The sequence below is a fragment of the Brassica napus genome, chromosome A6 (assembly GCF_020379485.1).
Source record: "Brassica napus cultivar Da-Ae chromosome A6, Da-Ae, whole genome shotgun sequence".
In the NCBI taxonomy this organism is placed as follows: domain Eukaryota; kingdom Viridiplantae; phylum Streptophyta; class Magnoliopsida; order Brassicales; family Brassicaceae; genus Brassica; species Brassica napus.
In genome coordinates, this window is record NC_063439.1 from 10,587,206 (window position 1) to 10,659,294 (window position 72,089).

Sequence of the window (72,089 nt, forward strand, 5' to 3'; positions counted from 1 at the left end):
ACAACTACATTTGATAATAAATACACTGAAACTAAAAATATCCACATGAACTATATATTTTCAATCATCATCTGTCATTTATGTTAATGACATAAACTGGTACAATATCTATTGTACTTTTAAAATTGCACAAAATAAAAAAATAAAAGTAATTACATTACTGAATAATATATATATGAGTATTATCCATATAAAAATAAGCTTGATTATCTTTTTGTAAACAAAGCAACCATATACTTCTATTATTGAAAAATAATACTAAACCGGCTACTATATTTAATAACAGAAACTAAATGCACTTTTAACTTTTAAAATAACATTTCTAGACCATTCATATTGATAGCATATTTTCAACAATGCAATACAAAATACAAAATTCTAAAGTAACAAATCTTAACAGTTAGAGATGAAAGATTTACTTGAAAAATATTATGATAAATTAATATCACAAATTTAATAAAAAATTGTACATGAGTTTAATATAATAAAAAAATTAATTAGATACTTAAAAGGTTTATTTTAGTAAAAATGAAATATACATTTTTATTATAAATAAAGATAAAATTAATTAAATATTTAAAAGGTTTGTTTAAGTTAAAAACGAAATATAGATTTATATTTTAAATAAATATGAAAGTAATTAAATATTTTAAAATGTTTGTTTTAATGAAAAATAAAATATATATTTATACTGTAAATAAAAAATATGAATTTTTTTTATTCAGACGTAATTCAGAGAAAATATGGGAATGTCTATTTGATTTATTAGGATAGTTAAAATAATTCAAATATGTATACAAAAATACATTTAAGTAATTTTCTAAGAAATGGTCCAACTTTAAAAAAAAAAATCACACATGAAATGAGGTTATGAATTCTATTTTAATTGGAACTAGATTTTCACCCGCACAACCGTGCGGGTATATATTTTCACATTTATATATATAGATATTTGTTTTTCATAATTATTACTCCCTCCGTTTTTTATATATGACGTTTCAGAGGAATTTTTTGTTCCAAATTATTTGACGTTTTCAATTTTCTATGTAAAATTTATTACTAATTAATGCTAGATGACCAATGATATTATAGTTTCTATTTTATTATTAGTTAAATTGTGGTTAGGTAAACAATTAATGATGTTTTTGTTTAGAAATTAAATGTTTCTTAATCTACGTGCACAATCTTAAAGCCTCATATATAAAAAAACAGAGGGAGTATATATTTTTAATGTTACTCACATATTTAAATGTTTGTATAATTCTGCCAAATATAATAATTTTATATTTTTCATACTGTAAATTAAAATCATCACATATATATGTTGCTTATTATATATTTGTCTTATTGAATTTGCGTTTGATTACTAAACTAAATTTTTAATGCATGAAACAACATATATGAAAACAATTTTGTATTTAATTATAATCATGATCCGTAATTCAAATCGCTAGATTTTTTTAGTAATTTTTTAATGTTTATTAATTTTATATAATAAATTACTGTATATTAAAAAATTTAAAATAAGTTAAATTTCTATACATGTATTATATAGTTTACTAATATTAACCCGTTCTACCAACATATTATATTTTTAGCATAAATATTTTATATTTATGAAAATAAAATATGTTAATTTATCAATTTAAAATAATTTTATCATATTTTGTTCAATATAACATTTTTATTTTAAAATAATAGATATTATTATAAAATTTATAAAATGAGATATAATTTTATTCTTTTAGTAACATTTCATTACTAATTACAAAATTTGCTGAAAATATTTATATTCAATTTATGACAATTAACATCTTATTAGAATCTTTTTCAAGAGATTTGTTAGAATTTTTTTTTAAAATTAAAAGATATAAAAGATATTATGATTAAAGTAGTTAAAAATATTATGTATATAAGCATTAGTGATATACATTTAATATAAAATTTAAAATGATGGTCCAAATAAAAATATCACTCATCAAAAAATCATGATTTTTATTTTATTAGAAAACAAATTTGAAAAAATAAAAATAAAAATAAATATTTATTTCTAACAAAATATTTAAAAAATATTAGTAAATGTATTTGTGAAATTATTTAATTTCATTTTATTTAAATTTTCGTTTATAAACCAAAACTATATTCAATTTTAATTTCTAATTATATTTTATGATTATTTAAATTAAAATTAACTAAATTTTGAAAGTAAATTTAAAAAGATTCTAAAAAGATTTTAAAAAGATTTTGTTAGAACATTTTAAATATATTCATTTGTATTTCAAATAAAAAGATAAAGATATTAAAAGATATAATAATAAACTTATGTAAAATATGATATTTTTTAGGAATGGTCCAAACTAAAAAAATCACACATGAAAAGAAGTCATGACTTCTGTTTTAATATATAAGATAGATTTTTTTCTTGAAATATGGTAGTGCGGTTGGATTTTTAAAAAATTTAGGGAAAACAATTTTGGTTTTTAAGAATTGCAGTAATAAATACTAGTTTAATATCAGTGCCTTGCGCATGATGACAATTATATATAAAATCATTTTGTGTATTATATGTTTTTTTACATATTATTAAATAATAAATATATATTGAATAATAAAAAATCAGTAACTATTACATATATAATTATATTGGTGCGAACATATTAATAAACTTTATTAATCCAATCAATATTTATATTCTATTAGATAAGATATATAATTAAATTTAAATTATATTAAAATATATAGTTTATATTTAATATTAATGTCTATTAAATGATGTTTCTTACTCATATGGTTTGTTGATCATGTGTATCTTTTATAGCATAAAAAATAAATTACTGATAACAAAACTTTTACTGTGGGATTAATAGTTTTAGTAGTTTAAAAAAAAATTAAGTTGTCGATGTTTGCTCAAAGATTTTATCAAGAAAAATTTGTTCAAGTAAATTTCTAAATTAAAATATTTATGTATTTTATATGGTATATTATTTAATTTAAAATAATATATATATATATATATATATATATATATATATATATATATATATATATATATATATATATATCTTTTAGTATTAACAATTATTTAATTATACTTTTTGCTTATAAATTTGGGATTTTTGCAAAATTGACCTACAACTTAAAGTCAAACACAAAACTAACCTCCCTTTTTTTTGAAAATTGGTTTTGCCTTATTCGCCCCACAAGTTCATATAATTTACGAAAATGCCATCAATTTTTTTTTTTTTTCGAAAATGATATTTTTACTCTCTCACCCTCATCATCTTCAAGTAATTACAAGATTGTCATTGTCATCAACACCACAACCACCATGAACAACCAATTTGAAGCTCTTAATGCTCCCAAAATCGATTTACCCTTCTTCTTTTTCCATTCTTGTGAACTAAACACAACATATCTCTCACTTTCTCTCCACAATGAACTAAAAAAATCCAAGATTTTGATTCTAAAATTTTTATGGTTCATAGAGTCATAGAAGCTAACGATTCTGGGTGGGTGACTTTCGTTTGTGATTCTGTGTGCTTGGAGAAGTCTTATGTATGCTAAGTAACTTATCTCACCAATTTAAGGTATGACATCGAGTTTTTTTCCAGATCTGTTCGTCAGACGACTTACTTGGGAAGTCGTCTGGCTGTAGACGACTTAACTGGAAGTCGTCTGGCTGTAGACGACTTACCTGGAAGTCGTCTGGTCAACGCAGAGGTTATTTAAGCAATTGACTTTGAAATCTGTAACCTGAGACGACTGAAAGTTAAGTCGTCTACTATTGTTTGGTTTCAAAAAAATTTCCAAAGAACCTAGACGACTTACATTTCAGTCGTCATAGGTTAGATTTGCATTTGACTGGATAATTTCAGAAGTTTGACTTCCCCAGACGACTTACATTTCAGTCGTCTGGCGAAAATTAAAATAATAATATTTTTTTAAAAGTAAACGACTTATAATTAAGTAGTCATAGGTTAGTTTTGCAATTAAAACAAAAACTTCAAAATTTAATTATACACAGACGACTTATAATTCAGTCGTCCACCAGACGACTTAATTGTAAGTCGTCCAGGATTTTTTTCTGAGATTCTGGTCAAACCTCGTAAATCCTGGACGACTTACATTTCAGTCGTCTCGTGGACAACTGAATTATAAGTCGTCTGTATATAATTAAATCTTGAAGTTTTTTTTTTCAATTGCAAAACTAACCTATGACGACTTAACTGTAAGTCGTCTACTTTTAAAAAAATATTATTATTTTAATTTTTACTAGACGACTGAAATGTAAGTCGTCCAAAAAGTCAAACTTCTGAAATAATCCAGTCAAATGCAAAACTAACCTCTGACGACTGAAATGTAAGTCGTCTAGCTTTTTTGGAGTTTTTTTTGCAATAGTAGACGACTTAACTTTCAGTCGTCCGAAATAACAGATTTCAAAGTCAATTGCAAAAATAACCTCTGCGTTGACCAGACGACGTATAGTTTAGTCGTCTAGACAACTTAGATTGAAGTCGTCCGCGTCTTCTCCGCTAGTTTTTAAGTCTTCTACGTCAGTTTTTGAATAACTTGTATTTTTAAGAGTGATAAGTAACTTCAAGATATGTAAAACTCATATTTACAAAATATGTTCTCTCCCTTAGTTTTACTAAATTTGACTAAGTTTTTCAACGCAAACTTATAAAAAATATGATATGCTTTGACTAGTTACTATTAAGTATTATTGTTATAGATAATAATGATGACTATTGTTATGAGTTGGAAGAAGGGTTAAAATGCTTCTTAAAATGTTGTATCAATATGAAGCTACCAACATTCTTGTTTATTAAGATGAGAAAAAGGCCATTGGAGTTTATTATTGCATATGAGAGATTCAAAGATAAGAAAAAGGCTACTGAAGTCTATTATTTCATTGATTTGTAAATGTGTAAACACATTGTTAGCACATTTAATACATCTTGGAAAACATTATTACTGATTTTACAAAAAATTTACAACTAAAAGAGTAGACATGCAATTCACAAAACAGACCACAAACAAAACTATTATAGATCATTCCTCTACAAAGACAAGCTTGGACTCCACTTGATATGGAAGAAAACTTTGTCAGAAGACTTCCAGGAAGTCCAGACGACTTTTAAGAAGTCCAGACGACTTCCAGGAAGTTCAGACGACTTTGTCAGAAGACTTGTAGGTAGTTCAGACGACTTCCAGACGACTTTACAGGAAATCCAGACGACTTTTAGGAAGTCCAAACGACTTCCAGGAAGTCCAGACGATTTCCAGGAAGTCCAGACGACTTTGTCAGAAGATTTCCAAGAAGTCCAGACGACTTCCAGACGACTAACAGGTAAGTCGTCCCAGCAGTCTTCCAGATCTGAAAAACCTGCATATTAAATCCAGATCTGAAAAACCTGCATATCCAAAAACGTTCAAATGGCTTAAAAACAGAAAAAAAAATGAGTGGAAGATTAGATAAATCTACCTTTACAGAACACACAAAAATACATATCTAAAAATAATAGATCTACCTTTAAATTAGTGGAAGATGAGTACCATCTAATTAAAAACCTACAAAAAAGATAGATTAGTAAGAAAGACATGAGACAAAACTGAAAAATTCATATAAAGTTTGGTGTTTTCAAGTCAAAGAGATTAGAGTGGGTTTGGAGAGTTTTAGTTTGGGAAAAAAGTAAGAACTTTATACAACAAGAAGTTACCAAATGAAGAAAATCAGACATAAGAACTTACCAAAACGCTCAGATCTATTATGAAAGGGAGACTTCGTCAGAAGACTTCCATGAAGTCCAGATGACTTCCAGGAAGTCCAGACGACTTCCTGGAAGTCCAGACGACTTCCTGGAAGTCCAGACGACTTCCTGGAAGTCCAGACGACTTCCTAGAAGTCCAGACGACTTTGTCAGAAGACTTCCAAGAAGTCCAGACGACTTCCAGACGACTAACAGGTAAGTCGTCCCAGAAGTCTTCCAGATCTGAAAAACCTGCATATCAAATCCAGATCTGAAAAACCTGCAAATCCAAAAACGTTCAAATGACTTAAAAATAGAGAAAATGAGTGGAAGATTAGATAAATCTACATTTATAGAACACACAAAAATACATATCTAAAATTAATAGATCTACCTTTAAATTAGTGGAAGATGAGTACTATTTGATTAAAAACCTGCAAAAAAGATAGATTAATAAGAAATACATGAGACAAAACTGAAAAATTCATATAAAGTTTGATGTTTTCACGTCAAAGAGATTAGAGAGAGGTTGGAGAGTTTTAGAATGATGAACATTACATTTTTGTTGCAGCCATTTGAGAGGAGGAGAGAGAATGTGTAAATTTTTCTTTATATAAGGAGACAAAAAATCCAATTAGGTTAAATATTTTTGACTCAGACGACTTACTGGACGACTTACATTTCAGTCGTCTGGTGAAGAAATTAAAACAGACGACTTACATGTAAGTCGTCCAGAAGAGTTTAATATTTTTAGCGGGAAATTAAATATTTTTAGCGGGAAACTAAAATAGAAGACTTTCCAAACGACTTACAAGTAAGTCGTCTGGTTTAAATTATTTAAGCGGAAAAATAATTTTTTAAAAAAATTTTAGGCGGGAATATTTGGACGCTTACATGTAAGTCGTCTGTTTTAATTTCTTCACCAGACGACTTAAATGTAAGTCGTCTAGACCCTAAACATAACCCTTAAACTAGCTTTTATATGTCCGGTAAATGATCCGGTTAGGTTAAAACATACATTGGTAAAATTAAAGGTTCGGTACGATGTGGACGATTGAAATATACGTCGTCCGAGTAAATTATTCAACAGACAACTGAAATATAAGTCGTCCACACCCTAAACATAACCCCTAAACAAATGTAAACAAATATTTAAAAAGTAGTTTAAAAAGTAAACAAATGTGATAGAAGATACTCTATTTTTAACAAATATTTATTATTCAAAATCAGTAATTCTCATATATATTTTAGACACATTATGTAATTTCGTAACTTTTGTTTAAAAAATAATAAAGAAAATTAATAATAAATTTATTGTCAGTTTAATAAAAACCTTATTATATATTTAGACGGGAGCAAATCTCCAAAATAGCACCTTTCTAATTTTATATCACAAAAATAACACTCAAAAACTAAAATGACCAAAATAGCATTTTATCTTTTGAAAAATTTAAATTTTTTTATTTTTCAAAATTTGAAATCTTAACCCTAAAACCTCACTTCTCAACTCTAAACCCTAAAACCTAAACTCTATACCCTAAACCCTAAATTCTAAACCCTAAACCCCACCCCTTGAGTGCTATTTTTGTGACTTTTGGCCTTGAGTGCTAGTTTGGGAACAAAAACTTGATTTAGTGCTATTTTGGTCTTTTTCTCTTTAGACGGACTAGTCTATTTCTCTAAAAATTCTAAAAATCATTTTAGTGATAACACTTGGATACAAAAAGGACAATTCTCTATAATAATTTTTTTTTAAGTTTTTGGCACAAAAATAGCTTTTATGAAAGAAAATGACCAAAGTAGTCTTTTTTTTATTTTGAAATTTTTAATAATTTTTTTAAATTTTAATCATATCCCTAAAACTCCATCTTTTAACTTTAAACTCTAAGTTTAGATTAGTTAACCATAGAATAAAAATGTATTTTTATATTTTGATAAAACTTATTTTGGTTATTTTTTCATTGAAAACTATTTTTATAAAAAAAACTTAAAAAACGTTATATTAAAAAAAATTTTAAAAAAAAATGTCGCAATGTTTTTCAATTAATATATATAAAGGATTGAAAAAATGTTCGTATATGGACCAAAAATCGAAGAAGGTTGGACCAAAAATCGAAGGAGGTTGCACCAAATTTTTTTACTTTTCAAATCACATGTCTGATGTCTACTGTTTGAGGATTCCAAGTTCGTATCGTAATTACTTATTTTAGTACATCTCGTCATGGAAACGGGAAAGTTACATAAATGTCCACGTTTCTGCAAATTTACCATTTTTGCCAGAAAAAAAAAATGAAAAACAAAAATCCAATTTAGCTACAATAAATTCATTTACATAAAAAGACAAAATGTCATAAAGAGCCAAGAAACTCTTCTTAAGCTGTCGCCTCACCAAACACTCTTTCTCTTACTTATTTTCCTGGAAAAGTTTCCCAAGAGAAAAGAGAGAATGTCTGGGGAAGGAACAGATAGGACGAATATGTCTTCACCTTCTGCACAATCTCACACAAGAAACACTCAAGGAGGATCTTCTTTTGGTAATCAAATCCTTCTTTCATCTTTACTAGTTTTTGTTTATGTACTTCGTCTCTTTTGATAAAAAGAAAAAAAGTACTTTCGGTCTCACTTGTACAATAAAATCTGAGACTAATATATCTGTAGAAGTTTTGACGCCCAAAAAAAAAATATATCTGTGGAAGCAAGAAGATAATCTTCTTCTCCCCCACATTCTTATCATGCTCATTCTTTTATATTTTCAGGGAAAAAAAATTGTTTGCAATTATTGCAAATAACAAAAAAAGAAGAGATTATTACCAAAGTAACTGTACACCTGGATGATTGAGTAGACATTAAAGCATTCCCAACCAAATAGTTTTCTCTTAAAGAGGATATCTAAACAAAAAAAACTACTATTTTAATATAATTTATGATTTAAAAACTAAAATTAAAAATAAATCCTATTTTAAAATTAACATATCTCATAAATGCTTAGGTAAGATATTTTTTTACTTATATATATATATATATATATTTTTTTTAATTGACAAAATCTATGAAAACTTTTCATTGTAAATGTTCTTAGAATGGAAAGCTAGCTTGGTTAGAATATTTTATTTAATTTGAACCGGACCAACCAATCCAGTTAAGCCGGTTCTAATTAGTTATTGTATTCACTCTGTGTTTTGTTGAATTTTTTTTTACATATATCATTCAAAAATATTAATCGGACCTAACTGGTCGATATTGTTTTTAATCTTTTAATCAGACCTAAGACCATCTCCAATGATCAGAACCCATCATTAGTTTAATTGTAAATTTTGTAATTTGTAAAGTTCAGAACCTTATAAAGTAATTAAATTTGTCATGGTCCAATAGCAGAATCCCTTTGAAATTCTTAATTTTTTTTTTTAATTTTAGAAGCTGAATTATTAAATTTAAATTTTACAAAACTTACAAATTATTAGATTTTATAAAATTTAAACAAATATGACATAAAAGCATATTGAAAACAGAAATACATATTTTTTTAAAAAAATTAAACAAACATGAAAGAAAAACATAAATAAAGTTTTAAATAAACATGACAGGAAAACATATTAAAAATATAAATACAAATCATAAACGAGAAAAAAACGATTAGTTTTAACCTTGATTTGTATCAAATTTTTGCCATATATTGTCAACCAAGTCAGCTTTCAACTTGGGTTAGTGTCCTCGTATTCACATAGTTTCTGAGCATGGCTAGCAACTTGGGTTAGTTTCCTCGCATTCACATAGTTTCTTGAAATGCCTCTCCAATCACCTTTACCAAGCTTTTGTAAACCTAGCAAGAACATCCTCTTATGTCCATGGAGTTCCTACAAAACCCAAAAGCTCAATAAACTAACTGGATCAACGAGGTACTGAATCAGAAACATAGAAAGATATCTTTCTTTCTCTCACGGCTCTTTCAATTACAACGAGGTTTGGAAACTGAACAAAGACATAAAAATGTTAAGATGGAACCAAATCGATGTAATAAGAGAGACAAAGAGAGGAGATGTACATAGTCAAATCTAATCTCAAATCTCATCATCAAAACAAAATTTTCGATTATAATCAACGAAATTCAATTCACGAGCTTCAAATCAATACAAAAAAAATCAAAGAATCCGAACATTCACGGTGATTTCATGGACAGATTTGGAGGAGGACGTAGCAGCCATCGAGCAACATCGACGAATAAATTTTTCAAAAAAAAAACATCGACGAAGTGAGAGACGGCAAATTCTCTCCCTGTTGTCTAAAAAGAATTAGCCAATACCAAAATGACACGTATGGGATGTTTACCAATTATAAATGTGCTTTATTAGACACGGGTTCTGCTCTTTTATCTTACTAGATTTTTTAACCGCGCTACGCGGAGATAAGATATTGTATGTATTTCTCTATTCTAAAAAAATAATATATAATATTTTTTTAATAATATATAATATTGTATTACATTATTTAAAGAATATAAAATAAGACTACATAACATAATATATTTTTTTAATTTTCTTTGTGGAAATCATTATGTTGTTTGATTGTTGTACTTGATTCACATATTTGCATAGATATTTTGATAGATGAATAACTATATTTTTATTATTAGTAAATAATATATATTTATTATATAATATAAGAAAAATGAAATTATTTATCTTTTAAACAAACTTGTCTCATGTTGGAGACTCGGTTATAAACATATCATATTCGAAGGAGACATTTTTACAGTTATCAATCTTATCAATCTTCTTAACAGTCAAGAAACAAATCTGAATATCAAAACAATTTCTCATACGATCTCTTTGAAGAATAACTGCTCTGAAGAAATTGAATGTAGGCATCTAAAAGGACTGGAAATGGATGTGTAGATGTGTAGATGTGTTATCTAAGTCAGTTTTACAACTATTATTTATAGTTCATATATCATTTATGTCATATTTTTTGTCCATCTTTTCTTAAACATCTTGAAATAACTGATACTAATTAATAATAAACTTTTGGCTGGCAAAAAACAAATCAAATTTGTCTAATTATCGCTTAAATATTATATTAATATTGTCTAAAAAGCTTTCAAGTGATATCATAGTTTAATTTTTATTAGTTTTTGTTTCTTAATTTTTAGAGTTTTTTGTATTTAAGATTTTTTCCATATTAAGCTTTTATTTCTTTCACATAATTGATATATATATATATATATATGGCATAAAAATTACCATCAAATCAGTTTTACTTATTTATTATTCTGTTTTTAATGAAAATACACTTTTTAAATAATTTAATTTAAAATAAAATTAAATATTAATTTGATGTTTTCTAACAATTTGATTGATTTAATTAATTTTCTTTGGTGGATAACTTAAAATATTTCATATGAATCGGACAAAGCAAACTTATGTTGTTATAATATATTTATTTGTGTATATAGAATCTATATATAGGTGATGATTGGTTCGATTGTAGCTTTAAAAATTTAGTTGTAGATGTTTAGCTGTAGATAAATCGGTTGTAGCTGTAAAGTTGTTATCTAGACTTTTTCTTCAGAGACTTTTGCTGTAGTTAAATTTGTTGTAGTTGTAGGCTGTAGATATTTTAAAATAAAATATATGAAATATGTGTTGTATATATAAAATTATTATTTTATATCAATTAAAATAATTTATATTAATATGTTTTTAATAAATAATCAAAATTTATTGTAATTTAATGTAATTTATATTATTTAAATATCTTAATAATTTAAAAACACTCAAATTCAAAATTAAAATATTTATAAAAGTTTTTATTATGATTATATAATTTATTTGATATTATAGATTTTTCTTTCATTTATAGATTCTACAGCCTATAAAAAAAAGATGTAGGGTATTTGCCTAAAATACATAAGAAAAAGTTTTGCTTTATTTTTTTTGCTTTAGCTTTAAAAATAAAGCTAAAGCATGATTGGTAAAACTAAATAAAAACTTGATGTAGACTTTAATTTTTAAAAGTAAAGCTACAACATGATTAGTAAAATTTAGTGATTTAAAAATAAATAAAGATAAAGTAATGAAATAAAGCCCAACCAATCGCCTTCATAATGCTAGTGTAATAAAGAAAGAACATTATTTTTTGTAACTTCAAAAAGATACATTATTACAATTTGAAATTAATCAAAATTGAATTAAATGGTAATTAAATATTTTTAAATCTAATTGTTTTTTTTAATCTTGTTTAGTTGGATTCTCATGAAAAGAAATCGATAGGTTAAACAAATGTTTCAAAATTTGTTGTGTTATTGTTTTTTCTATAAATTACAAAATTTATTGAATTGATATATTTAATTATTGCATCTTTAAATAATATTTTATTAAGACATTAGATAACTATGTTTTGAGTTGTTTTGTCAAAATTATACAAAAATCTATGCTTTTTCATATTTGTCACGAAAATTTATATGTTAACTTACTTTTACAAAATTCTTAACTTTGTCACGAAAACAAAAATTTATGCTTTTCATATTTGTCAATATTCTCACACTTTCAAAGAATATATTAGCTTAGTCACTTACTTAATTTTATTTACAAAATAAAATACCAGATTCTTGAAAGTTGAATTCATATTATTGTAACGGTACATATGAGTTTGTGATTACATACTTAGTGATTCTTGTATATGTGTCCAAGAAACTTTCAATGGCTTAGTGGTAACTGTCCTATATTTATGTCATATTAATCCGAGTTTGATCATTTCCTTCGCATTGTTTTTTTCATTTTTTACGAAAAAATAAATGAGATGACGTGGCAACTTCGGACTCTCTGATTGGTTGATTTTCCTATTTACGTGGACAGCCTATCCGAGGCTTATATTCCCTTTTTATGACTTATATATATGATTTTTAATGTATTTACTTTTGTTTTTTTAGAACCTTTTATTAAACTATCCTTTGGAGGTGCTTTAACTTCTAACTGGTCGGACCTAGCAGTCAATAATTAATTAATTACCCATCAATACTAACTTGTTAACCAAGAAACAGGTCACACTAAGCATTCCGAACTTGTGTAATCTGGAAATGTTATTAAAAGACTCGCTTCCTCGATTATGCAGACTTCTTGAAGACGATCCTCCTGGTGTTGTTCGTGGGAGCTTTGGCATGGGCTTATCAATCAATCCAACCACCACCGCCAAAAACCGTCGGCTCTCCAGACGGAGCCGCAGTGACAGCACCGAGGATCAAACTGAGAGACGGAAGACATTTGGCTTACAAGGAGCACGGAGTTGATAGAGACGAAGCCAAGTTCAAAATCATATACATCCACGGCTTCGATTCTAGTATGCTCGACTCGCCTTTCCCCTTTTTCTTATCGCCCGTAAGTTCTCCCGCAAAAATCTCACAAGCTTGTCAAAACTACTTGTCTCTTTGGTGAAGTCAAGAGTTAATATCTTTGTGCATCATACTTTAGGCTCTTGTGGAGGAGTTGAGGATATACACTGTGTCATTCGACCGTCCTGGTTATGGAGAGAGTGATCCTGACCCGAACCGATCACCGAGAAGCATAGCATTGGATGTAGAAGAGCTGGCTGATGGGTTAGGACTAGGACCTAACTTCTATGTCTTTGGTCTCTCCATGGGTGGTGAAATCACTTGGGCATGTCTTAAGTACATTCCTCACAGGTACTTGGTTCTTCTGAGGTACGGTTTATGACATGTGTTTGAATTGATGCTCTGAGTTTATGGACTTTGTAAACAGGTTAGCAGGAGCAGCGCTTGTAGCACCAGCGATTAACTACTGGTGGAGAAACTTGCCAGGAGACATCACAAGAGAAGCTTTCTCTCTTATGTATCGTGCAGATCAGTGGTCACTTCGCGTAGCTCACTATGCTCCTTGGCTTACATACTGGTGGAACACTCAGAAATGGTTCCCAATCTCCAATGTCATCGCTGGCAACCCCATCATTTTCTCCCGTCAGGACATGGAGGTCTTGTCTAAGCTCGGATTCGTCAGTCCAAATCGGGTACAAAGCACATCCATAGTTGTTTAGTTTCACAAAGCTTTGTGTGGTTTTGCTAAAAGATTCTATGTTTCTTTCCTCAGGCATACACAAGACAACAAGGTGAATACGAAAGCCTACACCGAGATTTGAATGTTGGATTTTCAAGCTGGGAGTTCGATCCTTTAGACCTTAAAGATCCGTTCCCGAACAAGAATGGCTCGGTTCACCTATGGCATGGTGATGAGGACAGGTTTGTGCCAGTGAAGCTTCAGAGTTATATAGCATCAAGGCTTCCATGGATTCGTTACCATGTAATCTCAGGATCAGGACATTTGTTGCCCCTTGTGGAAGGTATGACTGATAAGATCATCAAGTCACTTTTGGTTGGGGAGGAGAGGTGAGTAAGTGAGAGTAGAGAGAAGCTTCTGCTTGATACAGATAGTTTCTGCTTGCAATGGCTAACTAATTATGATCAAATTATAAAATAAGTGAGAGTAGAGAAGATGCTTGTTTGAGTCATTGTGATTTATATTTTCCAAGGATAATTAAATTGCCTGTACTATTATCATCATGAATCGACCTTGAATTAATTGCTTAATCTCACTTTAGTTTTAGTTTAATATATTTTTATTCTACTTATAAAAAAGTAACGGAAAGATTCATTTTTGGCACTATTCAGGGACAAGAGTACACTAAGAAAATAACAAAACTGTGATAAGACAAGAAGTAACTGTTGGTGTGTAAGAAAATGTGAAAAAACAACTAAACCATGTTAGGACGCTGAGGAAGGAGAAGATTGTAAAACTTGTTGTGCAAGAAAAAGCTCTTCCCTTTGCTATCAATTGCTTTTTTCCACCCACACCATCCACCATTCACTATCTTCTTGTGATCTTCACCACCTGTATAATGCGGATCCAAGATCAAGAACGCACAATCTCCGCTTCCTTCATCGTAATCCACTCCCAAAAGCGTGTATGCAAGAACACCACCTCCTGAAACAATCAATTCCCATTACAATACAGTTAGTGATATGGGTTGAGTTCATCAGTCTGGATGTCCTCACATTCCTCTTATAGGTTTTAGCTCACATTAACGACTAGTGGAGTGATCCTTCATATGTATGGTTTTAAGTGTCACTTATGCTTTTGAAATACATACTATCTTGGAGGCTATTCACATCAATGTTTTTGTTTTTATTCTAAAGGATTAGCTTGTGTAAGGTTAAAGTATTCAGAGTGATTTGGCTTGACTTACCGATCATTATTGGAGTTCCTTGGGTCTCAAAGTGCAGAGCTAACTCACGGCATTTCTCTGGGAGCTCGGATCCGGATCTGAAGTTCATGATTTTGCAACTTACCTGCATAGAGAAAAAAAGACCCAACAGTTTCTTTATGTCAATACTCAATAGTAGATGTTGAAATATATTCCTTCTTAGCATATATATGTTGAAAGACAAAGGACGTTTAGAGTAGAAGACTAACACCAAGAAGTTTGTCCAACACGAAACTCAGCTCTATGGCACCAATCCACTCGCGCGATCCTACGAATGAAGGATCCTTATCACCTATCTCCACGAGTGTCTGCTGTATTTCCCTGAACATCCAAGAATGGTACTTAGAAGATCAAGTTATGAAGAGGAGTTATGAGTTCTTATTCAGGAAAAAAAATTTAACTGTTTCTTGCCTATGTGAAGGTACAGAGATTGATGTATAGTGTTGAAGTCTGAACCATGAGATGATAGTTTGCAATGATCGGTAAGCACAACCCCATCCCTAAACAACAATATAGAATTAATATTAGAAGCACAACAAGATATTGTATCAGTATCAGGTTATTCTATTGACACCATGGAAGAATGAGAAAATGATATACCGAGTCATCAAAGCTATCCTGAAGATAATGATAATACTCATAAGAGCCTTGGATAACAGATGCCACATCCTCCGATACTGCATTAAACGTTGCAAATTGAATATAATGAATAAATAGAGCAAAGAAATAAGAAAGACAAAGGCATAGATTAATAATACTAACCACCGCTGCTAGGGATTCCGATATGCACATCTTTGAGCTGGATGGAGCCTGACAATGCCCACGTTGATTAACAATTAGAGCCTGTGGAAAAATATTGAGATAAATAAGAAACTAGGCAGAGCTATCTACCTCTTTTCTTTGTGTTACTCCTTGAGTCATCATTGACAGACAGATCCAATGCATTAGCAGTTCTCAGAAGGGGACGGTCAAGTGGCAGACCAAGCCTCATGTGCAGAGATTTCCTAACATCGACTGCAAATAAAGTCAACGGCAAGAGCCATATGTAAATTAAACATCATAATATCACCCACAGTAAATTTTGATAGTTCAAAAACATGGCAGAGTGCTAAATTGATGATTCTGAAGCTTTCCGATAGATACATTCAGTTCTACTAAGAAAAAAAAAGAGGATTATGTATCATTTCAACTTTAGCATGACTCTATCTATCATAACTCTCTTTTGAACGTAATAACAATAGTTACCTTGCTTCATTTCAGTCTCTCCATAGTTAAGCTCGTATATAGTTGTTATTGGATGTAACACTCCAGGTGGATTGAAGTGATAAATACGCAACTGTAAGAACAAACCGATTACATATAATTCAACGAGTGGTGATTGAAAAGATAACTAAAAACATGTCGTCTCAACATGGGGAATACTGAAAGGGATATAAAAGAAACGATATCCTACCTGAGGATGTTCCATCAAGAGGTGTGGTAAGATAATCTTTTTCAGGGAGTATAGCTGATCAACCAGAGCAGGGATAACTAAGTTAGAGACTGCGTGCATGAGTGGTAGTTCCTTGGGTGCATAAGTGAGTACATCAAGATTCAAATCAACAACAATGACCCTTGCTTCTTCCATAGCTGTGAGAAAAGCAACAACTTAAGAAATGAGAACAGGGAACAAGCATATTTGAGTTTAAATCATTTACATTCCAAGTGATTACCTGGAAAATATTCTGCAACAGGGGCACCAGAGGTTGGAGATTTTTCAGATCTATTAAGCATAAGAGATATTTGGATCTTATCTGCATTCTATGAAGAAGAAATTTCAGTAGAGACAAGAACAGCAATACCAAGTATATGTATTACTAACCTCTGCTGAATTTACTAGTGCAGCAGGTTTGCTGTTCAGACACAAATGTGAACATGATATAATGTCAGATACTTGGTCTTCGGCAGCAGGCAGACGGTTAATGTTTGACGCATCAGCACCAAAACCAAAATCTTTACCGCGGAGGACGACTGGCTTTGGAACATCTCCAGAAGCTTTCTTTAAGGTCTCGGCTATGTACACAACATTTGGTTCTTTAAACTGAGTAATAACTGCATCAACAGCTTCTGAAAACATCTTCTTCGACTCTGGAAACATATATGACATCACTAAATTGAGAAAAAAAGAAGATAAATAGAGCCAAAAGAAAGTAAAGAGACTGAGATTATACCAGAGGGAGAGCTTGCGGGAAAATAGAAAGGCAACTTGATGGGAAGCTCACAGTGAAGCAAGCAACCATTCTCCCATAGATACTTTCCAGACTTATCCTCCTCATACACAACGGAGGCAACAGGCTCTAGCTTTGCTAACTTCTCGGTTTTAGAGATGAAGAAGTGAATGGCACCGGTTCCTGCATCCACACTAGCTCCAACTATCTTCTCGTCATCTAACTCTCCACCTTCAGATATACTCTTACGCAGTCTACGAGTTGCCCTGACCGCCTCAAGCGCGCTTTTCTCAGCGTCGGAGTCCCCAACTATCAGACCTCCAATGACCTCAAAACCTTTCGGTAACAACTTCCGCAGATCATCTGCTCGTTTATAGTCATTCAACAAAGATTACTAATACATACAAGAACAGTGAACACAAGAGAACTCACATTAAACTCAAGAACACTAGAACTGATCTAAGACAACGATGATCCATTAGAAAGTATTGATCTTTCGATATCAAAAACAAGAATCACGCAATTGAGTTTGATTCTAGATAAGCTAATTGCAAGACCCGTGTGGAAGACGGCTTCTACTTACCAGATTCTTGATCGAGATCAGGAGACTGATGGATGCATCGGAAGGTGGAGACGACGGTGAAAGGCGGGAAGAATGGGGAACCAATGAGCCATTGGAGAGCTCCTGGTTGGTTCCCAGAAGAGAGAAGCAGCTTTGGGCAAAGGACTCGTACGGTCGCTGTCTCGCACGACGGAGGAGCCATCGGATCCAACAAGGCAGGTTCAGTTTTATTTATTTTTACTTGTGCCTGTCGTGAGAGAGACTTATTTGACGATGTGGCGACTCTTTGTTATCTACATGGGCCGGATCCAGTATAGACCCATGATTCTAGGCCTATTTATATTAGACTTCTTCGAAAGTGGTTCTGTGGATAATTAATAGGGTTGGTTAATTTGATGAATGACGACCATACTCGGAAAAATATTAATTTTGTACTAAGAGGATAAAGAAACAGAAAGAAGAGAGAGGAAATACTATGGTTGGTTGGTGAAATAAAGTTTTTTTTGGTTATGGATCAAATTTCCCTAATTAATATTGCTTTTTTTTAATTGAATGCTAATCCAAATATTGGTTTATTTAGAAAATATTTGAAAATTGAACATATATGGTTGAACGCAAGAATTTTACATCACTCAAGTTTTGAGGATGTCCACATCAATAAAAAATTCTCAACCAATAAAAATGATTCACTACCATTATTGTCATCTAATCGTAGCTTTCAAAAGTTATCTAACGGGTTTCTTCTTAATTTTTTTGACAATTTGTTTTACAAGCCCATATCATGGTCCAAATGATCTGCAAAACCTATTATATCAATAAAAGATTCATTGACTTCGTTCATCGGATAAACGACATATGTTTTTTCACTTTCTCCGTTTCTCAGTTGTAACGTCAGGCTCCCACAAGCCTATGTCATAAAATTTACTCACTATGTTCTATAATAGTTGATGTTTTGGATGGAGGCATAAGACATACATTTTTTTCTAAAAAGTAACACTAAAATATAAAATAAGCATGATTCAGCCAATCATCAAAAAAAATATTATAAAACATCATTGGTCACACTGTTTTCAATAAAAGTTAAACTAATTTAAAAATATAAAATATCATGTATTTTTAAACATCAAAAACTCTTCAAAACATCATCTATTAAAACGGAGAGAATATTATTTACTGCAACAATCAAGAATCATGGAACCGTTTCCATATCACATGTTTTCACTTTATACATATCGATGATCAGTTCTCCTTTCCTTCTGCACAATTCACCAAAACAATATAAAAGAAGCAGGCAATGACCATCAAAACAACAAATCTGCAGTGGAGAGAAAGTAACAAAATACATCGGCAGTGAGCGATCCACCAGTTACACGGCCTCAACTTACTCTCGAAACAACGAAGCCCAGATCGAATTTGGAATGGCTGATAAGTGATAACCGTAGTACCAGGTCTCCTTTGACAATTAGGTATCTTCCTCCTCTACAAAATTGCTATTTCATGACATAGTTTCTCTTCTCTCTTGATTACGTGTTGGTAGAAAGCAATAACGCCACAAGAAAAGCCTTGAAAGTTATACATGCTCTCCTTCAAACACTGTATCCTCTTCGTATCTTCTCTCTTCTCCGTATCCCATACTTTCTCATTCTGTATTTGCGTCCATCCTTCTCTTCTCTTATTGGTTCGACAGCATAGGGTTTTGGAAACATTATGCCATTTTTAAATTTGGAGTTTAAGGCTGAGCTTGATGATAGAACTGTTTAATGTAACAAAGCAATACACGAAAACAGAGACGAGATCGAGACGACAGAGAAACAGAGTATATGCTATTGCTAACCCATGATGAAGAGAAGGATAAAAACACAGAGATGTTACAGTTTCTTTATGAAAATCAACATATACTCTGCATCAGTATCGTTTAGCCGAGAGGTATAACTTTATTTGGGTTCCCTTAATGTGCTTGCCTTTGAGAGAATATGGTTTTCTATCATCATAACCTCAATCTTATTTTCATCAATCATTTTGTATTGACTTTTGATCACCAGGAACTTCAGGTGCTTCTGTAAGATGAAATCTGAGTGATTTTTTCAGTGGAAGCTTCTTGAACGAAGAAAATTTGGCCACGTCTGTCTTGCTAGGGAAAGGCATGTCAGTATAACTTTCATTCATTTCCCTATCTTTGTTGTTATGTTTACTTCGTTGGAGTTTGTTGTTCATGTTATACAAACAAAATTTAACCTTCATTCAAATCTTTTTATTGTTTTTCTCATCAAGTTCTCACACATATATGCAAATATGAAACATGGTTCTTTCCAAGACCCTACTTCCCCAATTTCAAATTGAACATCATCTTAGCAAAGAAGTAGAAATTCAGTCTCATATCCATATAACCCCAATATACATCGGCTTATATTTGCTAAGATTCAAGATAACATCTTTGGGAAGAAAGAACATTTTCTATTATGCTAATAGACGTAGCCAGAATAGAATGACATTAGAATATCAAAGAGTATTCAATGACAGCTAATTTTTTTTGTCATTAATTTACAGTTTTGATTGGTTAGCTAAACAATTTTACATTGGTTTTTTTGAAAAATATTTGTGCTGAAAATCCAACCTTCGGTTATGTTCTAAGTTTCTCAAAACTTTCATCGTGAGGTTTAGGTAGAGGATGCTTGAGGAAGAAGATGAGAAGGTTTTTAAAATATTACTAAACTCTCGGGACAGTGACGAAATAACACAATCAAAGTGACATGTGAAAAAATCAGTGCAACTTACCAGAGAAGAGACTCTGAGAAGCCAACCGGCGACTACTTCCTCATAAAGCAACCCAATCACCAGAACTTGCAGAATGTTTGTTACACAATATAGCCATGGAAACCAAAGGGAGTATAGTGTCATTCATTTTCTAATTGCTTCAGTAGTCTGTGTTCACATCCACTTATCCTTCTCATTCTAAGAATGTAATATTTATTCCAGATTTATAAAAGAAAAAGCAAACCACCATTTGTAGTAAATATCTAAGGTTTTCTTTTTTTCTTAAAACATATTATGGTATGGGAGATAAAGCTAGCATCAAAATGATAGCTGAAGTCAATACTAAGTTTCATTTATATAACCAATTTTCAGACGAAAATAAAATCAGTTTTAATGCAAGATGGAAGAATAAACTATGAAGAGTTATGTGTGATGATGAGAAGTGGTACTACAAAGTAACAAGGAAAACTTCATTCCAGTCCAAGGAGGAACTGAATATTATTAGATGAACATTTGTTTGCTTGATATCAAATGCATAGGAGGAATCCATAACTATTTTATGCACATAGATACATATATGCATGCATATGTTACCAGCATAATCATTGTGAACTCAACACTTAATTCAATTGGACATAATTCAACATCACACATTGACAATCTTATGAACGCAAACGATCTGGTCTGGTCCATACCTTCAGCCACTGCTCCCATAAGTTTTGTGATGATCACTCTACTTCTATGATTTACAAAGGTGTTAGAAAGTAGTAAAGATGGACAATAGAGTGTTATCATCAAACTATGATAACTATCCATTAGGTTTTCTTTATAATCTTGTGTAAACATTGTAGAAAAACTGATAATTACCTTTAAAATAACTATATCGGTTTCACATATAGAAATTACTGAATCAAATAAACTCCATAAAATTACAAATAATCACAAAACTTATAATGCAATAACCTTTTTAAATTTTAAATTTAATGTAATGCGTAAAGTTACTTTTGGAAAATATATTCCCAAAAATAAATACTATATTTCAAATCTATCTGATTAAAAAAGTGATTAAATTTCTAATGGAAAAAGGAGCTAAGATGATAAGTGTCAAAAGAGACGAGTTATGTCTTCTAGGGTTATCAAGACATAACAACATGATGTTTGTTTAAGACAACTCCAATACTTATGCTTATGCTTGCCTTTTTGACATGTCTATTATATTCCATTGTTTCATTTTCTTTGGTTAGTTTTTAAGATTCATCTGTGCATATTTTGTCTTAACGTAGTGAAGGAAAGTTCATGTCTTCTTGTAGTGGAGACTGGAAGATTTCTTTGTAAATGATATTTTTAATCATTGATCTAGTTTCTCTGCTTATTTTCACTTCAAATCGGCAGTCCATTTTTTTTAGATAACACGAGCATAATATATTCTTCACAATATCTGATTCTACAGTTTTCTTATAAAACAATACTCAAGCATCATTCATCAAACCACATATGGCACACTTTTTTAATGATATTATTCATTACGAATTCAGTCATCACTCAAGCCAATCTTGAAAGCCGACCTGTGAATTGCTTACCTTCTTCAACTTTACACATTTTTTGTCCAAACCCTTAAAACAACTGGAACAACACATTAGAGATTAATATGGATTCCCTATAACTCTCGTCACATTAATCATAATGTCATGAAACTCACTACTCTATTTTTTGGGTTGTAGCTTTCGAGGTCGACAAAAATCAGAAATATGAAAAGCTTTTTCTCTAATGCTGCTTTCACCTATGAAGCTTAGAATCTCTTGCACCGCTTTACTCTAAAGACCTTGGTGGCTTTGATACTTTGCAGCAAGAACAGGTGAGACGTGGAAAGTATCACTGACACAAAACATAACAATATACATTATATATGGGTTTGGGGTCTTTGTTTCAATGACATTTTAAATTTGATAGAACAAGTATGAAAAGAAAATTCAAGTTTGTGTTACCGTTCTATTGCAAAAAATCATAGTCAAAAACTTTTTTCATACAACTATAACAAAAAAAAAGTTACATGAAAGACCTCAAAATGTTAAACCTTGAATATTTAAGTTTTCTTCTACACAATTTTTTTTTGGTTAATGATAAGGCAGTCCATACTTTCTGCAATCAACACCAGAAGCAAACAAAGTCATGAAAGGTGTCATGAAAGTATGTCTTTGGACAAGATTATGTGATCTTAACTGAGTTTCTTGAGATTTGGTGATTACTTTGTTGCTTTTGTTGAGCAATGGATAGTGATATTCGCCTCATCTCTCATGCTTTCAACTTGGTTGTTTGAAGATTGTACAAGATCTTATCAATTAGAACAACTATTCATTTTCATTACTGCAATTTTATTTCTTTACGTTCTTTGGAATTTGTGTTAGACTTTGGAATTTTATATTAGGATAAGTAATCAAATTGCTTTTATTGAGTTCGAGCGTCGCTAGCTCCGAAGTCTAAGGAACGGAAAGTCAACGGCCAACAGTTAAGATATGGTCAACTGTCGTACTCGAATTTTCAACAATGCAACTTTTGTTTTAATAGAATAATAATTTTCATTATAAGTATTTGGTCATTTTGGAGAAAACTTGTATCCAATTAAGAGATCATAATTTTTTTTAATGTCCCTATAAACTTGGATCTTCAAAATTAAATTTTTTTAATATCCTAACTAATACTTAGGTTTATGGTTCAGTTATCATTGTTTAAGATTTGCCAAATGTTTCAAAAACAATTTCACATCTATCGCAAAGAAGTTTTTGATATAAATAAAAGTTTAATAATCATTCAAAAAATATCCCAACCAACATTATCTTCTACAACATCTTGTATATATTCTATTATAAAAAGTTACAAAAAAAAAATCTTGTATATCTATCTTATTAAAACTCAAGTACAAAATTGGAATGTTTGGAGACTTGAATAGGACTTTTAAAAATTTGGAGTGTTTGGAAACATGGATTGCAGTCTTTTAAAAAAAAATATTTTTGTTTGAAAACAAGGATAGTAGTATTAAGAAAAAAAGTAATGGGCTTATGTTTTTTTAAAAAAATTGAAAGTTATCTAGGCCACTTTTAAAATATACCAAAATAGGTCAATCTAATTCCCTAAAATTTTTTTTTCTAAACTAACCATAAAACAAAATTTAAACTTTATATACATATTTCAAATCAAAATAATAATTCAAATTTGATTTATATCAAAAATTGATTCAAAAATATACATATATTCAAAAATGGATTTTTACTAAACTATTTTTCAATAACCATTATAAAAAAATATTGTCAATATATATAAGAAAAATATAATACAAAGCCCAATTTGAAATACCAACTCAAATTATGGTTTTCATATTTCATATTAAGTTTTAAAAATATAATATATGTAATTATTTATATGATGGTATGTATAAAATACTATTAATTATATGATTACTTATATGATGGTACATATAAAATACGATTAATTATATGATGATAAAATACGATATATAATAATGACTAGAGATGGGCTTTTGGATACCCATACGGGTTTAGTTCTGATCGGTTTGTATTTTGGGTTTTCGGGGTCAAAGATTTCAGCCTTATTAGAATGTTTCTAAATTTTTGTTTGAGTTCGATTTGGATCTTTGCGGGTTTGGTTTGGGTTTGGATAACTAATTTAAATTATTTTTAAAGTCTTAAATCATTATATATTTTAAATTTCTCAAAATGTATAAATAAAATAATATATTACGTATAAATTTGAATAACATATGTTATAATACTTAAGCTTAACATATCAATTGGCTTGATTTAAAATTTTGGATACGAAATAAATAATTATTTTAAGTATTTTTGGTGATTTGAGTATACTTTAACTATTTCAGATATTTACTTTTGACTATCTATATATATTTTCAAGTATTTAAACCAATTTAAAAGTATCATTTTTGATGTTTTATATACGTTAAATCTAAAAATAATTAATATATATAAGTATATAAATCTATTTTTAGATAAATTCAGATACCCAAATACTTCGGTTCGGATCAGATTCGGTTCTCTAAATAACAAAATTTTGAATAATTAGAATATTTAATCAATTTATGTTTGGGTTTGGTATTATATCTTTGGATCGGTATCGGTTATGTTCCTCGGATTCATTTTTCCAAATCCTAATAATTACATGAAAAACAAATATCAACATATTTTTTAAAATATACACCCGCGCGCCTGCGCGGGTCAAAATCTAGTTTATCTTATTAAAACTCAAGTACAGATTGAGTTTGTTTGGAAACATTGATATGAGTGTTTAAAAAAAGTTTTGTTTGGAAACATGAATTGTAGTTTAAAAAAAAAAATTAGTTTGAAAACATGAATTGCATCTATTGGGGTTTCTACCCGTTATTCTCTAGCCCATCAATATCCGTTTACTCTATAGCCCGTCGCCTACACGACTTTAAAAATTGGTTACCGTAAATTTCTCAATTCTTATCATCTAAAGCCAAGCTAATTAATAATTTAATACCCAAAATATCTTATTCCATCCAACATATCGAATATTACCTTTTTTTTCATTCTACCTTTCTCCCCACGTAAACAGAACAGATGAAATAAATATACATTCCCTACTGATTTAGTGATTTATGCCCAATGAATTTTAAATATACCAATGATTGATTAGAAAGATATTCTAAAAATACACTAGATTTTGTTGTGACTATTATATATCATATATGTATCACTATTATAGATCATATATGTGTTAACATAGGTTACAAAAATATGTGTTATCATATAATTAGTTGTATTTTATACGTACCATCAAATAAGTAATCTTATAGTTAGTAATATTTTATACGTACAATCATATAAATAATCACATATATTATATTTTTAAATTTCAATTTGAAATATAAAAACCATAATTTAAATTGGTGCTTTAAATTGGGCTTTGTATTGCATTTTTCTTATATATATTGAAAATATTTTTATAATGGTTATTTATGTTAGTTAAAATCAAATTTTGAATATATGTATATTTTTGAATGAATTTTTGATATAAATCAATTTTAAATTATTATTTTGATTTGAATATGTATATCAAGTAACATAAGCTCATTACTTTCTAATCTAAAGTAATAAATTTCTAATTTTTTTAATAGCATAAGTCCATTACATTTTCTCCTAAATTACTTTTATCCATGTTTCCAAACATCACTATCTTTTTTTAACTGCTATTATGTTGCCAAACAAAAGTTTAAAGTGCTTATACTTTAATAAGATATATATTTTATACGTACAATCGTATAAATAATCACATATATTATATTTTTAAATTTCAATGTGAAATATAAAATCCATAATTTAAATTGGTGTTTGAAATTGGGCTATGTATTCTATTTTTCTTATATATATTGAAAATATTTTTATAATGGTCATTGGAAAATATGATTACTTAAAATCAAATTTTGAATATATGTATATTTTTGAATGAAATATAAATCAATTTTAAATTATTGTTTTAATTTGAACATGTATATCAAATAACATAAGTCCATTATTTTTTAATATAATGTTATGGACTTCGAGTTTTTTTAATATAATGCAATGGAAACATAGATTGTAGTTTTAAAAATTAAGTTTGTTTTGAAACATGGATATCGGTATATTAAGAGAAAAAAAGTAATAAGCTTATATTTTTTTAAAAAAATTGAAAGTCCATTATATTATGAGAAACTATCTATTTGGTACCTAATCGGGTTCGGTTCAGGTCTTTTTAGGTTTTCGGTTTCTGGGATCAAAGATTTCAGACTCATTCTAATATTTCTAAATTTCAGTTCAGGTTCGCTTCGGATTTTTGCGGGTTCGATTCGAGTTCGGATAAACCATTTAAACTACTTTTAAAATTTTAAAATTCATTATATAAAGGGCCGGCTCACTAGGAGGACAAGCAGTGCGACCGCCCTGGGCCCAAACCTGTGTCTCACGTATCATATATATTCTAGAAGTTTATATATATTAAATCTAAAAATAATTAATATATATAAGTATATAAATCTATTTTGGATACATTCGGGTACCCGAAATACTTCGGTTTGGATCGAATTCGGTTTCGGTTCTCCAAAAATAAAATTTTTGAATAATTTGGATATTTAATCAATTCAGTTTGAGTTTAGTACTAATTTTTTGGGTCGGGATCGTTTCAGTTCTTCAGATTCGGATATTTTGCCCAGCCTTATATTATTGACATGAAAAACAAATAGAAACATATTTTTGAAAAATAACACCCGCGCGGGCGTGCGGATCAAAATCTAGTGTTCTATTAAAATAGAATCAATATACAGAATTAACATTTTGTTTACTTCTTGTCATTGAAAATTTAAAATTTTAATGATAATATTGTCAAATTAATTTTTTGTTAATTAAATATTTTTTTACTAATTTATACAAAATAATATATTTCATTTTCTATTGTAAGGATTTTGTAAAACTTTTACTCTTATGTTTAAGATAAAGCAATAATATCTATAAATATTACCGAAATAATTTTTTGTTATTAGCTGTATATATAGGTTTTATGAAAAAGCCCTTTGTCAAAAAAAAAATATAGGTTTGATCAACACAGTTGACCAAATTTCGTCCAGAATTTTATATCCGACAAACAATTACTAACTAAATTAAGTTAACTTGTGTATAAGATAATTTCATGACGTTTGCAGGAGTAAACCCTAAAGCAATCGAAATGGTGTAACTACAATTAACATAATTAGTTAAAGTGTCCAAGGAACAACTTTTGTTTTTGTTAATATATCCCCAACTTGTTAAAAACTCAACTAAGGACAAATCCCAGTAAAGTGAAACTTGCGCTAGAAAATATGTTTTCTATTTTAAATTAATTTGGAACTATCTTGAACTTATGGAAATACCTAGATTAAGTCAGGGAGTTGCAGTCTATAGATGGATTTTTTTTTGGACATTCAATTGAGCTTTAATTTGTATGTTTAGTTAAATCAAGAGATTTAAATTAAAATATTGGTAAAAATAATAAACTCTAAAATATTTAAAACATTTGCTTTATATATAATTTAAATTTAAGTTTATATTGCTGCACATGACGCATGAAAACTAAAATGGGTAAAGTTAATTTTTGGGTTTGACCAATGAGATGCATCCCTTAGTTATTAGTATGAAAAATCTGCGGTAATAGATTTTAGAAGACAGTCGTCTGTATATTAATTTAGAACCGTTATCTTCAGTTTAAATTTTATTTAAAAAGTGAAATAACCACATGATAGAGTTCATTTTTCAATTTTAATCAATTATATAGTGGAAATAGAGTAGTGGGCAAAAAATAAATGCATTACTAGAGTTTGAACCGGACATTCGTGCGGGTATTTTCTATTTTATAAATATATAGCGTTAATATTATCATAAACGTTTTAAATATATGATATATATTTTAATGTTATTTATTGTGTAGCTCTATCATCTTATTGTTTAGGTTTCTTATTCGATATTACTAATATATAGTGATCGATTTTATACTTTTATTTTGTTATTATTTATTACTACGACAATATATTTTTAAAATTTATTTAGTTATATTATAAAAAGGATATTTGCTTAGAAAAATTTAGATTTACATGTTGTGTTTTAAAAATATATTTTAACATTTTATATTTTTGGGATTCTGTACATAAATACATTTTTTATTTAAATAATATAGCTTAGTAGGTTTTATACATAGTAGCATCTTTCATATTATTTTAGTAAATTTTAACGATAAAGTATATTTTTGGATGTTATGGTATTAAGTTTTCTTATTTTCTGTTATTAAATTAAAAGTTCGAAATATTATTTTATTTTTTATTCTTACAACATAATTGGTTTTGTATTACCTTTTAAAAAATAATACTTTAGCATCTATGAGTTTGTCTTTTGTAAAATTTGAATATTATCATTCTTGTTTGGAATATTTGTTTTTAAAATTGTATATTTGGTGAAAGAAATTTAAAAAGTTACATAACTATTTATAAGTTTGGAAGATTATATGAATTTTTATTTATATTACTAAACTAATTCATTTTTAAAAAATATATTTTTTTCGTAATATTTATCTTTTTAAACAGATATTATTATAATTAAAACATAAGTTGAATTTATAGTTAACTTTATTTTTGAATTAATATATTTAATAAATTATTAAAATTTCAAAGTTTCTAATAATATATCTTGTAAATAATACATAAACTAAAGGTTACTTATATACTATCATATTTTCTTATATAATAATTTTGGATTATATATTGTTGTGAGTTGCAAATAAGTAAAAATATAATATATATAGTTGTAGATATAAAAGTTTAAAATATGTTCATAATTTTACTTTTGTATAAAAAGATGAGAAATTATCACATATACTACATTCATATTACCACTTTTCATGTTTACACTAACCACTTTTACTCTCACTTTTATTGAAGGTAAAAGATATCTATACTTCTAGTTTTAACTAATTTAGACTTAGGGTCTAGAGTTGAGGGGTGGGGTAGAATTTTTGGAATGTGAAATTTAGGATTCTAATAAATATACAAATAAAAACTTTAAATAAATTTAAAAATAGTTTCAAATGTAATTTTTTATTTTCAAAAATAAATTTTGAAAAACAAAAAAATTTGAATAAAAAATCCAAAAATTGTTTTTTATAAAAAAATCGAATTTGAAAAAAGTATAATGGTATATTTTATTCCAATAATATATTTTATTTAAATAATTATTTATTATATATATAGAGTACAATGGTATAAGAGACTTTTGTCACTTAATGAAAAAAGTATTTTTGAAAATGTCTTTTTAGTGGTGGTAAAGATGAATAATGGTATCATGAAAGTGGTAAACATGAATTCCCCCTAAAAAGATTACATAGTTTATGAATTCTAACCCATTTTAAATGTGAATGATAAATATTTATTTAAATAAAATTACTTTTTCAATAAAATAGGTTAATTTATCAATTTAATTTAATTTTATCATTTTTAGTTTATATATTACTTCTATTTTAATATAATATGGACTATAACTATAAAATTTATACATAATCTCATTTATTATTATTTTTTTATTTTTATAAATTAACATTAGTTTGCAGTAATATTATATTACTAATTAAAAAAATTAAATAATGCATTGTTTTATAAAACTTTTTGTAGGATTTAGTTAGATTTGTTTAAACATATTTTGTTATAAATAAAAACATAGTTCAATTTTATAGTTGAAAATTTATTATTAATATTCTTATTGATTATTAATTATTTTTAAAGTTTTATATATTTGATTGATTGATATGAATAATCAAATATGACTTGTTAACCGTAGATAAAAATAATGATTCTATTTGAATTTTTAAGAAAAACATATAGTTATAAAAATCAATATATAAAATTTAATGAGAATTGTTGTGCTATATTATATATAAAAAACATAGAATGTAATTATAATTATATAATCTCCCTCTTACTAATATGTAATGTTACAATAATATAGTATTGTGTTCTATTATATTTACTAAATAGAATTGTAATTATATAACTAGATCTTGATCCGCACAACTGTGTGGGTGATTATTTTTATTTTTATACATATAAATATTTGATTTACATGATTAGTTGTATATAATTTTAATATTTACAATATTACTATAAGTTTAATATAATATTTTCAAATATAAATTTTTTATAGTTTGTATGCAGTAATTTAATTTTTTGTTTCAAATTATTAGTGATATCTCTCTATTAAAACATGAACACTAACTAAAATTTTATATTATGTGATATTTACGATAAATTCTGTTCAATTAATATTAACTTAGATATTAATTTCCTTAAGATTATACTTGTATTTTCAATACTTTAAAATGTTTGCTTTAATGAAAAATGAAATATATAGTTATATTTCAAATAAAAAGATATGAAAATGTTATTCAGATGTAATTCAGATAAAATATGGGAATATGGATTTGATCTTTTTAGAATAATTAAAATAATTTAAATATGTATACAAAAATTCATTTAAGTAATTTTCTAAGGCATGATGCAAAATGAAATAACACACATGAAAAGAACTTGTGACTTTTATTTTAATAGTATAGATATCTCTCTTTTTCTTCATCTCTCCTTAGAGCACCAACATCGATCAAAACTTGTAGAATCGTCTTTACCCTATAAAACAAAAAGGTTTTAGCCAATAGAAAAGTAAGACAAAAAAAAGTATCTTCAACACAGTTGAACGTCTCACTGCCTCGAATCGTCTCCGGTGATTATTATGTCTCTCTCCCCTTTTCTAAGTACTTTTATTATTTTAGGTGTGAGAGATTGGGTGAGAGCCTTTCACTAATGGTATAGTGTGCTCTTAGCTCTATCAGTCTCTCATCTTCTTTTCCATTTTTTTCTTCTATCTTTAATATGTAATGTTACAGTAAATATTGTAGTACTTTATTCTATTTGCGAAGCATATAATAGAATTGTAAGTATACAATTTCTCACTCTTCCTCTTTTTCTCTCTTTTTTCTCTGTCTCTTCAAGAATGACAATATTATCCAAGTTAGTGACAAATGATCACATCACTTCTTTACATACAAATACATTGTTGGTTTTTTTAATCTTCCAATCCTTATATACATTTGACAAATTATCTCCAAGATATACCTACCATAGGTTTCCCCCCAACAAATTTAATAGGTGGTTTGCATATTTTATTAGTATAATATTAAAGATTCATAAAATGTCATTTTAGACGCTTTTTTTTGGATAAAATATCAAATTGATTATAAGAATGAAAGAATATGGTCATTTACAAGTGGTTAAAAGGTAAGATATATAGCAGCAAAGAGTAAACGATCATTAGTAGACCAAATGCCACTGTGCAAACTCAGTCATAGATAGCAAACCAACATCGCAAGAGACCCTCATACTTGTGTGCGGCTCCATATTTGAGCCCAATAATGCGGTTACGGATGGTTCGATCAATATGTCGACACATATTCTATGTTCCCATCCAACTTGTTCAATGCCGGCGAGCATTTCTCTCCCTCCAGATTAGATACATTGTCACTTGGAATGCTAGACGGATCAGAACATAGTCCATAGCTGAGAAGGTGTTACCCTGTAGACCAGTCATGGTATCATTCCAATCCAGCGTTATACTGCTCCCTAGAACTCTTCCAACAATACGTAACCACACTGTATACGTGTAAGGACATGCGAAGTACATGTGGTCTCGAGTTTCATCTTTCTCACCACAGAAGACACAAGACTGCTCCACGTTCCACACTCTCATTCTAACTCCAGTTGAAAGACGGTCCAGCACAGCAAGCCAAGTGATAAAAGAAAACCGTGGTACCCCTGAGCAAACCAGATAACCTGTGACCAGGAGACTTTATTCTTCCGCAAACGCAGCTGTTCCCATGTATTCTTACAAGAGAAAAAACGAGAGTAAGTATCCTGATTCTGGCGCCACAGAAACCGATCTTGTCCTCCCCTATATCAGGTGGTTCCTCAGCCAAGATACACCTACAAAGGCCACCATGAAGCCTGCTTCTTCTACTTACTCTCGATTTTAGACGCATTTTTACAAACTATGGAAAGCAAAACCACTTATAAAATTATAAATAAAGCTATATTATGACGATTTGAAAACTAAATTAGACTTCCTCCATTTCAAAATAGATGATATTTTGGAGAGTTTTAAATGTTTCAAAATACTTTATATTTGTATATTAGTTTTAGTTTTACAGAAAACTGTGTCACCAATAATGTTTTATATCTGTTTTTATGATTGGCTGAATTAATTTTATTTTATATTTTTAATGTTACTTTTCAGGAAAAAGAGTATGTCTTAATTTTTTTGTATTCATTAAAATATAAAGTATTTTGAAACAGAGGGTGTACTTCAGAAGAAAAATATATTTTAATATGTATTGCGTGAAAAACACCAATAATGTGAACAATACGCAAGTATTCCATAGCGTACATAATTATATAGTATATTCGATGTATACTTTCGGAATATAAAATACCTCTACTACTAAACATTATGCAATTTTAATTGGTTAGACATGATAGTTCAACAGAGTAGCTGTCAGAAAATTTTGATTATAACCATATATAATTGTTTAGTAGGTTTTGTTTCATATTGATAGACGAAATCAAAAGTCAAGTATTGATGGGTTGCATTACGATAATATGCTATTCATAGAAAACAAAAATGGTTGAAAAGAGAATATATTATTTGATTCATTTCTCTGAATTTCGATGAAAGAAATGTTTGATAAGATGAGAGGAGGTGAAACTATTTTAAATAAGATCTTATGGGTATCTATGCTAATATAATCAAAAGGGATAAGAACGTTCTATCGTCCTAGACCAAAAAAAAACGTTCTATCGTCATATGGAAATATTCTAATATATATAAGGTAAAATTATGGAGATTTTTACCTCTAGAGACACTTTTTTACGTCTAATCTAGGACTGTTCAATATGATAAAACGAATCGTACCGAACCGAACCGAACCGAACCGAAATAGACAATATGGTTTGGTTTTGGTATATACCATATAAACTGAATGGATATAATTTTATAAAAACCGATTAAACCGAATGTATATACCATATAAACTGAATGTATATACCATATAATTTTATAAAAATCATATAAACTGAATGGATATAATTTGGATATAGTTTGGTATATAACCGATTAAACTGATTAAACCGAATAAACCGAACAAAACTGATTAAAAGTAGAAACATGTAAATATGTATCTATTTTATAACAATACATGAAAGTCTATTTGTTACATAAGTTAAATTTGTGTTAATAACTATTACCATAATTTTATAGTAATAAAGAACCTTAATTTGTAAAACACTTGAACTATAATTAAATAACAATACATCGCAATTTAGACATCTTATTTTCTAAGTCTTCTTTTGATCTTTTTTATTTATTTTAGTCTTCACTAAATTAATATGAAGATTATAAATTTGATGGACAATAATTAATGAAAAATTTCACAACTTTTTCTTATCTATAAACAAACAGAGTTTCGTGTTCAATTGAAAAAACATGACTTTAATGAACACTAAATTTTGTTTCATATTTTTATTTTCAAAATTTCAAGCTTTCATTTTAGTTATAGATTTGATTATTTTGTTTGATGGTAGAAGAATTTTTACTTTTATGTTCATTTGTTTGAACATGTAATATATTTTTAATAAATGATTGTTTTGACAATATGACTCTAAAATTCATATAATATAATCTCAAACTAAATAATTATATTTTTTGGTATAAAACCGAATAAACCAAAAACCGACGGTATATAAACCGAGCCGAACCAAAGTAAATATGGATTTAGAATGGTAGTTATATTTTACTAACCGAAATACCGAAAACCAAAAAAACGGAACTTAAACCGAACCGATATCCGGATTGAACACCCCTAGTCTAATCTATTAAAACAGAAGTACAAATTGAGATCAACCTTAAATTTGCACAATATTTACCGCCTAATATCATTGAAATAATTAAATGAACCTACTTTTAAGTAATCTTTGTCTTTTCCAAAATTAATGAAGTAATAATTACTCATAATTCTATGTTTTTCATATCTTCTTAAAAATTAATAAAATATTTCCTAAATTAAATTCACAATCAATTAAATATTAATATTTTAACATATAAACATTCATGAATATCAATAATATACACAAAATATTTATGTAACAATATAAGTTATATTTTTGTCTGATTCTCCCCCCATAATTCACGTTACTCTTCTTTCTTTTTGAACAAATTCTTCTTCTTACCAATATAAATATATTACATGCACCATTATAATTATTTACAAACTTACCATATAAAATAATTTATTAGACATTATTATAAAATTTTGATCCACAAGTAAACAAAATAAAACATTTGTATAGATGCAAGGATCATATTCAACAAATGGTGGTAATACAATTGACGGTTTACATGATAAAATAAAATTTAAAAGAATATAAACTAAAAAATTATTATGCTTATAAATGTTATTAAATAATTATTTAACCATGTAAAATTTTAAAATACATATTATCACTTAGACAAAATATTTATTTATTTACAAAAATAAAAGCCAACATCTGCAAGGCTGTGGTTTAAATGTACACAAATTTAAACCCATTTATAATTTCTTATCAGTTACATCAAATTTATAATTTCATTTTATTTTCAATCTTAATTTGTATATGTTCCAAATTTCATAGAAGTTTAACAATAATTTTATTTTCTTACAAATATTATAACTAATGTTTCATTTATAAATAGCATGCTAATTCACAATTGTCTATTTTGTACTTTTTATTTAAAAAATTTGTTAGCTATATATCTTAGACATGCATCTTATTATAAATGTTGGATTTTTTATATAATACCTAATATCGATGATACATTTTGCGCTAAAATGCTAAAATATAAAATCAAGTACAAATATAACATTTACATTTAAAAATATGACTACATTAACGAATCTCGTATATATTATTTGAGAAACATTGCAACATTTTTTTGTAGTCACAGTGTCATCACTAGAATGATTCTTAGAATCCTTAGAGAAATATGTTGGTCCACCTAAATATATAATAAGCCTTTTATTAAACTACAATAAATACATTATTAATGTGCTTCATTATTTCCTTAAATAAGATTACGAAATTGTCTAATGTGGCTAAAATATATATGACAATTAATGATTTTGAATAATAAAATTTGATAAAAATAAGTGTGTATTATAATTATATTTGTTTATTTTTTAAGCTATTAAAATAAATTAAAAAATCATAGTAACCATATAATAAAAATTAAAAACATTATTTATATATTATATTTTGAATTTTTAAAAACGAGTATAAATTACTAAAATTGTTGAAAGTTTCACATTCAAATTTTGTGATCTATGATTTAAAACTTTTGTTATGACATGATACAAATAATTAAAAAATAATATAAGTTGAAAGTATCATTTAATAAGTATCAAAAATAAAAGATATATAAATATATGTATCATTTTAAATTAAACTATATGCCATATAAAAATATGAGCAAAAAGCATCATCTAATAAATATTAATATTAAAATATACCATATATATGTTACTATCATTTAAATTTAATTATATATCATATCAAATAGAAAAAATATTTTTTCGATTTATAAAATTTATTTATATGTTCGCACCAATTTAATTATATAAGTAGTAGATAATGACTTTTTTCATTCAATATATATTTATTATTTCATAATATGTTATAAACATATAATATATAAAATAATTTATATATATGATGTTCATCCCGCGCAAGGCGCGGATCTTAACCTAGTATATCATTAAATACAAACATAAATTAAATACTCGCACGGTCGCACGGATCAAAGTCTAGTATCAATTACGCTACAAGACAGTTATCACTTTAGACACATTTTTCCTTGTAGAAAGGACTCTTATGACCTTAGACTAAAGAAAATAGAACATTTAGCTTTATTCCAATCAGACAAATTTCTCTCTTCTTTTTGTTGCACTTTATTATTTTTCTTATCACACCTTATGTTTTCATTTATTTTTATCTCAAATTCTAAAATATATTAAATAAAAATAATTATCATAATAAATTATATATAAAATTCTATCTTTTAAGATCCATTTTCATACATATATATATATATATATTATATGCATTAATGTGTAACCAAAATTAAATGTGGACGTGGACACCAAAACGTGTATAATAGAATTATAGATTAGATGTTGACATCAACAAATCAGAGTTGTCTTATCCATTGGAGCTCGATCACAGCTGTCTTATCGGAGATCAAAATCTAGTTGTGTTAGATTGGATGTGGTCATCGAAGAAGTCTCCAGCAGATCGGTGTACATCAGATCGAAAGATAAAACCATTAGAGAGTTGGAACCATAACTCGATTGTGGTGGTGACGAAGGCGGTCCTCTAAAACTCGTGCTCACCACTCCAATCTGCCACAATTCTTCTTTTTCATTGTGCCGAGCTTGGGATTTCAAGCTTTGTCGTTCTCTGTTCAAACTCATCAAGACGATGTGATCTCACATATCTTATACATAAATTATTATATTATAAGTTGAAGAACATTGGTGATTAGCAGATGAAAAATCATCCACGGAATTTTGTTCACATTATAGAAAAATAGTGTCCACATGAACTCATATCCATATTTATATTATCCACATTTATGAGTCTACATTTCCAATGACCGGTATTTCTTTGTTCACATTTTCACTAATCCATATTTTTCATTTTTTAATTTTATTATTCGTCTACATATTTTGCGTACATGTCAAATTTTTTTTATGATTTCAAATATGTAATAGTAGAAGTAAACTATCGTACATATTCTTTGTATTTCTTTGATTCATATATTTACAAGTTACTCGTCATCTACAATTCGTCACAACTCGTCATCCATAATTTGTCATCCACAATTTGCCATTTTTCATAAGGATAAATTTGTCAAAAATATATTTAGACTTCACCGCAAAGTGCCTCAGAAGTGGTAAGTGACTCAGTGTAAAAGGAAAGATAAAAAAAGTGTATCATGACTCAAATTGTGTCACGCAATGGATAATAAACAAGAGGACCACGAGTGGTGATACAAGAGGGCTTGTAAGAAGGGAAGAGAACAAAATGGCACGTTGGATGAGGAGGGTGGCTCTTGGGAATAGGCAAAGGTCGGTTTATTGCAATAACCGGCCTTTCTAGATTTAAGAAAATAATATCCCTTTAACGACAAACCCATGTTTTGGTCTGGTTATTTCACTTTCCACATAGGATTCACAAGAAAGCATAAAATCTGCCTACATGGACAAAACGTAGTATTGTTTTCTGGATCACAAACAAAAGCATCCTTATAATAAGTCACTTTTTCAGGGAAAAAATTAAAAAATATTGAGCTATATATTTTGGAAAATGCAGTCCTACACCGTCGATCGAACTTGTGATTTGTATGTTACATTACGTCGGGCCGTCGGCTATAGTAAGATGTTAAAACAAATACATGCTAATCCAATTCTTTTCTTGGAAAATGTTAAATGAAACGAAATTGTGCATACCTTTTAGTTTCCAGTTACATTTTAAAATTGTAATATTTCATATACTTTTATAAATTCTAAATTCTAAACCTTACTGTTCATAATGTATCAAAAACATAATCTTACTGTTTAAAAATAAGTTTTCTTAATAGGAAACTTTTAGTTACTAGAACTTTTTTTCAAATGGTTATTTTGCTAGATATCTGTCGATAGTCAAATAGTATTATATTCTTTCTAAAATATTTTTCTTTGTTCGAAAATATAAATTTGAAAATAATTTATTTGTTCATTATCAAGTATCTTTAAGATTGATCTACACTAACATTCAGATTTTTATCCAAAAATGCTTATTTTCCGTTAGAAAACAAATAGCAAAAAAATATGGACAATTTTTTTAAATAGTCATATTTAAGTTTTGTCACAAAATAGCTTTTAAAAAAGAAAATGACTAAAATAACTTATTTTATTTTTATTTTGAAATTTTTAATTTTTATTTTTTAAAATTTGAAAACACATCCCTAAAATCCCATCCATTAACTCTAAACCCTAATTGTAGATTAGTTAATCTTAGAATAAAATTATTTTGATTATTTTCTTTGTTAAAAGTTATTTTGTGAAAATAAAATAAAAAGGGTAATTTTATAATTTTTCAAAAAATATTAGTAGCCTGATAAAAAAAAGATACTGTATTTATTTTGGTGAAAAAGATCACGCGCCAGCTCAAGAGCGTGTTGATAAGACTTGACAGACGCAAAAGATATTTATAAAAACGCCACGTAGGCACTAAAAGGTTGGAGTATGGGACCCAGCTCGCTAAGCTCTATATATTACGAAATGTACCAAAGTTTTTTCTTACAACCACATCTTTCTATTTCTCTCAAAACTCTCTCTCCAATTAATGGAACCTGTCCTTGTCGCGAAGGCCGTAACCGCCACGTCAGAAGACGACGGATTTTCGTTAATCACCGATAAAGTTTCATATAATCTAACGGCGTCAGACGTTACTATCGTTACCTCAGGCAACCGTCGGATTCCGGCTCATTCCGGTATTCTGGTATAAGTTTGGTTCTTTTTCTTAAAATGGTTCGGTTTTAAATATTTCCGGTTTGGTTCGGTTTTAACTTATGGATAGGATAATGCAGGCTTCGGCTTCACCAGTACTAATGAACATCATGAAGAAAACGGTGAAACGTTACCAACGCTATGGAGCTAAGAGAGCCATCAAGATTCTTGGCGTTCCATGCGATGCCGTTTCAGTCTTCATCAGATTCCTATACTCTTCTAGGTTGGTTAACTGCAAAATCAAACATATATTTTCTTATCTGATGGTAGAATATAAACGTTTTATACACAAGTGGAAATAATCAACGGCTGATTAATTTTAAAAATAATTAAATCTCAAACCGTGAATCTTTCTTTAAACACCTGGTCAATGACTAAAAGTACTTTCTTGTATCTTTGTTTTTCTTCACGCGTAGTTTGACGGAGGATGAGTTGGAGAAATATGGGATCCATCTTTTAGCGTTGTCTCACGTGTACATGGTGGCGAATCTGAAGCAACGCTGCTCAAGAGGCGTCGTTGATGGTTTAACTGCGGAGAACGTTGTCGACGTTCTCCAGCTAGCTCGGCTCTGTGATGCTCCAGATGTTTGTCTTAAATCTATGCGTCTTATACAGTCGCAGTTTAAGACTGTTGAACAGACCGAAGGATGGAAGTTTCTCCAGGAACACGATCCTGTTCTTGAGCTCGATATCCTCCAGTTCATCGACGATTCCGAATCGGTAACTATTTCATCTTTTCTTTAGTTGTTTTAAAATACATAATATGTGTTTTTTGTTACTACCAAAAGGAATAAAAACATAATGAAACTTATAAAAATATAGCAAATATGTATTTTAAATATATAATTATTATTTTAATTAAAATTTTGAGAAAAATATTGGTTTATTCGGTCTGGTGTGTTGCATTTTTGTGATTTGTGTGTTGGATGATGATTTAATGCAGAGGAAGAAAAGAAGACGTAGGCATAAAAAGGAGCAGAATCTGTACATGCAACTAAGCGAGGCAATGGAGTGTATAGAGCATATATGCACCCAAGGTTGTACATTGGTCGGTCCAACAAACATTGTAGGCGTTAACAAGTCAACGACTGTTCCGTTTGGGGGGAAGTCAAAGCCTTGTAAGGCGGTTTCCACGTGTTACGGCCTCCAGCTTTCGATACGTCATTTTGCGGTATGCAAGAAAAGGAGTAACGAGAATGGTTGTCTTCGTTGCAAGCGGATGCTTCAACTCCTAAGACTCCATTCTTCTATATGTGATCAGCCAGAATCTTGTCGCGTCCCTCTTTGCAGGTATGTCTCCTAACGTTTTCTTTTATCGGTTGAAAAAAGTTTTGCGTTAATTTGAAATTAATTACTTTTCTTAGAAAGAAAATTATCTTTTGAAATTAATTATTCTTCATATATTAAAAATCAACACTGATTTGATAGTATACAAAAAAGTTTCACTTTTTGAAAGAGACACATCTGGTTTGGCTTTACGTTGACACTAGTTCGTTGTCACCCACCTTTAGAAACTTTGCAAATTGCTGTGAGAATTGATGGTGAACCTTTGTGTTGATATTTGCAGATATTTAGAATTTCATGTGTCTTAGTCAACTTTTTTATTTTTATTTTTTTGGAGCAGGCAATTTAAGAAAAGGGTAGAACAAGACAAAAGGATGGGTGAAGACACCAAGTGGAAGCTTTTGGTGAGGAGGGTGGTGTCTGCAAAAGCTATGTCTTCATTGTGTCAGTCGTCAAAGAAGAACAAATGTGATGGAGAAGCAAGAGGATTAGTCAGGAACAGAACAGGAATGAGTTGGGGTTTGTAGATAATTATGAAGATTAGTTCGTCCTTAAAGTCGTATTTGTTCATTTGTTTCTTTTTGTATGGTTGAAGTCTCAAGGGTATACATTCATGTATCATTTGATCGGTGTAGATAGAGGGTTTAGTTTGTAGACGAGTAAGCCCTTTTAAATTGGCAGTGTGTAGGCCACATTTGTTTGTTTATTTTACCTCAAATATCAGCATGTAATAATAGACGGTTAAATAAATGTTGTCTGACTTAAAGAGGTGTTTTCATAGCTCATGTGGGTTACAAGAGATGAATTTAAGGTAATGACCATGGTTATTGACAAGTTTACATAGAAACTTGGATTGAAAATTAGAGTGAAAGTAAGTAAACCAACTGACCAAGTGCGGCTGGTTAGAACAAGTTCTTTTGTCACACAAGACCAAAATTTAAGTTCAGTGTTACACTAAGTGAGTGACTGGTGTAACTGTAGCGGTTGCAGGAGTTTGCGGATGCAGATGGTAGCAGTTTAAGCGATTTTAAGAGATATGTACAATACATCGGTTAGAAATTGGTGCGTTTACGAGATATTTATGACTGATTAACCACCAAATACAACAACGGTTAAATAATAAATTAACAACATTTATATTTTATATAATTATAAAAATATTAAACATCATAATATTATAATAAATTGAAACATTTTATTTTTATAATTATTTTTTTTTAATTTTATTTTTAAAATTATAGAAAATATAGAAAACATATTATAAATTTTATTTTCAATTTAAAATTTTTATTTTTATTTTTGTATTTATATTGTTTTAAAAAAATTACAAATTTTTGAATTTAAGCGGTTTAGAACGGGTTGAGTGATTATTGCAAAACGTTAACAACCGCTACCAACCGCAAAAGCTGAGTTGGCGGGTGGTAGCGTGGAAACCAGTCATGCCCGAACAATTTATGTTTCATGGAGCCACTATAAAGATAATTAAAGGTTGGTTCAGATTTAAAGAAAAATATCTAAATATGTGACAAAATAATAACATTAAATCTATCATAAACAAAATAATAATGAAAAGTTAAAAGAAGATGGCGATAGAAAATGATAGAAAGATAATTCTCAGACGGAAAAACTCAAAGAAATTCGAATATGACATTTATCATTATGTGAATGGTCTTTGTTTACATTTTAGTTAAATTATTATTCAAAACTAATAAAAATGAATGAGATATTTTTGTTATAATATCTGTTTTTGTTTGGTATGCATGTTAAGAATTGTATAATCAATAATCACCATGATAACCAATTTCTGGTTTGCCTTTTGCTTACTTCAAGGACATGTCTTCATATAAAAAAATACTTGTTTTTTTTTGTGTAGAGGGGCTCTCCACATGGAAATTGAAAAGTGAAGGTGGAAAGGGAGGATGATTGTTGCCCAAGAGAAGAAGGCGGAGTGGGACTTAGGAAACTAAAGGAGGTCGTTGAGGTAGCATCACTGAAATTAATATGGCGATTCCTTACCAAGTCTGGTTTCTTGTGGGTAAACTGGGTTCAGAAGTATTTAGTTGATGGTCCATGGAATTGGAGAAAACTATTAAAGTATCGGCCTATTGCTCAAACTTTTATCCAGTCTGAGATTCGAGATGGTTAGGCAATGAGATTCTAGCTGCATAATTTGCTTCCTTTAGGCAGGCTCGTTGGCATAACCATGCAAAGAGGCATGTTGAAGCTTGGCACTAGATGGTTTCCTCATGTATGTGATGTTGCAGTTAGATTTGAATGGCGGCTCCATAACACGCAAAATCGTATACTGAAGGGAACGATTGACAAAATTAGAACCTTTTCAATCTCTCTAGATCAAGGGATAAAGATGGGATGTTGTGGAACAGTGGAAGCATGGTCAAGGGGACTATCAACCTATATTTTCCTCTAGCAACACTAGGAACGAAACTAGAATATCGGAAAGAGCCTAAGACTGGAGTAAGTTTCTTTGGTTCTCCCAAGGCGTTGCCTAGGTTTGCTCTCATAATTTGGTTGGTAACTAGAGATCGTATAACAACAAGAGAGCGTATGAAAAACTGGGTTGTGGATTAGGTCGTGTTTATTTTATGGAGAGTCGCTTGAATTGTGGAACCATCTTTATTTTGCATGTCCATACACCTACGCATTGTGGCTTGAATTTTCTGGGAATTCTGTTCGGTGAGGATCCCGATTAAGACTGGGACTACACATTGGAGATGTTCACAAACCGCACATATGATCGGCTAACTTAATTTTATCTTCTTGTTATTAGTATTTCAAGTTTCTATTTATGTCATATTGATATAGAGAAAAAAAAGCAGGTACAATCAACTTTTCAAATGTCTAACACAACTTGGGCGTTGAGATTGATGAGGTAGTGGGTAATCAAATTGCATCAACTCGGTATTTCGAGAAGCTTAAACTCCACGTCTTGCTTCAGAAATAGTATAGTTCAAGAAGAACCAACACGGATTGATTATTTATTTCCTTTAAATGATTACAAGTTAATAATGCTTTGTAATATCTTTCTGATAATTAAATAAAAAACGAATTTCTATGGTTAAAGATGTTCTAACCGATGTCAAGCGGCCGATTCTGTAGGTTATTTTTGCTATTAAACCTACTGTCTGAGTTCAGATCTATAGATTATGTAGAAAAGCACTTAGCAAACATGCGTACTTATTTTGATGGTTCAAATCAGATACGCTCCAGACCAAACGAGGTTGGATTAAGGTTCGCTTATGTAGCCCATTGGTCAATATGGCAAGTAACAAGGACATGAAAATCGACACAATGTACATCATAATAATGAAGTAAGAAAGAAAGTGTCAACATGGCATTTTAAAGGAAAAGAAAACCCATGGAATAAGATATAAAACACATGCAATAACAAACTCAAAAGTAGGATATTCAACATATTATTCATATTATATATCTTCCACAATATAAGAATTCTTGACGTCCCATCTTTTAATGAATCATGTGACTCACAATCTCTAGAGTTCGTCTTTAACAGCATCAGAAGCTATTGGCTCATGAATAGTATTAGTTTCTCCAGAGGAACTAGAAGAGAGCTTGGTGGGATAAGAAGCCTCCATTGCTATACCGCAACGTCCTTCGTTCTCAGATATTCCTCTTTCAATCCTAACATAGCCTCCTTCTCCCCATTCAGGACCCCATGAGTTTCTCACTATCCAATATTTTGTTCCGCTTTCTGTCTCTCCGTACCCGACAATCGCCACTCCATGGTTTAACTGAGTCCCACATTCTCCAGTGAACACACCCTTTGATAGGATACATGCACGTTTTAAAGAATGTTATTCTTTGTTTCTCGTTAAACATGGCACTGATAAAAAAAGTTAATCTGAATCTTAGATCACTTAGCATGCATTCCATATGGACATCTATTAATATATATACTTTTATTTGAGTGCACAATTTTTTTTTTTTTTTTGAAACAGAGTGCACAATTTTATTCAAACAAAATCCTGTTTTAAAAGATACATCATACTGTTTTGTTGTATTTTGAGTATATATTGAAAATAAGAAAACAATCTACAGATAAACCCTAAATCTTAAAGTCTCTATATATTGAACTTGAACCATAAATCCAAGAATACTTCAACTCTAACGCTTAAAACTTGATTTCCTAACCTAATATATAACCAAATGGATATATTTTCCTTTATTTTGAATAATTTAAACTACTTTTTTCTAACTTGACTTTTATGAGTCGTTTCCTAACTATCCTTTCGTACATCGTGTGCCACTACTAACAAATATAGAAACAAATTAGTAAGCATTTATCTGCATAATTTATAGAAGCTACCCATCTAAATAAACTGATATAAACAAATGTTTTTCTTTTTTGTTTTCTTTTTTTTTCAACAAGCAAAGGTCTTTTCTATTTAATTTTTAATTAAAAATTACCTCAGAATAAAGCTGGAAATCAGAGCTCCCAGCATCAATGGCTACAGAGACAGGCTGATGAGCAGCAGCTTTGAGAAGTGCCTCCTCGTCATTCTCAGGGACGTGCTCGTGTCCGTCAATCGTTACGGTTTCTCCTTCAATATATTTAGCTCTGCAGAGATCAACGTCGTTAGAAATGTAAGGATAAGTCTCTTCAGTTTTGATACCACCATTGTTCTTGATAAAATCAAACGCAGGTTCCATAAGACCTCCTGAACAGCCTTCATTCTCTTCATTGTCACAATCAACAAGCTCTTGCTCGGATAATGAAACTAGTTTGTTTGTTCTGATCTTGTTTATTCCTTCTACTGCTGCAACCGTAGAAAATGCCCAGCAACTTCCTGGAAAATTTTGTTTATATAGCCATTTGATTAAAAAGAAAAAAAAGAGAGTCAAGAAGAAGACCAAATCAGACACAAACAGAACAACATAAAACAGAATCCAGACAAATCTCTAAACTTTGAAGACTGGTTTATGTCAGATGTTCAAATAAAAATCAAGATGTCGAACACCCATTCAAGAACGAGAAACTCGCCAAGAAAAAATAAAATCAAGAAGTCATTTTGGCTTATTAATAAACATCTTACCACAATCTTGTTGATTCTTGACATCAGTGACAGCTCCCTTTTCTCTCCAGTCAACAGAACTTGGAACAGCGGTTACATTCTCATACATGAATCTACCAGATCCGCGCTTAGGTCCACGGAGCATCCGGTGATGCTTAACATTAGAGCCAGCGTAGGAGTTTCTGAACTCATGGTGTGTCATGTCGGCGAATCTATTGATCTTGAGTTTGTAAGGTTTGTTTTTCTTGTTTGTCTTGTGGACATGAAGCACATTGTGTCTAAAAACGTTGAACCGTTTTATTGACTCGTGGGAGGCTCTTGATACAGAGTGGTGGTTTCTCCACCTTTCATAGAGCTTCGATAAGCTCTCTTCGGTCTGTAATTCATTTTCGTGGAAATCAAATCCTTGGGATGCTTGGAGGAGGAAGAGAACAGAGAGAAAGATCAAGACAACTTTCATTTTTTTATTCTTGTATTTTTTTTGTTATGTTTGTCTCTTGTGATAGAGATATGCTTTGATGAAATGATTAGAACACATATATCTATTTTTATTTGGAATATTTAATCGTTGAATTATTATTATTTTTATTTAAATATACATGTAATTGCTGGTGACTTTCTATTTATATACAGTAGTTTTATTTATTTCAATTAATTAGGAATGTTAGTCTGAATCTAACAGAATTGTTTCGAAATAGAAAATATTCCTTCTATCTCGATTGCAGCGTAAGCTCACTCCAAGAAATACGGCATATGTCTTTTTAGGCTATAATCTAACAACTCATAAAATCATATTTTCAAAACATGTGTATGATAAAACACATTCTGATTTCAAAACCGTGTCCGTATGGATCCATCTTTTTTCCCTTCAGGTTCAGATTCAATGTCTGACAACCTCTTGACTCGATTAAAAGGACGTGTTAGAATTAATATTAATCAAATATATCTTCTTGATATAGAATATCACTTGTGATCTTATACGATCTCTAATATAACCTATTTATATATTGAAATCTATTGAATATCCTGGCTCCACATAATTGGTTCAGACTAGTCATGTGGTACTATTGGTTTTATATTTCTGGCGATGCTAAACGAATCCTGATGGTTTCACCTTATTAAACTTTTTATCTTTAAATTAATCACCACTAGAACACAAGTTCTGGTTAAAGGGCATATAAGTGGAATCCAACTTATAAACACCCATGGTTAGAAAGCATAATTATATATAGTCTTATGATAATATTCAATCCACCGATATTAGTTTTTTGTGTGGTTGAGTTGGTTTGTATACCAATTAAAAATTTTTACATTTTAGGAAGATAAAAAAGTATAGTATTCATATTTTATTCAAATAAAATTATAATAGTAATAATCAAAGGTATGATGGCTTGGTGGTAGAACAAGAAGGTTTCTTTTCTGTGTTCCAGATTCAAATCTCCTTTAATACAAAATGTTATTTTTTTTTTTGTTGTAACAACAAAATGTTATTCTTAAACTGCCTTTTCAAAGACTCATTCCATATACAAAAAAAAAATATGAAACAGAGGAATTGGTGAAGCTTTTCTCATCGTCTCAAATTCTCAATATTTATTATTGATACATGTATATGTGATATGCAAGTGAGAATAAATGACTAACTGAGAATGCTGGCCGGTGATCAAACATCGTGCGTGGGACGACAATACCATGAATGGGTAACATTGGTAAGTATAACGTTCACAAAACACGTGAAAAGCAACGAACATCAAAGTCTAACTAATTTGACAATTTTTAAATTAGGTAGAATAGAATAGCTGTGAGGCAAAAAAAAAAAATTTGTCAGAAATAGGGGTGGGCACTTTACCCGATATCCGAAGTGGCATCCGAACCCGATCCGAAAAAACCGAACCGAAATCCGAACCGAAGTAGCAAAATATCCGAACGGGTATTGAATAAGGAGAGATTGGATACCCGAACCCGAACGGATAATACCCGAACCCGAATGGATATCCGAAGATAACCGAACATATGTATAATTAACCTTATGTTTCTAGTTTATATCTCTCATTTTATATAAAATATTTATATTGATACTACACATAATTTAAGTTCATATGATATACATACAATTCCGGAAAAAATGATTTGCTACTCACTTAAAATGCATGTCAAGTTTTTTATTTCAAAAATTAACAAAAAGTTATATCCAAAATTAAAAAAAAAATAACTAAATTAGTGCCTTTTTAGTTTTAAAATGTTATGTCCAAATCTATTAACCATTCAATCTATTAAAAATAAAAAATTAGTTAACTAAAAGTTATATTTTTAAATACAATAAACTTGAGAAATGAAAATTTTAATATTTTTTTTCAAAATCTAAATATCCGAACCCGATCCGAAATAACCAAATCCGAACTAAAAATACCCAAACCCGACCCGAAGTACAGAAATACCCAAACGGGTTCTAGACCTCTATACCGAAATACCCGAAAATCCGAAATACCCGACCCGAACCCGAACGGGTACCCGAACGCCCACCCCTAGTCAGAAACACGATAGACACGTCTGACGTCCCTTCCCATTTCTCGCGAATTTAAATGCTGAAGAGTACTATATGGGTTTGGACTTTGGACCTCCTTGCTTAAGTTTTTCATACAAATCAAAAACATTAAATTTATTTTTTTACTTCTAGGTAAAACATATTTTTATTTGATTCTGTTAACTAATAAACTATAGGAATAAAATTTTAAAAACTATCAAATAAATGCATTGATAATATAAAATGACATTTAAAATATTTTTTTTATTCTATACGATAACTAATATGAAACGAATGAAATATAGTATTATTCAGTGATAACTTTTTATATTCAAGGTAATGCAAAAGCGAAGAAAAGCGCGAGCTGGCCTGGCGTAACTCCACTTCTCTGTGCAAAATTATTCATGTAGATGACGCTATATATTTTTTCAGCGGATTCAAAATCAGAAAGTCACCAGTTACAAAAAAAAAAAAAAAATCAGAAAGTCATTATGAAATAATCTTCACTAATGCTTTTTTTTTCTTTTACATTTCTACCAAGTTTTCGCTAACTAGAGTTTGATATAGTGCATCGAATCCAAATAACGCATGTAAAGGTCTGACTGGTGTAACCGCGGTTGCGGTTGTGGTTGCAGACGTTTGCGGATGCAGCCATGCTGGTGTTTACAGTTTTAAGCAGTTTTAAAAGATTTAATCGACTGGTACTGCGGTTAGAAATTGGTGTGTTTGCGTGATACTTATGACTGGTTAACCACCAAATACAACAGCGGTTAAATAATAAATTAATAATATTTATATTTATATTATTATAAAAATTTAAATATCATAATTTTATACTAAATATAAAAGTTATCTTTATAAAGTTATATTTTAAAATTTTTAAAATATCTTTATAGAAAATATTTTTTATTTTTTATTTTAAAATTTTAAAATATAACTTTATAAATATAATAGATATATTTTAGTATTTTTATTATTTCAATTTAAAAAATTTAATTTATTTTTATTTTTGTATTTATATTGTTTTTTAAAAAAAGTTTACCCTCTCGCAACCGCAAACGGTAGCTGGAACCAGCTTTTTGAATTTAAAGAAGTTTAGAGCGGTTTAAAACGGTTTAAAACGGTTTGAGTGATTGTTTCAAAGTGTCAACAACCGTTACCAACTGCAGAAAACCAGTCATGCTCTAAGTTACTGTACATTAATTTATTTAGTCATGGAAACTCTTTATGTATAGAACGTATGAGTTTCTTTTTTTTAAACACTGAATGCATTATCATATATGTAGACATGTCAAATAGGGGGGTTGGAAGGGTTGGAAGGGTTGGGCGGGTTTGGGTGTGTCCGAATGGGCTTCATTTTTTGCTGGACATTTTTGGTCGAAGTCCAAATAGAACCATGTCCAAATGAGACCATGACCAAATAAGACCATGATTTGTTAGGCTATCCATGGACGGCCCATACGCCCACTTAATGTAAACAACATAATTTTAGCTTTAAATATTTAAAGATTCTGAAGTTTTCAATTTTAAAGATGCCATATACTTAAACTTTATGTTTTAAACTTCATGTTTCAAAGTTATAAAAAACACAAGATAAGTTCAACAGATTTGTGATTTCGTCTGACTTGCAGAAACAGAAACAATCGTCAGACTCGCCACTAGCTTCGTTATGAACACAAATCACCGTTCCATTTAACACATAACCCATTACACAATATTAGTAGATGATACAAATCAGTAGTTAATAGTGAAAATCCATAACACAAATCACGAAATCAAACTTTAAGAGATGATGAAATCATAAGTTGGTGAAGAAGACCGAAAGAGAATCGAAGAAGAACGAAGACGAGGAAGAAGAATCAAACACGAAGAGGAAGAATCGAAGATGAGGACTCGAAGAGGAAGAATCGAAGACGAGGACTCGAAGAGGAAGAATCGAAGACGAGGACTTGAAGAGGAAGAATCGAAGACGAGGACTCGAAGAGGAAGAATCAAACACGAAGAAAAATCGCAAGAGTGAGACGGGAAGAAAAAATGTGATTTATGTTTTTCCCCAATTCCCAAACTCTAGACATTTAAGTTTATTGGGCTGCCCATTGTCCAAGTGGTTAAGCCCAATGTTGCCCATGAATATAATTGGGTTTACCCATCTGGACAAATTTTAATTATGGTTTAATCTGGGTCTATCCATTTTGGACCATATCGATTTGGACACGGGCCACCCATTTATAGCCCGCCCATTTGACATCTCTACATATAAGATACATATGGATTTAGCGCTATGGTTTTGAACTGGAGTTTTATAAATATTACTAGACCACTTGTATTTGAGATCAGTCTTTTTTTTTAACGAAATGCCATTCTCTTACTCAAACTTGAGGTGGTCTAGACAACCAGACCGGAATAGAACAACCAACAAAGTGAAGCTCTCTATGGAAAGATTTTGTCGTCCTAGCTAAAGAGTAAGAAATTTGATTTCGTGCTCGTGGAATGTGAGTAATCTTGAAATCCGAGAAACATATCTGCAAAGTCTCTATCCTCTACAGTTCTGTTTTAAAACTTGGCCAATCATGCAGCTCCTTAAGCATGACGATGAAGTCCTTGCAGCATGTTCTAAAGCTCTGATATGTCGAATATTGCATCATGCTCTCAATCGCTCATCTCAATGCTTCTACTTCTGAGTGCAGAGGAGACTCTCTCCGAGTATAATTCTGTGTCCCCATGAGTTGAACCTTCCCCAAGTTATCCAACCACGCCCATCCACACCCAATGAACTGTGATGTAGATGTCCGTGACCCGTCTATCATGCAGATATTACTCAAGCTTAAGACTTGAAGTTCATCACTACTATGGTCTTCTGGAGTTGGTTGCCCCATATGATTTGCATTGAACAAGGCCTAACACTCACTCTCTGCATAGCGAACTAGCTCCAAAGTATCTCTGTCTATTCTCATAAAAAGTTTATCATTTCTGGTCTTCCAAATGTACAAGATTATCCAAGGATAAGGATATCTATCTAATTATGGTTTATCAATGTTGTTTTTTCTCCATAAGAGATAATCCATGTTAGCATAGATACTCGAGACATGAAATGTATCCGAACTCGTTGGCGTTGAAGATAAGGCCCAAACTTGTAGCGCTGGTGGAGATCAGTCTTTTTGTTTTATGGGTGTATTTTGCATCTTGTGTATATAGTAAGTATACATGTTAATATTAATCTATTTGACGACACATAAGCTGCATATACGTGTTAAAATCTTATCAGACATAATAAAACATAAACACATATTATGAGATTTTCCATATATTATACCATTGCCCATATGATAAGTCATCTGAGAGCTTAGCCGGATATATGTTCAGTTGTGTTTTTCTTTCTTTCATGTTCTTCTTATCCGGTTTGATCTTAGAGATTCTAACGCTTCTCCTTAGCTATGCTTGGTTTCTTATTCTGAGAAAGAATCAATCTTCGCTTCTCTTTGTTTAAGCAGAGTCTCATTAAAGATAACGAACTGATGTCGTGGATTAAGCAACGGCTAGATAATATGAATTAGATTGGCCAGAGTTTTTTTCTCTCTGAAACCCAATTCCCTCAAGCTTTTTACTATGTTACAACTCTAACAATTTGATGAAGAATCCCTTTCAATAAACGGCGACTGAAAAAAGGAAAAGCATGCAAGCGGTTCAATCATGTCGAAAATGGAGGTTAAGGGCGTTCGGTCCGGTAGTTGTCCAGTTTTTCTTTGAAGTGTCTAATAGCATTGTCACTGCTATGAGCATTATCAACAGTGATAGTGAAAATCTTCTTGATTCCCCATTCCATCATGCAACTTTTGATTCGTTCTGCAATTGTCTGTCCTTTATGATCAGGGACAGGTTTGAACTAATGAGTTTTCTTTTTAAACACCAGTTCTCATCGATGAAGTGACGAGTGATTACCATATAACTTATACTAGTTGTAGACGCAGTTCACAAATCTGTAGTCAGACACAATCTTTGCTTATTCTTACTGAACAAGCTCTTTAGAATTTCTTCCATGTACATTTTGATTACATCCCTAGTGATTGTAGAACATGAAGGAATCTCAAATTAAGGGACATAAACCTCACAAAATTGAATAAATCCTAGACGTTCCACAAATGCAAATGGTAACTCATCTAAAACAATCATCTTAGCAGTTGTTTTTCGGCAAGCTTTTTGATCAAATCCAATTGACACCAGCTGACCAGATTCACTAGTTTTAACCAATGTCGTTTGAGTGTCAGAATTATAAGCAGAAGCAGAAGCAGAAGCAGGTTTGTATCCTTTGCATGCATTGTGATGAGTCCATAAAACACTAGTAGCAGACTTTGATTTATACTTAAAAACAGAGAGGCAATGGTTACATATAACCTTTTATGGATCATTTTTAGATTTTGTAAAATATTTCCAAGCATCAGAACGAGTCATGTACTATTTCCTTGGTTTTGCCATCGAAGCAATAGTAGCATCGGTAAAAAGTTTTGTTGGTTGTTTCCTCTTTTATCCTGCAGATTGAGTCTTATTATCCATATAATCTCTCATCTACAATAAGTATAAGAAAAAATTAGTTGATTATGAAATAGAGAAACAAACAGAACAATCAGTGACTTAGTTTTTTACAGCTCTTATTGTTCTCCTCTGTTTTTCCAAAGAAATTTCATGTATTACAATTTCTCAAAGCATGCAAAATTAAAAAAGAGAAAATTATTACAAAATACCTTCACTCAGTCAATGATTTAATGGAGATAGAAACTAGGAAGCAGAAAGTTAAAAGAAAAAGACTATTCCAAGAGAACAAGAAGTTAAACCTTCGGCTGTTGTGAGTTATTTTTTATTGAGTTTTTCTCAGGTTCACCTTCTAGGGTGAATTTTTAGGTTCACCAACCAAGGGTGGATTTTTAGGTTCACCAACCAATATTATTTAGTTATTTCAGATTCAATATCTTTTAAAAAAGAAAACAAAATAATAAGAATTTATGAAGTTATATTATGTTTTTAAAATAAATAAAAAATAATAGTAATTACCAAAAAAAAATATATTCTTTTTAAATATTGTTAACCCCGTCAGTAAAATACTAAACTCTAAATCCTAAACCTTTGGGTAAACCCTAAATCCTAAACCCTAGGGTTTATGATTTATCTAAGGGTTTAGGGTTTAGGATTAAGGATTTAGGGTTTGGGATTAAGGATTTAGGGTTTGGTTTAGGGATTGGGATTAATAATGTAGGGTTTAGTGTTTAGGATTTACCCAAGGATTCAGAGTTTACTCAAGGGTTCAGAGTTTACCCAAGGGTTCAGAGTTTACCCAAGAGTTTATAATTTAGTTTTTAAGATTTAGGATTTAGTATTTTACTGACGGCGTCCACAATATTAAAGAAAATCTATTTTTGGTAATTACAACTATTTTTTATTTATTTAAAAATATAATATAACCTCACAAATTATTATTATTTTGTTTCATTTTTAAAAGATATTGAATCTAAATAACTAAATACTATTGGTTGTTGAACGGGGTGAACCCAAGAAAAACTTTTTTTTATTATTGTTTAAGTGTTTTCAAATTAGGGTTCTTTAATGTAAAAGTATCCCCTATATATTAATTATACAACATGTTTTCGTAGCCACGTGTCATCTCTAGGATGATCTCTAGAATCCTCAGAAAAATAAGTTGATCCATATAAATATATATTATACTTTTTATTAAACTACTATAAAATTGATTACTAGTGTGCAAAAAAATATTCTCAAATCTTTGCTTAAATAAAAGCTATAGAATTACCTAATATGACTAACATAAATATGATAATTAATGATTATGAATAATACATATTTGATAACAGTTTTTGTATCTTTTCTCATTTTTGTTTAATTTTATATAAAATTAAAAAATCACATTAAGTATAGAATAAAAAAATTAGATTTTTCTTATATCTTATATTTTGAATTTTTTAAAACGACTATAAATTACTAAAATGGTAAAAATTCCACATTGATAATTTTGTGATCAGTGGTTTTACTTTTTTTGTTCAAACAATATACAAATGATAAAAAATCGTATCAATATGAGGTTTCATTAACAGATATTCATAGTGTATATATATATATACATATATTGATATCATTTAAATTAAATTATATACTATATAAAAATATGTTAATTGAAAAATTATTGAGTCTTAATATTTTAAATTTATATTAATAAATCTCACATTAAAAGTTTTGTGATTAACAGTTAAAATTTTTGTTACAGGAAATGTACCAATGTTAATAAAATCATATGAGTAGGAAGTGTCAATAATAAATATTAATATTAAAATATACTACATATATCTAAATCAATATCAGTAAAGTTTAATTATATACAATATAAAGTAAATGAAATGATTGTTCTAATTTATTTACCAAAAACATGACTGTAAATAAGCAAAATGTATTGGTTTGATTTAGGTGCTTACTCTAATGTATATACGTTTATGTATACAAATTATTTTTTAAATATGTGATTTTTAATATGTTATTTGATCGTGACAATCCCACAAATACAATTCTTCAAATCGAAGTGATTTTTGATATTGGAAGCATTATATATATATATATTATTTCATTAAGGTTAAATAATTTAGTCTTGATTTTTGATATTGGAAGCACTATATCTAGCTATTACAATTGTAAGAATGAGAGATGTAAACTATTTATTATAAGTTTTTTGGTTTATCATTTAATAAAATCAAACAGTTCTTAGTTTATATATATTTTACATATATTAGAATGATAATTATTATATATATATATATATATTTATCGATATATACTCTTAAGTAAATAAACCTCAAAATTAAAGCGTAGACGAAAAAATAAGTAATTTGTTTGTTGTTCTAGAATTAGATTATTTTTAGACCGAACTGGTAAATATATACTAGACATACATTTATATTTCGAGTGCACTTATATTTTATTACAGCTTGATATATTAGATTTGAACATTAACATGTGAATAGAGTTGGCCGGTGATTTTCTTCAAAATTTTGATTTTTAGATATGTATCTGGAGTAATACTAATTTTTAAAGATGTTCATCTTTGTTAATTGACACTTATGAAATTCTCCGAATCATAGAAGAAGCGAACAGAGAGACAAAACTCATATCTGTGAAATATAAACGAGAACGAAAACACAATTTTATAGAAGTATAAAATGAAATGACTTATGGAGAGTAAATAGTAAACAGATCGAGAACAGAAAACTTGATCCTTTTTCGTTATTTTACAATTGATGTTGCCTATATGGTTTTGGTGATTTGAGTCAGCCGTAAAATTTAATTTATTTTTGTGCACATCTTAAAAATAATTAAAATGAGATGCAATATGTTAACTCTTTAACAACGATGATACATATAAGAGACCAATATTTTTATTTGTCATTTTACAATCGATAATGATCGTAATGCTGCAAAATGTTAAAAGCATTTAACGAACAAACATTAGTATAAAACACTCACTCTGCGCATGCGCATGGGTATGGTATGAAATTATTAACAAGAAATTTAACTTATATAACCAATCAATTATCTTATCTACCGTCATATAATGTATATATTTATATGTTTTTATTTTAATGTATATATTTATATGGTTTTTTTTATCGGTTTTGTTCGGTTTATTCGGTTTATTAGGTTATAAGCCTAATCATATCCAAATCGTACGGTTTTTATATAATCTTATCAATTTGGTATATATTGTATATACCAAAACCAAACCATATTGTCTATTTCGGTACGGTATTATCATATTGAACAGGTTTAACGGGCTAAGTGATATTACGGGTATACGCACACCAATTACCTAATATGCACAGTATCACAATTGAATGGTATGTCGATGTAGAACTTTAGGATCGAATCCACAGAGACCAACGATTACACTTTATTTATATAGGATCAATATCAAGCTAAAACAATATGGGGGTTTTGAGATAAGGGTATCGTGACAGAAAATAACAGACTAGTTTAAGAGTTTTCAGATGATTAAAAGAGCTAGGTTCAGGGTGATTCATCGGGATACTTAGGATCATGAGCTATACAACTATTCAGGAAGGCAATAAGAGCCAATCTAGAACTTGAACAGCAAGAATAGATAAACCCATTGTCGTGGTGCCTACCAATTTATCAAGCAATCATAATGCCTAAACTGTCGTTTGGATCAGAGAATGATGACAATCATTAAGTTCAGATTCAATTGGTTCACGTTTTGCCTTAACATCAGCTTTCCTTGGCTAAGGACAAATCGCATATCTATGCTTTTTCTAGCAACCTAAAACACTTCTGATGATTAGATTAAACCTATGATCATATGATAAATGGTCAATTTAACAAAAGCATTAAGATTAGCAATAGATAGATATATCAAAGAATAACAATCCTATTTGTGTCTAACTCATTGATCCATGATCCATAACACCCTAAACCTAACAAGCGACTACTCAGCCATGAACAGAGAAATCACAAAGACAATAGACGAAGAAAACATGCTGAATCAATAAATAAATAAGATAGGGTTCAGGAATCTTCTCAGGTGAGAGAGATGAAGCCTTTTCCCTTTCAAGGTAGCAAATCTTCAAGTACAAAAGTCTCCAATGGTTTCTTGTGTAAAAACTAGCGTAGAATAATAATAGAAAATAAGAAAAGATATATATGAAGGTCTATGGCGGCCTGGGAGTAAAAGAGAGAAGCCCTAGGTAAAATCCCGAAATATTTGAAAACTTTCTTAAAAATCTCTGCCGCTGGAACATGTACTCGGGTTGCTCCGCTCGACTGTTCTGCGTGAAATCACCAAATTGCACTGTTTCTCTACTCTCAATCTCCCATCCAATGCAACTTCAGACTTGTAATGACTCGAAAAAGACTAGGAATACTCGATAAAGACTTGAAAACCAATTAGAAAACATATATAAAAGATGCCAAAAACACCATATATCACTAAGTAAAAACAATTCTTTTATTTTTTTTATATTTTTGTGTTTTATATGAAAGGGCCCAAGTTAACCCGGTCCGTGACGTTCCTATCATTGTTGATATCATATTTAGGGGCATACATGAAAGGCCTATAGAGTTTTCGACGGTTATCCTTGTTTTTAAGATCTAAAACATTTTTTCCTCTCTATCCGATGATCCGGATCTGCTCAAAAAATTAAGATATATGGGGTTATCGGATCCGGATAGTAAAATATTGGATCTAAAAACACTGAATTTAGATCCGGATATCTTGATTTGGTCCAGATATCCGGATCCGTAATTATTATTGATAATTATTTTCAAAAGTAGTAATAGATATAATTAATATTTTAATAATATTTCATTATATAATAATATATATATTTTTTATATAAATTTTGTAATAGTATACATAAAAGTAATTAAGAACATTATATATACTTTTATTTTTAAATTATTGCTAATATTTTATATATTTTAATATTATTTTTATTTATTTGAAAGGATATCCGCTGGATATTACAGTTTTTAGAAGGCTATCCGAGACCCAGATATCCAAGAACTCCAGATCCGGATAAGGATAGTAAAAACATGGATCCGTCGAATAAGGATCCGGATCCGAATACCTTAAAATACTCCTGATATCCGAACTGTCTCAGGCGTATTCTCAATGTTCATTTGAGTTTTCACCAAAATTCATATATCACATTAATTCAAAACTTATTATTATGAACAAACGCAGATCAAACACAAAAAGTAAGAACTCTAGAAAGAACACGATCAAGGAAAAATATTTGTCTTACAGTTTAAATATATATTGATTATGTAAATTATTAATCTACAATATTTTACATCCACATTTATATAAGAAAAATTCTTTAGGATAGACCTAAAAAAGTTTTTGTCACAAATATACACCTTAAAAATAAACATGACCAAAATAGACTTAAATGTTTTATAAAAAAAAATATATACACTTATACCCCTCGGGTTAATTAATCTAGACATTAGGATTTTGAGTTAAGGGGTGGGGTTTATGGTTTAAGGTTTAGGGTTTAGGGTTTAGAGTTGAGGAGTGGGGTTTTGGGGATAGGATTTCAAATTTTAAAAATTTAGAATTTTCAAAATAAAAATGTTATTTTGGTCATTTTAGTTTTGAGGTCTATTTCTGTTACCAAACTTAAAAAGATCTATTTTATAGAGTTGCCCTTTATATTACCTCAAAATCTAATATTAATTTTTTTTTTAATTCTTTATCGAATTTTTTTTTTGTGGAATTCCTTTAGTCCAGTATTTTGACTAATGGTTCTATATCAGGAAGTTTGGGATTCAAACACTAGAAAATGCAAATTATGATGAAAGAGATTAGAAGAGGTCTTCATTATGGTGCAAGGTGCACCATTAAACATGAATTTCATAGGGTGGTTCATAGTGACGCAGACGTGTATTTTCATAAAGTGATAGAATCATTTATGTAATATTTCTTGTAATATTTCTCATTGTTGTAATAACATAATTAACCGGATGTTAAAAAAAAGACTGTTCTAAAACCTAAAAAATATACCATAATCCGATGCATCTAGATTCAATTCACTCCAGAATCAATCTTTATTTTATCTCGTTAGTACTACATTTTCCGCTATCGTTTTGGTAACTCGATTCGTAAATAATAGGTTTTCCCATATATCTTTTTGTTGTTAGGAAAACCTATTATTTACATTGACTTTTGTAACTTTTGAGTAACCCAATTAATAAAGCAGAGATCGAGAAAACACGAGAACTTTTTATTCAAATTTAAAACCAAACGTCAATAATCAAACCATGCAGAAAATGCTTGCAAACATGAACTGGTAAAGAATTGGATGACCATTTATATGGTTTTACAAAATGTGTACACTTATCTAGAGCTCATCTTTGACGTCATCATCTTTATCTGGATTGGAAGACGAGAGCTTGACTGGATAAGAGGCCTCCATCGCAATACCGCATTTCCCTTCGGGATCATCAATCCCTCTCTCGAGTTTTATGTAGCCTCCCTCTCCCCATTCAGGTCCCCATGAGTTTCTCACTATCCAATACTTTCTCCCTTTTGAGTCTGATCCGTACCCAACCGCTGCCACACCGTGGTTCAGCTCCGTTCCACAGTATCCCGTAAACACTCCCTACAAAACATTACCAAAGATATGACCAGTTAAATGTGACATATATTTTTAATATTTTAAGTACTGTCTATTCATATGTAAGATCATAGTAGACATATTATATTTGAGATGAAATTTCTAGCATCAAAAATACGTTTTTATTACCTTAGAATAAAACTGGAAATTTGAACTTCCAGCATCAATTGCAACAGATACAGGTTGGTTTGCGACAGCTTTGAGAAGAGCATCTTCATCGTTTTCGGGAACATCCTCGTGCCCATCAATCGTCACAATCTCACCATTATCCTTTGAAGCATCGCATTTTCCATCAATACCTTCGTAGGGATAGTTATCTTCGGTGGTGATTCCACCGTTCTTCTTGATGAATTCAAATGCAATGTCCATGAGGCCTCCGTTACAACCTTGGTTCTGTTTAGTATCACAATCCACTAGTTCCTGTTCAGACAGTGAGACTAGCTTGTTCGTCTTGATCTGGTTGATTCCTTCAACGGCTGCAACTGTAGAAAATGCCCAGCAACTTCCTGATAATTTTTGAAACAAAATCAAATCATTAGATCAACAGAGAGATATAACGTTAAAATTAAATTAAAGATTTTGTTAATTCACACATCTTTATGTATCCCTTAAAGCTTATATTAACACATTATCAATTATACAGGGAATATTATCTACTATCGGTTCTGAGCATTTCTTATATTTATTTTTTAGTAATGACTTTGTGGTATGTGTGTGTTATTAGTGAGTATACGGTTATAATGATATATTCACATCTCCAGTATGAACACAACGTCAGTTTTACATGTTTTAAAATAGATTCATCTATCAAACTTATAATATCTATGTTTTCTGGAAAATTCAACTGAAGATAGAAAATTATAAGAAAATAGCTTAGTCCCTATTTTTGCTAATCATGTGCGTTATATATCGCTTGAATTTCTCACTAATGGGCATTGCTTTTAGACTTACCACACTGTCCTTGATTCTTGACTTCAGTGACAGCACCTTTCTCTCTCCAGTCAACCGAGGTCGGAAGTCGGGTTAAATTCTCATACATGAACCCTTTCGAGCCATGTTTCGGTCCTTGAAACATTCTGTGATGTTTAATGTTTGATCCGGTGTAGGCACTCTTGAATTCTTCAACCGTTAAGTCTGCAAACTTGTTGAGCTTAAGCGTGAAGGGGTTGTTCTTCTTGTTGGTGTTGTGAACATGCATCACATTGTGTCTGAAAACGTTGAATCTCTTTTCCCTTTCATGAAGGCTCCTAGGAACAGAGTGGTGACTCCTCCATCTGTCGTAGAGATTTGATAAGCTCTCTTCGCTCTCTAGTTCGTTGTCGTGGTAATCGAACCCGTGGACGGATTGGACAATGAGAAAGGAAGAAAGAAAGATCAAGAGAAGTTTTTTCATTTTTTCCTAATGATTTTTGTTTGTTTGTTTGTTTGAAGTTCAGAGTTCGCTACTTCAGATATTTATAGAGAACTAATTTATTGAGAGATGTGAAACGACGATAATACCATCGACGTTTGTAAGGTTGATTAAGGAATCGTCTTTGCCAGACTTGTGGAACACTTTTATGATACTTTGTCTCGTACACGCATCTAGACGAGCAAGGAACCATCTTAGGTGTAACTTCTTTTTAGATACATTAATCATGAATTTTAATTCTCGTCCTATATATCTTTTTCTTTTCTCTTTTTCAATTTTTGATTTGGCTGTTTAAGCTGACAGATAAGGAAATAACTGAAATGAGTCCTTAAAAACATTTCAACAAGATGATAATGAGTATTGATATTTGTCATGGTTGATATCTTTTTGAGCTTTAGTTTAATTGGAGCATTTAATGGGTATTTATTGACTGGAAAGGTAAGTTCTAATTAATAGGTAGGCTGGGGAAATTAAGATTACGCAACAAGTCGCTTAGGCAAATAATGAAAGCAATAGTTAGATTAAACACGAGCTGTTCACACCATGGCGTTGTTGACTTATACAATAAAAAAGTCTTTTTTTTTTGCAAATGATTTTTTTTTGTTTGACAAAATACAAATGGTACAATCATGTTTAGAGCATCTTCAAAAAGGAACTCTATTTTGAAGTTACTAAAACTATATATTTGAAGTTTAAAGGTGTTATTCTCCAAAAGCAAAACTTCAAACTCAACTTTAAAACTATTTGTATTTTATAATGTGGTCCTTATATTTATCATAACTAATTTGAATTCATAAAACTTTTATAAATAACTAGCACATATATAAACATATAAAATTTTAAACAAAATAACTTAATTAATATTAAACTTCAATCAAAATACCATATTATTCCATAAAGTGATTTTCGTAATGCATATTCATATACTAGTGTATTTTGAAGTAAAAAATGACTATCCTCATTTTTAATTTGTAGATTAGAGATAAAAATTGTTAAAATCGGGTGATATTAATACTTGTAAATACATTAGATAAAAATCAGAAAGTAAAAGAGAAACATAAAATATTGCTAAAAGACTAACTTTTATCGATAATATTAATACTCGTGAATATATTCAATATAAACAAGAAAGAACTGTACGAAAAGACATCATCATCAACAACAATCATCTTCAGTTACACAAAAAAAAATTAGACACTATTTAAAAATTTTGAAGGTTCCGGTTCAAACTTACATGACTATTAGTGTTGTTGTAATATTTAAATTTTTGTAATAGTTATGTCTTCATGTAATTATTTTAAATTTTTTTTGTTAAGTTTCTTTTGTATATTTTTATTATCTAAATCTAGTTTTAAATATTTTAAATATTATTTTAAAGTTTTATTTAATTTTATGTATAAACTTAAATTTTGTAAACAAAACTTAAATATTTATGAGATATCATTTTTATAAGGATTAAAACAATAAACAAAAAAATATTTATGAATCATAAATGTGATGTGTAATTGTAAAGACCATGATGCAAATAAAAATATGAAACTTCAAATATAGAGTTTCACTCCTCAAAACTTCAAATTTGAAGTTTTGAAGTTTCTTTTTGAAAAGAAAAAAACTTTATATCATAGAATGTCTTTTGGAGATGCTCTTACTGAGAACACCACGATAATCTTCTATTTTTATAACAATTATTGGGTCATAGGTACATTACGTGAAATATACAAGAGGCTTTTCATGTATTACATGTAATTTTTCTTTTTGCAAAATTTTTTTACATGCAATTTATAAGAAATTTCCAACTTAAATATGACTGCAAACATACGAAGTCTATCTATCTCTGTACATCTTATCATAACCACTTATTGGTTAATGTACTATATGGTCTAATGAAAATTATTTTTCTTCCATGGATCGTGGGAACGTCATGTGTTCTTCCAGGGAGGACCTCGTGGCGATTGTGTACTATATTACTTACGTACCATTGTTTTTGGAAGAAGTTTAGGTAATCTGGATTGGGGTTTAGGATTAGAACTCAAAGACAACATTTTTTTGGAACTTAAGACAACATTTATACAAATTATAACATATCGTTATAACTTTTATAACGTTTTGTTTTTAATAACTTTGTGATCGGATTGAACATTCAAATTATAACATATCGCGACTTCAACTGATTTAAGTCACCCGACTGATACAGAAAGAAACAGTCCGCCCCGTTTACTAATACAAATTATAACATATCGTTTGTTTTTTTTTACTATTACATATATACCTAACTGTTTCAGTATTTTTTTTTTTTTTGAGAAAGTGCTTCTAATGAGTGAACTTTTGACGCAGCCTAGCGGAGCTAGAAATTACTTTTATCCGAGGCAAAACTATTAAGCACTACTAAACATCTTTATAAAATTGAATTTTTAACAGGGGAATTCATAAAAATCTTGACAAATTTACATTAACTTAAAAAGTTTATGGTGGGCAAGTGCCCCACCCAAACTCTATGTATAGTTTCTATAATAACGAAAAAAAGTACACACTATCAAAGGCTCCTATCAAATACTACAATATGGAACGGAAGACGGTCCGAAGGAGAGGTAAACGAGGTTGACGTGGCTGAGGTTCCTCTCACTAGGTCATGTTTTCATACCATTACTAGTTTACGTTTCTCTACCTATATTTTTGTTGCATTGATTTGGGGTAAAAATCTCATGAGGTTTGTCTCGTGTAAACTTTATCAAACTATAAGACCTAGGTCTTAACTTGTAATCGTTTATGTTTTAATTTGAAAACCTTTAATTAAAAAAAAAATACACACATACACAGCAACACTATATATGTGCAAAGAGTTTTATACATTTTGAATTACGATAATGACGAAAATGTCATTCAGTTTTACTTTTTCTCTAAGGTGGTAGTCAAACGGTTAGTGTTTCAGGTTAGATCAAATACGAAACTAAATCAAAATAACAGTTTTAAACTAATCGTGGGTTAAGAAAACTTTTTAAAGTTAAGTAGTTTGATTTAGTGGATATGAACGAATAGTTCTTATCGATCAAGCGTTCTTTCATCTTTGGCTTAATACCCATTAATTATATCGTGGTTGGATCATGGATGCTTCCTAATGTCAGGAAACATATTTAATCTTTGTTTGTTATTAATCATTTAATTTGATCTCATCATCAGACGCCGATTAATGAAGAATACTCATATGTAAAAACAAAAAAGATTCAAATTTTGACCAAAAGAAAGTAGAAGAAAAAGATTCAGATTAATCTTCTTAAAATAATTATACATTTTCCTTGTGTAACTTAATGGATTAGCAGTTGTTTTCCTCTAATTAACTAGTTCTAATGACATTTCCAACTCCACTATATATTTTATTTTAAAATGGAATAAAAAATAAAAATTTGAATAAAAATTAAAACCACTATTTTATAAATGGAATAATATTTTTTTTTGCTCATTATTCCATTTCACATTCCATTTTATAGTAAAATGTGGAGTGGGGTTAGAGATGTCCTAATAGACTATTATGGAGTATTTAAATGAAACGCATATCCTTCTATATAAATCAAATATATATATATATATATATATATATATATTCTCATAAGAAGTATTCTTGTTTTAAGATCTAAAATACGTTTTATAACCAAAAAATATATATCTCAAATACGTGAAACTAGTGTGTAATATGACGATTTATAGTTTTCATTTTCTTCAAATACAGACTGAATTTTGGTTTTTGGAATCTATTTAAGTAATATACTCAACTTTCCTTCGATATTTTTTTTCTTTTGACAACAAAAGGGTATCTTTCCTTCGATATAAGTTGTTTATTTCATAAGATCCCGAAAATGCAACGACGTGGTTAATTGTTTCCTAGTATCGTACAAATGACTTTATTAGTGTATTGGCTATAAATATTAGGGACATGTTCAAAGTTCAAACCCAATAATTTAGTTATATGTAACGTGTTCCGACGTGCTTCTTATCTACGTGATATCCAATTTGATATTATCCAAAGCGTTAAGATTCCAAAATCTTTTGAAAGCTTCAAATAATTGAGGAGGAATCTCAAAATAAAGCGTTTAAACTACATAGTATAAAATAAATTGTTTAAAATATTTTAAGTTAGTTATAACTTTTTAAAATACATCCAGTCAAAGCTACTCTAACATTTGGGTTTAAAGTTTAGTAATTATGGTTTAGTGTTTAGTAATAGGTGGGGTTAAAAAAAGGTGGGTTGAGTTTATAAACTTCTGTAAATATAGTACAAATTATTTTTAAATATTTATAGATGACTTAAAATGTAAATTTGAAAAATGGTATCAAATTATGGTAAAACTGAAATTCGAGTAATTTTTTAAAATATTATAAGTTGGTTATCACTTTTTAAAAAATATATCAATCATATTACCTTAATATTTGGATTTAAAGTTTAGTGTTAGAGTTTAATATTTTTCTGTTTACTGACTAATATGAAGTTCTTTGGAGGAAAATCAAATATAAATGTAATTGATTTTGTCACCTAAATTCAAAAAGCATAATATTATACTGATGAAATAGACCGAATACATATATGAAAAACTTAATATTTATTATCCTCCCTCTGTTTCATAATAAGTGTCGTCGTAGAATAAAATGTTTGTTACAAAATAAGTTTATCATAGAATTTCAATGTAAAACTTATTAACACTATTTTCATATTTATTTTTCTATTAACTGAAATACGATTAAATGTATAGAGAATGATAGTTATTTTTCGAAAATAAGATGACACTTAAAAAGGTAAATATTTTATGAACTAAACCTAAGATTCACCAAGTTGGTTCTAGTATTATTTGTTGGGTTATAACTTAAAATCTAATATTAGTTATATATTTAAATATTTTCTTAAAAATTATAGAGATAAATTTAAATGTATTTCTTAAGATTTATCAGTGTTATTTTAAAATATTATATAGTAAAATAAAATGTTTTTATCTTAAGTATATTTATCATATATATACATAATAATAATAATAATAATAATAATAATAGTAACAATATTTTCAAATTTGTGTTTTGATTATTAAACTATGTAAATTTAACATAAATCTAAATAAATTGTTTATACATATTTAAGAAATTTTGTTTGAAGAAAATTTTAATTTTTAAATTATAGATAAAATATTTTTCTATTTTAATATATATTCCTTCTTTAACTATGGGGGTGCGGACCGTTCGTTTGTGCTTATTTCATTATTATCATATGTTTGTGCTTATTTCAAAACCTGTTGTTTCGTAGAACCTTTCATTTAAAGAGTTTTGGATTATGTTGCAGTATTATTAATAAACTAAGAGTTTTGATTTTTTGAGTTTGAATTATTGTATTAAATATATTTTGTTCAATATTTTGATGAGTTATATTATATAATTTGTTAATTTCTGAGTAGCATTTTTTTGTTTTTAAATGTTAGTAAGTCAATGATAATTTTATTGTAATAGAATAAATATCTTTAAATAATGTTTATTAATAATATTGTTGATGGGTCAAACCATTAAAACTAATAACTCATTAATTTATATGGGCTATGGTTTAACCCAATCCATTTAGTTAATGGGTTGGATAAACTCATGATCCATAAACTACTCAATCCATTTGGGTATGAATTGGTTTGGGTTGTTTTATCCATTTTGACACTCCTAAGTACGGTGATTGTATTTGAAGCAATCAATCTAGTGGTGGATATTAAAAAAATCTTTTAATTAGAGTATAATATTGAAATTTAATAATATAATATAATTATATGATTTAAATATATAACTAATATTAAAATTTTTAGTATAATACTATATATTAACTAAATAATAACCAAAATTTTATTTTAAAATACAACTATATTTTTTGTGTTATCTAACATTACATAATTCTAGTACATGGCAGTAATCAAGCGAACCAAAAGTTTGTAATCACATAAAAAGTCAATTAATACACTGTCGACATATTCTAACCTTTTGTAACCAAGAATAATGATGGTTATTGAATGTTTTCAATTAAAGCTTCTTAGCTGAAAGTTAGTTACATGGTTTCCTATATATATATCATTGGTTTAGTAAACGGAAGCTAAACCAACGGTTCAATACATAACCGGATATATGAGCTAATACGCCCCCCTCAAGCCGAAGAAGCGGAAGGAAGAGAAGGTGATGACGGAGTGAAAAGGCTTGAAGTGGACATACGTCGAAGAAGGGAAGTGAAAGGACCCGGCTGAAGAGGTTTGGTGAGAATGTCAGCATGTTGATTGGAGCTCGCAACATGCATCAACCGGAGGAAGCCATTCTTGACTTGATCACGCACTGTGTGATAGTCGATCTCCACGTGCTTAGTACGCTCATGGAACACCGGATTTGTAGCAATGTAAATCGCAGACTTACTATCACAGAAGAGCTTTGCTTTAGTCGTGACTTCAATGCCAAGAAACGTGAGCAGTTATTGAAACCATAACAGTTCACAAGTCACATGAGCCATGCTTCTGTACTCTGCTTCAGTGCTACTGCGACTGATAACATCCTGCTTCTTCGACTTCCATGTGATCAGTGAGCTGCCAAGGTAGATACAATAGCCGGTGATTGATCGTCGACTATCAGGACAAGCTCCCCAATCTGAATCAGCAAAAGCGTTGAGAGAAAGCTCAGAGGATGCAGAGTAAAACAATCCTTGACCAGGATTCTGTTTGATATATCGCAAGATTCGATGGGCAGCTTGGAGATGAACATCTGTAGGGGCCGAGAGAAACTGACTGAGACAATGAACCGAGTAAGTAATGTCTGGTCTCGTGATTGTCAAATACAATAGGCGTCCTATCAAAGCTCTGTAAGATGATGGATCAGGAAGAAGAGTGCCTGACTTGATACTGAGTTTGGCTACAGGATCCATAGGAACTGAAGAAGGTTTACAACCCAACAAACCAGTATCAGATAAGAGATTAAGAGCATACTTGCGTTGAGAAACAGAGATGCCAGCAGCAGTACGAGCAATCTCAAGTCCTAAGAAGAAACGTAGATCTCCCAAATCCTTTATCTTGAAATGCTTATGAAGCGTGTCCTTGAGGAGCTTAACTGCAGAGTCATCATTACTAGCAATCATGATGTCATCGACATATATGAGGATTGCAGTGAAAGAACCGCCAGAACGGCGAACAAACAACGTGTTATCAGACGGAGACTGAACGTAGCCAGCAGTGTAAAGAACATCAGTAAGACAGTGATACCATTGTCGTGAGGCTTGTTTTAGGCCGTAGATGGACTTGTTCAAGCGACAGACAGGATTAGGTGGTAAGATAGTACCAGGTCGAGGAGTGTAACCTTGAGGAAGACTCATGTATATCTCCTCATCCAAATCACTGTGAAGAAAAGCATTTGATACGTCCATCTGAGAAAGCGTCAGTCTTTTAACCGCCGCAAGACTCAAAAGCAACTTCACAGAAGCTAACTTCACCACTGGCGAAAAAGTATCCGTATAATCAACACCCTCCTGTTGAGTGTAGCCTTTTGCTACCAGACGAGATTTACGTCGTTCTATAGTCCCATCAGCTTTATACTTAGTGGTGAAAACCCACTTACAACCCACAACATTCTTTCCACAAGGAAGTGAAACAACATCCCAAGTCCGATTTGCCTCCATTGCCTGCAATTCAACATTAGTTGCTTCTCGAAATTCCGGGGACAACATGGCCTGCTTAAAGGTTGTAGGCTCAGGATCAATGGAATAAGAAAGAAGAAAATGTTGATATAATGGTTTGAGGTTAGAATATGTATGAACCGAATCAAGGGGATAAAGTGAAGAGGTGGAAGGGATAGAAGTTTTAGTAATGAGAGAGCAGTGATACTCAGAAAGATAACCTGGAGTACGAGCAGTGCGTTGTGGCCTTGTACGTAAGAGTTGACTTTGTCCTGTGACCGATGGTTCAGTTCCTCTAGATACGGCTACAGAAGGTAATGTGGTTGATGATGATGATGCATATGATGCAGGCAAAGTAACAGGATGCACTTGTAGAACAGAATCTAAACTAACAGGAGTAGACAATGGTAGAATAGTTTTGGGAAACAAATCATCAGGAGAAACTGTACATTCAAGAGAGTGAAATGGGAAAATATCTTCTTTGAAAACAACATTCCGAGAGATAAAAATTTGTTGTGTTTCAATGTTCAAGACTTTATATCCTTTATAACCAGAACTATATCCAAGAAAAACACAAGAATCAGCTCTGGGTGTGAACTTATGACGATCTTTATCCAAGGTAGAAACATAACATAAACAACCAAATGATCGCATAAAAGAGTAATCAGGTTGTTTACAAACTAGTTTTTCATAAGGAGACTTCTTGTCAAGTAAGATAGATGGTGTGCGGTTAATGAGAAACACAGCTGTTGAAATGCAGTCAGTCCAATATATCAAAGGAACACTTGATTGAAATAACAAAGCTCTAGCCACATTTAAGATATGCTGATGCTTTCTCTCAACAACAGAGTTCTGTTGAGGAGTATAAGCACAAGAAAATTGATGAATCATTCCATTTTTACGAATTATATCACTAAAGGCTAGCTCAGGAGCATTATCAGTTAATGGACTTAATGACAGAATGATATTGTCTGTAAACATGTTGAATGAAAGAAGGAAAAACAGTAGAAACATCACTTTTATTTCTGAGGAAGTAAATCCATGTTACACGAGTACAATCATCAACTATTGTTAAGAAATATCTATAACCCTCTGTTGATTCTACTGAAAACGGTCCCCATACATCCATATGAATCAAATCAAAAGCTTTAGGAGAAAGAGCATTGCGAGATACAAATGGTAAACGCTTTTGCTTAGCTAAAGGACATATAGGACATTTATCAACGGTAGACACAGAGGACTTAGGAAATGCTTTAATACCCGGAACATGAAGTAATTTTGCCATTGAAGGATGTCCAAGACGCTGATGCCAAAGATGACCATCGTCCAAAACAGAAGCACACAAAGGAGAAGCAGAGACATGCGTATCAAGAATATAAAGATTGTTGTAAACAGAACCTCTACCAATCGTCAATCCCTGAGTAGATTCCTGAATTAAACAATGATCAACATAGAAGTGAGCAGATGCATGATTATTAACAAGTAAACACCGAACACTGATGAGATTAAAACGAAAGGACGGTACATAAAGGACATTATGCAAGGTGATAGTTGAAGAAAGAATGACACTGCCTATATGATTAATGGGTTCTTTGTGACCATTAGGTAGAGAAACTGTAACACCAGTGACAGAGGAGAGGTCACTAAAACGTTCAAGGTCAGAACACACATGCGTTGTAGCTCCACTGTCAATAATCCAAGAACCACTAGGCAAAGAATTATAAAGGGTAGAAAGGCATTGATGGTTATAGGTAAGTATGTCATTTTCATGACGAAGATTAGAGGATAAGGAAAGGATTATACCAGAAGATGATTGAGCAGCCATGTGTCCATGATCTGTTATAGAAGCAGTCTGATGTTGAATCAAAGGCTCTGGAGGACGAACCGAAGCTTGAAGCTGTTGAAGCAGATACTGAACTTGATCCTGATTCATACAGTTAACATCCACAGATGAAGAAGTAGGTGCACTCGTAACATTAGCTACTGTGTTCGAAGGTGGATAGAGTGAGGGCTGTTGTGGAACAGGAGGACGAGGGAAGCCACTTTGATTGTGTTGTCCTCTAGGAGTCAAGGCTGTTGAAGAATGTCCTCGTGGAGCTTGGCCATGGAAGCGATGACCAGGAGGATAGCCATGAATCTTAAAACACTTCTGTAGAATATGACCATACTGACCACAATACGTACAAAGAGGACGTTGCCTAGGACGATATCCATGTTGAGCTGCAAGAACAGGAGCATCCGAGGAAGAAGGCAACTCAGTTGTAGAGCCAGTAGTTTGAAAGACCACCGCATCATTCTTCACAGCAGGCTTAATACTCCGTTGGCGCTCATCTTGAGTAATCATATTGCAAACATCTTCAAGAGAAGGAATTGGTTTGATCATCAAGATTTGGCGACGCGTACCATCATACACTTCATTAAGACCCATCAAGAACTTCATCACACGACTGCGTTCCTGTAATTTCTCCCATAAAAGAGCCGCATTGCATTCACAGTGACCGCAGGTACAAACAGGAAGATCAATAAAGTTCTTGTACTCCTCCCATAAGGTCACTAACTCTGTATAATAAGTAGTGACGTCCATTGAACCTTGTTGAAGAGCACTTAAGGTTTGTTCAATCTCATATACACGAGGAGCATCATCTTGCTTGAATCGAGTCAATAAATTCTTCCAAATCGATTCAGCCGTAGGCATGTATAGGAGGCTCTGAGCAATCTTCTTAGAAACAGAGTTCATAATCCAAGTAGTAACCATATCATTGCAACGAGACCAAGATCCAGCATCACGATGGCTATCAGGGGGTTTAGGAATCGTACCATCGACGAACCCAAGCTTGTTACGAACGTTTAAAGCCATACGAACGGAGCGCTTCCATGAGTGAAACTCTGCACCGGAAGAGAGACGATCGGAGACAAGTATCAATCCAGCATGATCGGAGCTATGAAGATAATACGGATTCTCGTAATGATCCAAGAACTGAGGATTCGCAGCTGTGGAACTCATGATGGAGAAAGTAATCGAACAGAATCGTAAGCTCAAGCACCGAAGATCGAAATCAAGAATCGCGAGATAACAGAAACAATGTGAATCGCGAGGAAAACGATGAGATCGACGAAGAGAGAGATCAATCGTAGCTCAGAGAAGCTCACCGCCATGAAAACGCAGATTCAGCTCGAGAAATCGCGAAGAGAAGAAGCTGAGAGTGGCTCTGATACCATATTGAATGTTTTCAATTAAAGCTTCTTAGCTGAAAGTTAGTTACATGGTTTCCTATATATATATCATTGGTTTAGTAAACGGAAGCTAAACCAACGGTTCAATACATAACCGGATATATGAGCTAATAATGGTCCATTGTTTAATGTTATATTAATATTCATATATATAAATATATTGCTTGTCTAATAATTTGTGTATTGTATTTGATGGATCTCAAAATTTATTCGGAATATGGTATAGAATTTTGGCTGCGTGTATAAATAGCAATTTCCCGAAAAATGTATAGACTATATATTAAAATATTTCCTGCTTCTAAAATGTATTTTATTAATAAATTATAATAGCAAATTTGTGGTTATTGTTTAGAATGGTGTGTTTTTAGTAATTTTGGTTGTTTTGCCATTTATTCTAGTAATTACAAAATTATAAGTCATTCTAAGTAATTTTTCTATTAAACGTAAAAAAGTGTATGTTTTATTGTTACATAAAAGATACAACCGTAACGAACTAAAAGGTATAGTACAAAAACATCGAGACTATAAGTTTGCTATTAAAGAATTCGGATCCCCCTTGTTTTTTGTCCTTATTTTATTGGTCTCATCTTTTAAAGTCTTGACCTTCATTACGCTTCAGTTTGGTCTGGTCAGCCTGGGATGGGCTTTCGACCTATGTAAATCTATTTTTTTCTTGGAACTTAATTGAACCGGACTCGTGGACCAAGTTTGGACTGGGATGAAACCCGCCTCTGATTCTTTAGAAAATACATTTTATGATGAAGCAGGAAATAGAAACATTGACTTTGGAAATCATTGCTAAATCTTTATTGAATGAGTATAGAAATAGAACATGCAGTCACAGAGATCCGTATATGAACTAATTCATGGTGACAAAGAATAATCCTACATCACACGCAATTCATATATTTTCACTTGTATACATTAGGTTCCGTGAAAAGTATAAGAAGTATTATTTTTCTAAAGGAGATTGATAA

The 72,089-nt window shown here is 30.3% G+C and overlaps 5 protein-coding genes across 6 annotated transcripts; 2 read left to right on the plus strand and 3 right to left on the minus strand.

The window, feature by feature from the left end:
• The first annotated feature begins 8,078 nt into the window (after positions 1 to 8,078).
• On the plus strand, positions 8,079 to 14,343 carry LOC106428952. The gene is made up of 5 exons (XM_013869696.3): positions 8,079 to 8,284; positions 12,858 to 13,120; positions 13,214 to 13,425; positions 13,502 to 13,766; positions 13,847 to 14,343. Exons 1-5 carry the CDS (start codon positions 8,197 to 8,199, stop codon positions 14,144 to 14,146), a joined length of 1,128 nt encoding a protein of 375 aa, XP_013725150.2. The 5' UTR covers positions 8,079 to 8,196; the 3' UTR covers positions 14,147 to 14,343.
• A 49-nt stretch (positions 14,344 to 14,392) lies between these two features.
• Positions 14,393 to 18,054, minus strand: LOC106428951 (probable Ufm1-specific protease). Its single transcript, XM_013869695.3, has 13 exons — positions 17,808 to 18,054; positions 17,228 to 17,587; positions 16,879 to 17,144; positions 16,730 to 16,817; positions 16,471 to 16,646; positions 16,263 to 16,353; positions 15,909 to 16,031; positions 15,780 to 15,827; positions 15,618 to 15,694; positions 15,429 to 15,517; positions 15,227 to 15,338; positions 15,000 to 15,102; positions 14,393 to 14,737 (listed from the first exon to the last, which is right to left on the minus strand). Exons 1-13 carry the CDS (start codon positions 17,986 to 17,988, stop codon positions 14,508 to 14,510), a joined length of 1,944 nt encoding a protein of 647 aa, XP_013725149.1. The 5' UTR covers positions 17,989 to 18,054; the 3' UTR covers positions 14,393 to 14,507.
• A 20,478-nt stretch (positions 18,055 to 38,532) lies between these two features.
• LOC106428939 (BTB/POZ and TAZ domain-containing protein 2-like) lies at positions 38,533 to 40,815 on the plus strand. 2 transcript variants are annotated; one of them, XM_048782629.1, is made up of 5 exons: positions 38,533 to 38,757; positions 38,846 to 38,988; positions 39,182 to 39,485; positions 39,709 to 40,055; positions 40,390 to 40,815. In XM_048782629.1, the coding sequence occupies exons 1-5, from the start codon at positions 38,602 to 38,604 to the stop codon at positions 40,574 to 40,576; spliced, it is 1,137 nt and encodes a 378-aa protein (XP_048638586.1). In that variant the 5' UTR covers positions 38,533 to 38,601; the 3' UTR covers positions 40,577 to 40,815. The 2 variants fall into 2 exon arrangements, with proteins under 2 accessions (XP_048638586.1, XP_048638587.1); XM_048782630.1 differs by having other exon boundaries at positions 38,556 to 38,757; positions 38,836 to 38,988.
• Positions 40,816 to 43,320: 2,505 nt separating this feature from the next.
• Positions 43,321 to 45,615, minus strand: LOC125610298 (KDEL-tailed cysteine endopeptidase CEP3). The gene is made up of 3 exons (XM_048782631.1): positions 45,122 to 45,615; positions 44,496 to 44,875; positions 43,321 to 43,849 (listed from the first exon to the last, which is right to left on the minus strand). Exons 1-3 carry the CDS (start codon positions 45,558 to 45,560, stop codon positions 43,562 to 43,564), a joined length of 1,107 nt encoding a protein of 368 aa, XP_048638588.1. The 5' UTR covers positions 45,561 to 45,615; the 3' UTR covers positions 43,321 to 43,561.
• A 12,778-nt stretch (positions 45,616 to 58,393) lies between these two features.
• Positions 58,394 to 60,250, minus strand: LOC106428928 (KDEL-tailed cysteine endopeptidase CEP2). Its single transcript, XM_013869678.3, has 3 exons — positions 59,759 to 60,250; positions 58,937 to 59,313; positions 58,394 to 58,792 (listed from the first exon to the last, which is right to left on the minus strand). Exons 1-3 carry the CDS (start codon positions 60,198 to 60,200, stop codon positions 58,532 to 58,534), a joined length of 1,080 nt encoding a protein of 359 aa, XP_013725132.1. The 5' UTR covers positions 60,201 to 60,250; the 3' UTR covers positions 58,394 to 58,531.
• Between the last annotated feature and the right edge of the window lie 11,839 nt (positions 60,251 to 72,089).

Coding starts and splice junctions, on each gene's coding strand:
- LOC106428952 (XM_013869696.3), top strand. CDS start 8,197: ATGTCTGGGGAAGGAACAGATAGGACGAATATGTCTTCACCTTCTGCA. Junction 13,121..13,213: donor TCCCCTTTTTCTTATCGCCC/GTAAGTTCTCCC, acceptor ATCATACTTTAG/GCTCTTGTGGAGGAGTTGAG. Junction 13,426..13,501: donor CTTAAGTACATTCCTCACAG/GTACTTGGTTCT, acceptor CTTTGTAAACAG/GTTAGCAGGAGCAGCGCTTG.
- LOC106428951 (XM_013869695.3), bottom strand. CDS start 17,988: ATGGCTCCTCCGTCGTGCGAGACAGCGACCGTACGAGTCCTTTGCCCA. Junction 15,518..15,617: donor AGGATAGCTTTGATGACTCG/GTATATCATTTT, acceptor ATTGTTGTTTAG/GGATGGGGTTGTGCTTACCG. Junction 14,738..14,999: donor AGGAACTCCAATAATGATCG/GTAAGTCAAGCC, acceptor TGATTGTTTCAG/GAGGTGGTGTTCTTGCATAC.
- LOC106428939 (XM_048782629.1), top strand. CDS start 38,602: ATGGAACCTGTCCTTGTCGCGAAGGCCGTAACCGCCACGTCAGAAGAC. Junction 38,758..38,845: donor CGGCTCATTCCGGTATTCTG/GTATAAGTTTGG, acceptor AGGATAATGCAG/GCTTCGGCTTCACCAGTACT. Junction 40,056..40,389: donor TGTCGCGTCCCTCTTTGCAG/GTATGTCTCCTA, acceptor TTTTTGGAGCAG/GCAATTTAAGAAAAGGGTAG.
- LOC125610298 (XM_048782631.1), bottom strand. CDS start 45,560: ATGAAAGTTGTCTTGATCTTTCTCTCTGTTCTCTTCCTCCTCCAAGCA. Junction 44,876..45,121: donor CAAGAATCAACAAGATTGTG/GTAAGATGTTTA, acceptor AAAATTTTCCAG/GAAGTTGCTGGGCATTTTCT. Junction 43,850..44,495: donor ATTTCCAGCTTTATTCTGAG/GTAATTTTTAAT, acceptor ATCCTATCAAAG/GGTGTGTTCACTGGAGAATG.
- LOC106428928 (XM_013869678.3), bottom strand. CDS start 60,200: ATGAAAAAACTTCTCTTGATCTTTCTTTCTTCCTTTCTCATTGTCCAA. Junction 59,314..59,758: donor CAAGAATCAAGGACAGTGTG/GTAAGTCTAAAA, acceptor AAAAATTATCAG/GAAGTTGCTGGGCATTTTCT. Junction 58,793..58,936: donor ATTTCCAGTTTTATTCTAAG/GTAATAAAAACG, acceptor AATGTTTTGTAG/GGAGTGTTTACGGGATACTG.